Here is a 72,089-nt window from a genome sequence, read left to right on the forward strand (position 1 = left end):
TTTTAAAACGGATAACGTACAACAAATGTGTTCAGTCTGTTTGACAGTTCTAATCGGAAGTATGAGCTGTACACATATCAAGGATCCTCAATGTTCAAACATACAAGATAACAAGTCTATGACGGTAATATGGCAACATAGAAACCTTTCGATGAATTCATGATCAAAGCATCAACCTTTATACAACAGCCCATGCAATACGTAAGACAAGCGGTTAGGAATACGACCCACAAGTAAAATGTTAAATTCTGATCCTGGTGACTTTATACAATATTCGTTCCATTTGAATGTTTTTTGCTTGCTAGTTACGAATAAGAAAAACGATAGAGGATATTTTATTTCGTTGATTCATTTAAGATCGTATTTTATTCCACGAGTGTAAAAGAAAAACATACATGAAAATATAGTTATTCTATGATCACTCGTGAAATAAACTACGATCTTACACTGAAATCAACAAAAAAATATCTGTAATGCTTACTTTTTGAGTGTAATTGCTATTTTATTTTTTCTTAAGATCCCGTTTTTGAAAAGAGTGTTTGCTATGCCGCTACCTGTGGGAAACCTTTCACGCAAATCATAGGTCTGCAATATTTATTTATGACCCCCTTCGAAGAAACTTCAGGAATCATCAGGTCAAAGGTCAATGTCATAGTGACCTTGTACGATTCCTGGTAAACAAACTTGCAATGAAGGTTGGACCTGACCAGTCGATAAACCCAATCGATGTAAGAGGTTATCGGGTCAAAGGTCAAGGTCACGGTGACCGCGAACTCGAAAATGTTGACCGAGTGATAACTCGACAATGCCTGCACCAATGGCCCTCAAACTTGACTTTGAGATGGGGCCTGACCAGTGGATGCCCCCTTATTATTAACCGATTAATTTAAGGGGTCATCGGGTTAAAGGTCAAAGTCACAATGACCTTGATCGCAAAAATCATGTCTCTGATAGCTCGACAATGCCTTAACCCATGTCCCTCAAGCTTGACATTTAAGTTGGGGGTGACCAGTAGATGACCCCTATGGATTTTGAGGTCAAAGAGTCAAAGATCAATCCCCCAACTCATATTGGGCATAAAAAATATATCATATTTACTTATTCTCTGCTGCTAAGAGGATACATGTTTATCTCAGAAGATCAGTCATCATCTAAACGTGATTTAATACTGTACCTACTTACCCCACACTTTGAATGGTCAAAATCTTTAAACTGCCTCAAAGGCATCCAAGGGCAATGACAAATCAGCTGTCATTTCGGTCCATGCATATGTCATTCAAGTGTTCAAATATTCTTTTTGACAACATGGCGGTCAATGGGGGCATAATATCTGACAAACATCTCTTGTTTATACTTATTATTAACTCGTGTTTTACAGCAAACATTTAATGAACATTCGTCAATGATTTTTTATGCTCAAGTTTACAGAGCATGAGTACATGACAAAATTACATTGTGCTTGTTTGTTGACAAATTCTTAGGGGTTTTGGGGGTAAAAAATATCAGTTACTTGTTTTGTGAATTTTTCGGGAAGTTCGTATTACAAAGTCAACCAGGTTAAAAAGATGCTTAAAACGCATCCGTTTAAAGTCGAAAAACTAGTTTATTTGCAAACATTTTTTTCTATTTAAGAGATCATCTTCAAACGTGGCGCATAGTAAGTTTGCACGGTAAATATGAAATATTTTCAGTAAAATTAAAAAAAAAATGTTTAAAGAAGTTTAAATATCTTTTTTTCCAAAATTTATTGCTGCCGTTGGCGGCCAATTGAATTTTACGTACCCCGCCGTAATTTGTCAAACTCCAATACAAAACTTATGCACTTCTAAAAAAAACTTGAATGCGAAGATTTTTATATTGCATGCAAATAAACTGCGCATACATGAGATTATTAAACAGATATACGGATCATGCAATATATACGACATACCGCCTACATTCCTTGATGCTTCCCTCATATATCTCATATTCAGCTCGATTTTCATTAGTTGTAAATATTGAAATACATATTTATTTTTTTATAAAGGATAATTTATCAGTCATCTTGGATTTTACTTAAACATCGACGAAAGATAATATTCAGAAGAACATACTTAAAGCTGCACTTTCACAGATTGAACATTTTGACAACTTTTTTTTTATTTTTTGTGTTGGAACGGGCCAATTTTTGCGAAAATCCATGTCTACCTTCGAACTGTGGAATTAATTGATATATCTTATACAATAGAACATTTTCGGGTTGCCGGTCCGACGTAGTATTTGTGACGTAATTTATCACGTGGTATACACACATTGGGTATTATATGAACGGAAGAACCATTGGTGTCTATGAAACCGGGATCCAGTCTATTAACCCCAGGCCGGTGGATTTCTATCTAGAAAGTTGTAGGTTCGATCGCGGGCTCGGCATTTCACGTGAAGAAGTTAGCCATTAAGATTGTGGATGTCTCTAGGTGGGTTTCTATTCTACGGACAGTCGATCTCAGACGCTTATTTTAAAATTTATTACTGATGAATATATAACGCTGATCAGTTAATGTTGAAATCTTGCCAGGGTCAATTATCAACGTTGAAAAATGACCCTTGTAAATTTTCAGCGGCGTCAAAACTTACACAGGTAGCTGTTTATAGCGTCTTCGGTGTTCAACTCGAAATGATTTATGTAAAGGGTCAAACAAAATATAAAAGTCTTTTAAAGTCGATGCTTAGTTTCTTGTGCGACTTTAGGTCTTTTGTGAAACAAGCTGGCCCTTGTCTCAATTATTATTACTACAGTCTGTGCTTTGTTCCTTAATGGGTTTCATTCACTATGATTCAAGTTATTATTATTCAAGTTAAATAATAAGACCATCGTATAAAATAGAGATTTATAGCAATCAAAAGCCTCTATCACAAAAATAGAAAGCTTAGCTTTATCCTGTTACAAGTGACTAAAGATTTATCATCATCATCATCATCATCATCATCATCATCATCATCATTTGAATATCATCTCATCATTAACAGTAACCAACATGCTGTTAAACTTGTCCTTGTTATTGACTGCGATTCTAAAACTGCACAATTATTTACTTAACGTGGAAACTTCAATTAACAAATAATTGTTTTGAAATACATATAAGTATATAAATATAAGTATACAGAAACTATTTGGTTTTACACAGGCCATTTTATCAGTTTTTAAAATTAGGCATCAAGAGATATGTATAACTATTGACAAAATGCAATTGACACAGGAACTAGTCCAGCTACCATAAACGTACTATAATCTCCTTTAATATCACATAGATCAAAGGTATCCATACTAAAACAACAAACACAATTTACAGTATTCTCAATAAATCAATAAATGGTACCACATTGAAATATGGATGGGCTACACATACAATTCAATCATTCCGGGAAAAGAAAAAAAAGAAATATTTATACCCTTGATGGAATAACAAGCTTGTCCTCTTGCGTTGATTGTTTTAAGAAACAAAACAGTCAAGAACTAAAGTTTTGACATTAGTATACACATTTCAAACACATGTGTGTTTACAAACGTGCGGAAAATACTCAAGTGTCACAGTTATTACAGACCTAATGCAACTATCAATGTTAATACATCAGTTATGATGAGTATACATTCTTATAGAATTTAACCTTTCGTTTAAGAACATATATTTAATATTTAATTTCGTTACTTCTTCCAATATCTAGAATATTTCCATCATATGAAAATAGTTTCTGTTCCGAGTGTAAAGACAGTTTTATTGTGATATGAATAACCCTCGAGTCCGTTTCTTGAGTATGAACTTGGTTCCATTTTGAGAGTCCCATGATTGGGCGAGGTAAAGAAATCTTTGGGGAGAGGCGTCACCTATACCCCTAGACACTCCCACTTTTGTAACATTTAAGCGGTATTCTATTTAAGCGGTATTTTATTAAAGCGGTATTCTATTTAAGCGGTTTTCTATTAAAGTGGTTTTCTATTTAACTCCAAGATTCCGAGAATCTCGGTGGCACATTGGTATAGGTGTCCATCCACACCATATATGTCTTAGCCCCGGGGTGGTGATCAACCAAGGGCGTATTCTCTTGTCCTCATAAATGAAAAATACGTCTACCCAAGACCGACTCGGAGTGTTTTATATCAACAGCTGTCTTCACAATCCAGCGAAACGATCGAATTATGGTAAACTAAGTATCCCGTGAGTTCTCAAAAAATATCCCGAACTGTTGTACATATTAAACTTTTCCCCACTTAATTCATGAAAAAACATCATTGATGTATGATAGATTCAACCTACACCTTTAATTTGATTTATGAATAATAGTTATCTTAACTGACTCGGAACACATCTACAATGGTCATACAACATCAATATAGGACTGAATGTTTTAAATATTTATGAAAAACATTTGGTCATTTGGTTAGCGAAGGACTTCCCTATAATGTTTGTTTACACTGATCAACCGCAATTTTAAAATATCATATACAATCATTATTTGCACAATGTCTTTGGTATTATCCATCTTAATGGTAAAATATAACGTTTCCAAGATAATTGAACGTATTATTCTGCTGTTTGAACAGCGGCATTTTCAATTACGTCATTTTTTTATCTACCTCACATACATTTTACTGAAATAAAACTGAATTTAACCAATCAGAAGCGTCGTTTTATTAAGATCAGAGGTATTCCGAAAATGCAGGTGTGATGATGAAATCGTGTTTATTGGAATATGAATTGCAATTGATGCAATAATATGCGTTTATATAAGGAAGTCCAACAGAGATGTAAAAATATAAAAAAATATAAGTACAATATGTACAGACATTAAAAACTACATACAAACTAACTTAAAAAAAACGATGAATGCTCATTTCGTAAAGTTATTATCATTATTATCATTATTAATAATTTTATTATTATTATTATTATTATTATTATTATTATTATTATTATTATTATTATTATTTAAAAACATGTTCCTTTACTTAGTTTTCTTTGAACATACAATGTATATGTTAAAAAAAAGTAAATGAATCGTATTTCAGAACGGCAGATCATAAGTGTAATAAACCAAGAAATGATCATCAATATTGTCAATGTCTAACAATTCAGGTTGGGATATTGACACAGAGAGCCTGTCATATTTGTTCAGCTTGAAAACCGCTGACAGGAAACTAGTGAAGTATACACCATTTCTTTCAATTGACTTTTTGGTTTGCATCAAGACCCCCGTTGTGCCATATTTATGTGAAAGGAGATCAACATGATGAATGAAAGTAGTTGGTCTGGTTTTATTTATCGGTGAGCTTAATGTCTCATTTCGTCGCCGTAGATTCAGCTGCGAAGAAACGATGTAGTAGCCAGGCTGCCTGATGAATATTTCGCCTTCGAGTTCCAAGTGAATGCAATTATTTGCGTAAAATGTTCGACCGTTTTTATTCCACAGGATTTTGTGATGACCTAGACAAGAAGAAATGTTTAATTCATTATCAGTGATGCTACTACTCATATCAAACGACATGATACAAAATGGTAATTGTTCTTACCCTTAACAATGTAGCTTGGTTTGAACTCCAAAATTCCAACTGTCTTAGCAATGGGCTTATTATCGTTTGTTTTTCTTTCACAGTCAGCATACTCTTCAGCTATGTCAATGAGACCTGTTTTATGTAACAAACAAAGCACTGTAGAAAGATGTAGTAGATGGAAATGAAGAAAAAAGTTCATTCACTGAGTATGTACTTAATAACAGATAATCTAATTGTTTAGGGCTGCGCGTCTGCCTTCCTTAATATAAAAACAACAACTTAACTTAGACTTACTTTGACTGGAACTACTGTAGTGGTACTGAGCTGTCATTTCCTAAAGGGCGATAATTGTTTATTTTAAAAAAAAATGCAAAACAAGATACACCCTTTTCAACAAACTGACATATATGTCTGAGTTTGAGATTGAAGACGAGTCAAGTTAAAATACTATTCACCCTTGATGGAATCCTTGCTGCTTATTGGTAATTGATTGAAATTGAAGTAGTGAAACATTATTTTATTTTTTAATCACCGAACGGTGTAGTTGAATAAACGTGTTAATATCATTATAGCAGGTTCGATGTTAATGTGAATTTTTCAAGGGTTTTTGACGAAAAAATGAAAAACACATTGACTTTACAATTACTTTTGATGAAAATTTATGCGTAATGTTTTAAATCGAAAGTATTGCTTATCAATGTAACGTTTCCTATACAATTAAAAGAAAATAGTTATCTTTTCCAACATAGCCATATCTGACTTTGACATGTGCTTGGGTGAACAATGAGAACAATGTACTTGATTTACCATTTGAAATAACATCTGAGTAATGAGTTCGGCAGGCCCGCAACACATCCCGTCGTCTCTCTGTTTGATAGCAGAATGACCAGCAGCTTCTTGGAACAGGTTTTTGTAAGCATTGGAATTCGTCGTGTTGCACGGAATGCATGCTAAGCTTTCTTGTGGAATTGTTAAAGTTTGTCTTACATCAGCCCATACTATTATAAGAGCTAGGAATGCCAACGTTAGAATAGTGCTTGCCAATATGCAAATAACAGCCACTCTTTTTGAATAATTGCAATTGCATTTACCGGACCCCTGAAAAAGTATCACACTATGTTAATATCCCATCTTACAAACCCAAAACTAGTATTTTCTTCCATTGATGGTTTCACAATTCATCTTGACGCGTTATAAAAGTGCAATACAGTATGTTTAATATACATAGTAATGAACCAACACTAATAACGTACTACTGTCAGCTTTGTCGACTCTTTGAGTTAAATAATTTTAATGCACCCCCATCCCTTCGTAGAATCGACAGCATATTGCTTTGCACATGTCGATCCGTCGGTCGGTAGGTTGGTAGACCAAAGCTTGTCTGATTAATAACTTGAGGTACACTTTGTCTTAAAGGCCTAGTTTAAGCCTTCTATAAGTGACTCCCCCCACGAAAATAATGTATATTTGTACACAACCTCTGTTATTGGTCTTAATCTCAATGCCTAATTGTCTTATCAGATCACTGATCTGAATATCCTGCTGTGCAGTTTCATTATTAAAATGGACATTTAATGGCCCTTAGCCAATAAACGAATACACAGGAAATTGGCCCCTACCAGTGCAATTAGCAGGAGTTGCACAGCATGGGATTGTCATGCCAAACATTCCTTAAACTAGGCCTTTAAAGTCCTCAAACTAGGGTCGGAAGATTCGACATCAATAACAGATGACCCCTTTTAATTTTGGAGGTTAGAAGGTCAAAGGTAATGGTCGTGGTGACCTTGAACATACAAAATTATCTGTTCGATAACTGTATTACGTTTGGGCCAAATGTCCTTAAACTTTTTAAGATGGATAGTCATAACCGACATATGATCCTTATTCTTTTTTCGGTCAGTAGGTGAAAGGTCAGGTCATGGTGAAATTTAACACAAAAAAGCTTGTCTGATTGATAACTAGAGTAAGATTTGTTCTACAGGCCTCAAACTGGTAGGGAGATTAGTCATGACGGGTATATAACCCTATTGATTTCTAAGCAAGCAGGGCAAAATTTAGAGCCACAATGGCCTTTAGTACAAGAACCTGTCCGATCAACATAAGGAGAGTTTTGTTGGGATCATAAATTATCTCACAGAAATTTAATGCAAAATTTTCAAAATTACAAGTTGGCTGCCATGGGGGGGCATAGATGTTTTACAAACAGCAACAAGACAACATTGTAATAATATACAGTTATAATTTAACGGACCCTCTCCTTTCCTGTGGGCTGGGGACCACCAGGCATCCTGCCCTGAGTTCAGTAAAGGCGTTTGTGGTTGATCCACTACGTGTTGTGTATGCGATACGATGTAACTGAACAAAGGGCTGATGTCAGGCAGGATTAGAGTCCTCTGTCATCAACCTGCGTTAGGAGTTCAACAAGACCGGTTAGAATAGTTGTAGCCCGGAATTATATCTATTATAGTTTTCCCGACCAAATCCTCCGGTACAAACAAAATTAAACCGTTGTAATATACACATGTTACATAGGAAATAAAAGAGTCATTGGACTATTACATGAATTTCAATAGCTCGAAATTCACCTTTTATTTGTACCGGCATGGGAAAACCCTGTTATGTTAATTCCGGGCTATATGTATTCGACAATCAGTTTAGATGGCATATTAAAGATAAAGTTGCATGTGTATCTGTACATACACTGAACTCTGATTTTGTGGTTTGTTAAAAACTGTTTAAAAACTCTTTTAAAAGAGATGTTCAATTACTGTTATACCAAATTACATTTGAGAATATATTATGTTCATTTCTTTGTTGTTTTCAGTTTGTTTACAATCGGTCTAGCCATTTAAAGAATGCTTTAACATCACTTGTATGTAATCAAATCAAAATTAAATCTTGAAAAAGTATTCTCGCTTTATTAGATTATAAATATATAATGTAACTTACGGTTTATTTCATCAACAAACTCCTAAATAGAAGACTCTCGATTAAGTCACTTAAAGTCACCAAGTTCATTCCGGTACGTCTGTTCTACAAATGAAAAAGGGCCATCAGATGATATAAGAAAAGAAGATCTTTCAAAGACAAAAAAATAAAAAAAAAGTTGTAATAACGGTATATATGTGAGAGTGCAGCTTTAATAATTAAGAGTAAAGAAAAGTGGTAATACAATTACTCAGGACAAAAGAGGTGACAATTATTTCATACAACCATTTTGTGAAGTAAGTGTGAAATAAAATTGAAGCACATTTTTCAGAATGAAACTGTCAATCTTTTTACACTACACTTAAAACACATACATGTCATCTTATAATGTCATCCATTTCTTAAATCGGAGGATAAGGTATGACTATTGCATTCACATGATTATGTCACAGTTTCGTACACATGGAGGGCAGTACCATGCAGGTTCCATATTTACAGCATACTAATATAACAACAACTGTAAGTATAATGACTTTAATTGCAAGTGACTTGACTCATGCTTTTCCGACCAGAATAGTAGCATAAGTCGGTCATAATTGATAACTGAATTAAAACAAAAATGGCGTATTATAACAACTAAAACAAAATATGTTCTTTTTTCACTTATTTGGGTTAGTTAATAATGAACATATATATATAATGAAACATAATATATTCTATTTTGTTTGTTATAAATATAACATAACCCCAAACCAGTAAAAACACCGTTGCTAAATTTTAAATATGAAAAAGGTGTTGTTTTGCTTAAAATGGAATATAAAAATACTACTTTTTAAGACCATTACAGCAGATGAATTTACTCAATCATTTCTAAAACTGTTTAATTACTTTAAGTAATTGAAATGACATATTAATTTGACATAATGTATACATCATGTTAACAGTTTAGTGATTAAAATGAACTAAATTAAACTCCTATTTTTACACAGCCTTTCTAAATTCAGGTTCTGTTTTACACAATTATCAGTGAACTATTCATGTACGCATGTATTCTTTTTAAATTAAGATCATCTAGAGTGACCCTTTTGTCTTGCCTTCCAACAAAAGGTTATTTTTTAACTTCTTGTGAGACTGTATGAAGAAGTTTATGGCTTTTAAAGGCTAAGTATGTTTTGGTTAATTTACACGGCTATGAAAAAAGAGACCGTTTCTTCTCTTTCATTCAACATAAAAAAATATTGTATTTTGAACACAAGCACTTTTTCTGTATGAACAGCTGGATATTGGTCAATAACTGTCTTCAGCATATTTAAGTAACATTTTGGAGTTAAAAAAGGTAACGCATTAAAATTAAAATGAATAAACATTTGCATCAACTTATATTTTGTACCTTTAATGAATGAATTGCGACTATGTTATCTAAACAAGGAGTATTTAATCCGGATGTTTTATTAGTGTTTACCCTATATTTTCAGCAAACCACTTCGCTAGATTTTTTAAATGTTTATTTTCCTATTTGTGCAGAATAGTAACTTGAAAATGAAGAGGACTCAGCTATTACAGTAATTATGCAATCTTTTTAGTAGCATTTGTAAATATTCTTGTGTAAAACAATATCATCGGCAAATAAAAATGAAATTAAACATATATTCTGCAAAACAAAACCTTAAATCATTTCTTTTTTGTAACTATAATTCCAAGAAAACATCATCGCTGACCTTATCTCCCGTTGCTTGAAAGCCTACTGCGATATTAAAGTAACATTTATCTATTACAGTCTTTACATAGATTTTAAGTAACATTAAACATGGATTAATACAACCTCAACCATATAGCACATTGATAAATATAGTATCATATTAACGTTTCATATCAATATATTCGTTTGTACAAGTTGATATTTAATTCAACAAATGTGTGAAGACAAAAAGCTGAATCAACTGTAGACCGACCGCTTCTAAAACCAAATTTTGTGTCAAAATAACATTATTTTCTTCTCACCGTTTTGATTTTCGCTGATTAAGAACACATGTAAATTCAATCCCAAAGACATCAGCAACTGATCCAGAAGATCCTACGTCTTACTCAGGCATTGCCCTTGCTCCAGTCATATACAACCTGTATTGTAACATTTTAAAAGCACGTCTCGGTGGTTGGGTGTAGTCGAATAATCTGCTTGTTGATGAACAAAACGGCTTTCGGTTAATTTCTCTCATTGATACTCGGAGAAAAAATACATTAAGTACATTCTGCTACTTTAGTGATTTTCATTAAGCGTACGATTTTATTAACAGATAAACTTTGGGCTCGGCTTAACGACTGTAGTGTGCGTGACAGGTAAAATGTTCATAGCTTATAAGTCAATTTATTCATCAGTTCTCTCTAGTGCACGACTTAACGTTTTTAAAACCGGATGATTTCTATACTAAGCTTTTTGATTTCGTTATTTGGCCTGTTATTAATAATGGGATAGCTGTCTATGGTAATAAGTCATTTTCCCGTGTAATGCTGTATTTGACAGGGCCATGCGATTTTTCCTTAGTGTGAGTAAATATTCCACCAATGCCACAATGATAGGAAAAATGGTGGTTGGCAATTGAAGCCCGACAATGGTAACTATATGTACTTACTGGTCGTGCCATTGTTTGCTAAGGCCAATATTTACCATGAGTAATACAGAAAAAATGAAATTTATACTCAAAAATCCTGCATTGCTAGGACTTGCTGCCAAAACCTGTAATTTTATTTTAAAGAGACGACAGTTTTTGCTGTGTCAATAGTCATTGCGGTCATGTATATACAAGTATGTAGATGTTTGTTTATTGTAGTTTGTGAAGGTAATATTTTAATACGATACATATATAGTGGTCTGGTAATCCAATTACGCCTGTCTTTATAGTGTTTCTACTAGTTTTTGTCAGTATTAAATCGGGTGTTGCACTTTTTCTGAGCCTAAAAGCCACGTGTTTGATCATTGATGGACGAAAATTGTTTATGTGACATATTGGTGTTTTATTTTGTTAGTAAAGTTTTTTTAATTAATCACTATCAGTATCATATATTAATAGCACATAAGTATTTTATTTTTGTGATAATATGTTCTTTGTATCTTTTAAATAGTATCTTGTAATTATGTATAGAATGGCCTTATACTTGTTTTATGTGTTGCGTGTAACTTTAAGTATGTATAAGGAGGAGACTCAAATAAAGACATAAATCATGTAAACATTTTCGAAATATTGCCTAACAAAGCTATTACTCTTATTGTTTACATAAGTTCAGGCAATCGGAATATATCCAGAGTTAAAAATGCTATTGGAAATCTCTGTAATATATCCACCTATAATAGCGCATGATTCAATAAAATACTCACCCATTTATCTTCTCCCTGAGTTGTTATCTTCTTTACTAAAGCAATAGCTTAACAAACTTCATCGTATTTTATATGGTTATCTAGTTCTCTAAAATATATCTTAATTCATTGAATTCATAGCTCATAATAAAGTTTTCAGCATCCCAAGTTTTAACATATATATATATATATATATATATATATATATATATATATATATATATATATATATATATATATATATATACACTTTATTTTTACACTAGAGTGATTTAAATGATATCATATTAAAGCTTTCAATTAAAATATATATACATGCACAACAATAATAAAATCATATGAGGATCACTATGTTATCACAAAAAGATATGATATGATATAAAGATTAATATATTTGTACCAATTTAAAGTTCATTAGCCATATATACGAGGGCATAGCAAGAAGTGGGTAGCGAGACATCGACGTTGAATTGCGGCGAACGGCTCTTACTTTGAGAAGTTATGACGTTGACGTCAGATTCTGACGTTTGAACTGCGGGGACTATACTGACCTCATTTTAATGAAAAAGCTGTTGTTACCATTATATTGTATGTATCAGTTTGAAAATTTATATGTCATTTACGGCTGAAATAGATTTTATAGCCAGCTGACGTTCGTTGAAAAATGTTAAAATGTGTTGATTTTATTAAGCAATTCCACGAACATCTGGCTATACCCTCGTATATACACGCAACGCCATTGGTCCAGCACTGGTCACGCGGTGACCCCATATTTGTCCATAATGGTTCATCAGATTTATATCGTATGAAAATGGCGTCTTTTTTCCGATTCCGATGAATATTCCGTTGAATAAATGAGACATTTAAACATGTAAACAGGTTGTCGACGTGATATGAACGTTTCGGGGTTAGCAGGTGACCCGATATGGTATATTCGGGGCTCACCCGATATGGTATCCTTTGCCCCATATATCCCATATCGGGCCACCTACTTACCCCGTAACGTATTAATAACATTATCATAATTGAAGAAAAGTTTATCAATTTATAACCAAATAATTGTATTATGCGTATTTTATTTTCGCAATCCAATTACCTTCGTTAGTATCATTGCGAACAAGATGACATACCACCCGTATTTCACTTTGCCTGCCTATGCCTATCCCTATACTTTCTGTAATCGTTCATATGATTACTTTATATGATTGTAATACACAGCCACTGCCGTTTTAGTCTACAGACGTAAATAGGATTACTATTTATGGTGAGAAACACATAAACTTTACTATACTATATACGATACTATATGTGGTGATAAACACACCCATATCTGTTTTTGTCTACAGTTGTAAATATAATATTAACACCTCAACTTCAATTCCTTAAATAAACTGCCTTCCGCGATTTTCATTCGATGAACGCAACATTTTCGGATATTTTCGGATCGTGAGTAATCGCATAACATTATACATGTATATCTATTAGTATTCATCTTCTTATAGTTTGAATTGTATAAACAGGACCCAACAAACATATTATATCAGCATGATAGAAGGTGTTAATTTATGATATGTTGAATGTATTGTTGGCATTTATGTTTTAATTTTAAGTTTGAAAGTAAATAATTAAAGTAATGGATGTTTTCCTGCGTTATTGTGACGTCATTTGAAAAACAGTTTCAGGTTACGGTCGGGTCGTTCTCATTACAGAACGGGTGAGATAGAATAACTGTTAGTTTGTTTTAAATGAAATGAAGTATTTTTAAACTATTTTTGAATAAAATAATGAACTATTGGTGATAATATAAGTAATGAATTGCGTAATTGATGTCATTATCGGGAATTTGAAAGCAATAGGGCTTGTTTAAGTACGTGTGGAGTCTGTCGGACTGCACACACTTTAACCAGCCCATTTGCGCTCATACCCCCAAAATAACATCAATACCGCAGTTCATTCCTTAAAGCTGCACTCTCACATATACCATTTTTGCAACTTTTTTTATTTTTTGTCCTGGAAACAGCAATATTTTGCATAAATATCTGCAAACCAATGATATAAGTTTGCTGACAAAAAATCAGATCGTAGATTTCTTCATATATCTGTTTAATGTTTCATGGCTTAAACTGTTACTAACGGTTTAAGAAAAATTCATAAAACATCATTTTTTGACTTCAATACAAAAATCTGCGATCTTTTTTTTTGTCAGCAGTTTTATATAACTTGTATCCATGGATTTCCGCAAAAATTGGCTCGTTCCAAGACAAAACATAAAACAGTTGTCAAAACGTTCAATCTGTGAGAGTGCAGCTTTAAATAACGATATATGGTGACAAACACACTGCTTTTTTCTATAGTCGTTAATATTTCTTTATATTGTGAGAAACACAAGTACTGCCTTTTTGGTCTACATTCGTCTATATCATAACTATATATGGTGAGAAACACTCCCACTGCCTTTTGGGGTACACTCGTTAATAAAAATACTTTATATGCTGAGAAACACAACCACTACAGTTTTGGTTTACAGTCTTATATATGATTATTATATATGGTGAGAACACACACAAATTGCCCTTTTGGTCTACAATCGTTAAAATAATTACGATAAATATATTGTGACAAACATACCCTCTGCCTTTTATGTCTGCTGTTGTTAATGTTTACTTTATATTTGGTGAGAAACACACCCACTGCTATTCCGGTCTACAATCGTAAATATGATCACCATATATTGTGAGAAACACACCCACTGCTTTTCCGGTCTACAATCGTAAGTATGATCACCATATATTGTGAGAAACACACCTGCTACATTTTTTATCTACAGTCATTGATATGATTACTATATATAGAGATAACACAATCAAATGCGTTATATATAGTTTTATCTGTACAAATATCACGTGCCTTTTTAATGTTATCATTAAAGTCAAGCGAGTTAAACATGTAAACATGTTAATGCACTAAATCTACAAACAAAACGTTTTTGCATCAAGGTAACTATTAACTTTAAAAAAGGGAGAGATATTTAATCCGGGTGTAATATTAAAGTGATTGGAATTTAGTTATCATAATGAGTATCTTACCTTAAATCTGATAAATATCGTTGTACGTCGTATGCTCATCAATGTGGCCCCTTAGTGTTAATGTGACACACAAGAGGATTTTGCTATACTTGGAAATGTACGTTTTTGACATGTACATCATTTAGGATGTCGTTTATAAGTAAGTGTCAATTTAGTCAAATTTCAACATCGTTAAGCTCACCTTCACCGATTTAGTAAAATATAAGTAGTTCTAAGTTTTTTATGTAAAAAAAACAATAAAGTATAAATGTCTTACATGTTGTTAAGTATAATTTGTAAGTAAAAAGAGCCAATGACACTTCCGAGCTAGAGCAAAAGAACGGATATCATCATAAAACGTAAGTATGACTCGTTATTTTATCTTAAATCACAATTATGAGGGCTTATTTGAGAAATCGGGGAATGCAGTGCCATATAAATATGTTTAATCTTCACACGTATTTCGGTTATTTTGTAAACATATTGTTTATGGAGTTATAAAACCGATTCTCCCATCAAACACATGCATGTTTACAAACGAAAGTAGAACATTTTCATCAATATTTAGCTGATTTTCACTCAAGAAGCATACATTTAAGATAAAACCAGTATTATCGAGTGCTTTTATTTTGTCGGGAATAAAAATGACCGCCTGTTTACCGGAATAAGCATGTTTATACCCTTTTTCTGGGTTGAGCTGGAGCCAAAAGCCAGGGAGCTGGAGCCAAAGCGTGGAGGCAGAGCCAATACGTTGTATAATAATGCACTCAACTCGGCATATTTGGAATAGTTGAAGTTCTATATTTACAACTAGTACTAAGATAGTGTTGTATTTTTTTTTAAATATGTAATTATATATGAATAGTTAATGCAATCATCTAATAATGGGCGTTGCAATCTCAGAAATGTCGATGGAGCTAAGCAATTATTTCACAACATCTATTTAAGAAATATAACACACCACCGTCATTGGCTCTTTTTTATACACAGCTCCTAAAAGAGCTGGAGCCACTGTTTCGCAGCCGTGTATGACAGTTGACGAGAGTCAATTACAATCGAAACTCGCTCTATTTTCTCGACGTTCTGATTGTGTCGAACTTTTTTCAAATGTGTTTAGGTGAACCCTTTTTGTATTTTGGTTATATCGATTGTTCGTTATCTCGAAGTTTTCTAACGACTTTGACATAAAGAGTTTTGACTGTATATGCATATATCAATAATATACAAGCTTTTTTATTCAAAAGGTTTTAAAATGCGCTTCAAAATCTAGCAAAACAGAATATGTTGTTGTTGTTGTTTTGTTATTTCTATACCATGTATGAAACTTCATGGTTATTCTATGAAATTTGCTACTTGGGATATATTTCCTCTGTTGATGATTTTATGTACAGTACTGGCCTTTAAGACGTTTTTTTGATATTTATATCAAACATGTTTTCATAACTAACATCTTGTCGTTCCCATATATTTCTAAATTCATATGTATACAAATGATTCAAGAAAACATATACAATACATGAAGTTGAAACGTTTAAATACATTTGTTAAAGTGATACTCGTATTTAAAAACAATATATATATATATATTTATTTCCTCCAATTTTGAAGAGCAAAACGTATTTACAATTGATAAACATATACAAAGATATTACATAATATATATGTATAGTACATGTTTGATCTGTTCAATATTTACATAATATGGTTGAATATCATGCAATTCATAACAATGAATAATACAAAATACAGTAATGCATAATTAATATCGGATATGGTACATCACATACTAGTTTACATGTACACGAGAAGTACATTCAGATAAGGCGCTATAGTTTAAGCATAACACCTAGCACATGCAACCATTACATTAAAATAAGTTAAGCAATCGTTACTACTTGCCGAAGCAATACTTAACAAATACTGACACTGATCAGCATAGGGCATTGACATAAACAAGCTACACTTGCGAATACCATACTTTTTTCTGCCATTTGTCTCTCATATGACAAAAGCCAAGAACATGTTCAGTCATGTTTTCAGTCAATAAACTGCACAAGCTACATCGCATTTACCGGTCGAGTTACGTTAATGTGAAGAAGCTTCTTCCATGCAAACTTCGATGGAAAAATGGCATCATTTACATATGTATTTAAATAGTACAACAGGTTATATTTTGTTAATAGTCTGTAAACGTCAGGTATAAATCCAAACTGTTTATCAAATTTCAGAAATCGCACTTAAAACTTGCATCGGAGCCGACATAACTGGCCAAATAGTTGAAGTTTCCGATAGTCTATCAATGTTTCGATATCTGTCATATTCAATGTACACAGTAAAAGTTTGATGACATACAGCCTTGCATGTGCTTAATACAATGACGATGGGCAACTTCTAACTTTCTCATGTCATTTTCCGAGTACTGATTCCACTTTTCACATCCATATAATGCCTTTGGAAGGATTTCACACTTGTATATTGTCCTCAATGTTAGAGCACTGATCTTTTCAGGACATATGCCACTACTACAAATGCTAAAGTAAAGCCCTCTTAGTTTAATACACGCTTCGCGCATTGATTATGTTGCAGATAGATGTTCATCACATACAACACCCAGGTGCATGTATTGACCAACGGTGGCAAATAAATTCTGACCAAGTGAAAATGTTTTCTGTGGTCTGGTAATGCTACTTGAGAAATTACACAAAACGACTGAGCATTTACCTGGGTTGTAAAAATACCGCCACCGTCTAGAATAGTCCCAACAGATGTTTAGCATGTTATCCAGTCCCGTTTTAGAAAAAGACACCAAGACCATGTCGTCCGCCACTGTCGGGGAGCACATATTCAGGTCATTGATGCGAAGACCATTGCCAATATTTTCCAGTTCTTTGATAAATCCGTCAATGAAAAGGAGGTACATTAACGGTGAACTTTTCCCGCCCTGTCTGGTGCCTTGTAAAACTGGACATTCCTTCGAGTAGAGTCCTTACACGGCTAGTCATATTTGAATACATATTTTGAAACGCAACCAAGGTATTACTGTCAATAACTGTGGATGAGGTATTTCTGTCACGCTCCTTGTTTAGCTGAATAAGCTTAAATAAAAGACCGTCGATCCAGACACGGTCAAAGGCCTGTCTACTGTCCAAAAAACAAAGGTACACTGTTGACATGTTTTCTTTAGCAAAGTGGAGACATTCCCGAAGTGAAAATGACGGCATGATACACCCAAGATGATCCTGAAATCCACCTTGCTGTCTGTTTAGCTTATGAATAAAAGAGTCCTTACATCGACTTAGCAGTACTAATTCGTAAAGTTTGAGTATTGTATAAGACAACGTGATAGCGCGAAAGTTATTGGGGTCGTCTTTTGACTTTTTCCAGCCCTTATGGAGTGTAATTATTTCACCACGCTTCATCAAATCAGATAGATATCCTAGACGCAACATACTAGTGTATAACTTTGCAAGAATATTGGACACAACGTTTCGCCCATAAATCAAATGTTCATGCCTAACACTATCTGGCCCACACGCCTTTCCCTTTGGTAATGTCTTTATCGCGTTTTTCACAACTTCAGGTGACACGACAGTTTTTTGGATCAAGGGTAATTTTCGCAAATGACTGCTCCACCGCCTTTGCTATATGTTCTCTCCAATTCTCGTCAAACTCGGGTGATTCTGATGGGGAATAAAGTGACTGAAAATACAAGTCCCACTGCTCTGTAATTTTCTCCCGGCCTCTGAACATCTCCCCGTTAAACTTTATTCCATCACCAATCTTATTCACAGAGCTATTCTTTCGCGCTTTCACTGATTTCCAGAAATAATCGGAATCTGTTTCAGCCGCCCTTTCAAGTTTATGGTCCAGATTTTGCAGAAATTCTTCAACTGTTCTTCTGTGTTTACGTCTAAATGCACACTTCGCTTTTTTGTACTCAACATATTCAGAATAATTTTCGCCTCTTGGCCTACCAGCCCGGCACCAGCTATCACGTAGCACTTTCATATTTTTCTGTAGAATAGAGAGCTCTTCCGACCAATATGGTTTAAGGTGTCTCTTGAAGATCCTTTCTGGAAATGATTTACTCGAACATTCTAACAGTTTATCACACACACTTTCATACAGTTTGTCAATACCCCTTTCGTCACATGGTTCTACAGAAAACTGGTTAAATTCATAATGCAATAAAGATTCATAGCAATACATGGGATTTACCTTGACTTTTTTCCAGTTAGTACAATTAGTCATTTTATTGGCATTATATTCATTATCAATACAATCAACAATTTTAAGCGCTATTAGACATCCGCAGCTTCACAATGGGTCACAAAGTCAATATTCTCCTGTGGTATACATATATAGTCTATAAGTGACGTATAAAAACCATCATATGATACGTAGGTATTGTCAGAACGTACACACGATGAAAATGTATTTACAGGACACATGTTACAATCATTTAAAAAGTCTATCAAACACTTATCTCGGCTGTTTAATAACGGCGCACGCACCTTGGCGTTAAAGTCACCCATGAAAATCGTTAAACCCATTTCACTATAAGTGTGATCAAACACTTATCTCGGCTGTTTAATAACGGCGCACGCACCTTGGCGTTAAAGTCACCCATGAAAATCGTTAAACCCATTTCACTATAAGTGTGATGTAAATCATACAATATGGAAATATAATCATAATATATCTCAAGAGAGTGGTTTACACAAGGCAGGTATACTTGAAAAATGTACATATATTGTCCAGGTACAACTTGGAATTGAATACCTACAATACGGTCATCATTTATATTCAATGGTGAAATAAAATGCCACAATATAGAGACACCGCCCTTTTCCACCCAACATTGCTTCAGAGTTTTATTACAACATATGTAATGATTGTAATCACTTGATATCGAGTTCATGAAATGCGAGTTGGCAGCAACCAATGTTCTGATATACTACAAATGTCTATATTTCCCTGAGTTAATACATCACAAAGTTAGATGCACTAGACATAATTCCCGTAACATTCCATGTAAATAGATTAAGATTGCACAGACTCATAAATATAGTTAAAAATATAAGTATGGTTCGCATAATCATAAGTACATTCACAATGCTAACTATAAATGACTTATGAACGTCCGTTTTATTAGTCCACTAACTCAGCCAATGTTCTGAACGGGTTTTCCACTCGCACTCTCTCCACTGTGTGCCTCCATCCGCTCGCCGTCCCTCCGCCATCTGTCGCATTGCCGCTCTAAACCTTGGAGGAATATCACGATGAGTCCCCGACGGCCGATTCGTTTGGCGCTCGCTTGGTTCCCTGAGGGTTCCGTAGAACCCTTTCGCTCTAGATGAGGTAATCCGATTGCCCCCCTCCCGGCGGACGCCGGTACGCCCATCCAGTTTTGAAGTTGCCGACCCATTCCTTGGTTCCAGGAGCGACCCGTGGTGCCGCCACGGCTCACATGTAACGTAGCTCGGCCAGAAGTCATCCTCCAGTACATAATAAGTTTGTTCATCTGACGCGAGAGTTAGCTTTACCAGTACACGCTTTGCGTTTTTCCTTAAAGTGAAAACACGGATGCCTTTTACAGAAGGCCCCTTCGTCGATATGACAGTTGATAACAGTTCCGTATTTACCTAACTGCTAAGTCCAAGTACACAGAAATGTTTATTACCGCGCTTGCGTTGCACAACATGAAAGTCTTCTCGCTCGGTGACCCTAACCGGAATAGGGTGCGATTACGCATACACATGTATAACAAACATCAATGTTTAGTGGTACACTTTTTTAAACTTGATAAACTACTTACTAAATAATGTATTAATAGGATATATCAATGACTGATAAAAGGATTGCAACTGTGTATTGAATATCTGAAAACGCACACAGATTAAATGATTGGTGGGTCCTAAAATATTCAAAGTGATCAACTATCGTCTCATAAGGCAGAACTACCGTGTTTTCTGCACCTTGTTTTCAAATTAAACACGGTATCCTTCATAACAAATATTCTTTTACATTTAGTCATCCTTTTCGGTAAATTAAAACAATTGTATTAATTTTGGTACATCTTATTTGGGAGTATGAGTGCATCTATAACTCATATGTTTAGTATACGGTTCCCTTGCAGACTATAATTACATATACAGAAATAGTTTCTCCTTTAACGGGTTTAACAGGTGGAACACTTCAACAGAGTATCAGGTAAAAAACTAACTTTAAATTGCCCATTTTGTTGCTTGCATTGTGTAACGTGAAGCGTTGAGTTATTTTCGCATTTTATTTCGTCCGCTGACGAGCGTGCAATACATGCGAACATATATAGAGATTGCAAAGATTACTACCGTCGTGATCAAAATGAGGTATTTGGACGTTCTCCAAGAGAACACTATCAAAACATTCATTCATATTGGGAATATTTTTAAGTTTATCATTTTCGAAGTCACAAGACTAAATATTGAGCATGGATAACATATATCACATAAAAATGCATTCAAAATGTATTAGAATAGTACACAATAGATACAAATACCTGTATGTTTAAAGAAACTAACCGTATACGATTAGTTACTGGATTTATTCTGAACTTCAAAAGTTGTTGAGTTGTTATTCTTTGTTAAATGAGATAAAAACAGACGAACGTTGTTGTTCGCTTAATGACTCTTGTTCCAAGTAGGAATTTAATTGAACGCACTTATTTCGTAGTATAATTAAATAGCTTTTTTATAGTTATTTATAATTAATGATAATTAGTTAACATGTACTATATTCCGACTATTCAGAATTTTTCGTGAGACGGTCAGCCGTTTATTTATCCATTTATAACCTATGGTCTAATTGTATTCTTTAATATTTACCCAGCGCGTTGGATACGCATCGTCATATAAAACAAAATGAGTTTAGGAAATATGTAAGAAAGCGAACCTTCCTGCATTAATATATAAGGTACCGAAACGTCATTAAGAATGTTCTTCACAATATCAAGACAAAATGTCACGTTTTCCTATTAATATTTGGATTAAAAATGTAATATTAAATTCAAATAAATCTTCATCATCAATACAAAAAGCAAAATAATCGTATGACAAGCTAAAATATTGCCAATTAAAAGGATATTGATGAAATATGATTAATTTGATTACAAACTTGGAAGGTGTTATTTCTTCCGACCAAAACATATAAGAGTAATGTTATATTACATATATGTAATACAGAAAAAAAACGTGACGGCTATATTCAGTCAGAAACAAGGCATGATACTTACATTTATATAACGTGTTTGCGGTCTGAATAGAAAAATACGACCCGGGAGCACACGCGTATTCGTATGTTCGTATTTCTTTAAAGTAAGCACGTAGCGTGGTTGTTTGATAAACGTTTGTGCCAGTGTCCGGGTTGCTTTATATTGACGTCAGATCGGGTTTCTTTCTTGGAAACAGACTTTTGAACTTTCGTAATTCCAGCTTGTTCATCGTTCGCCACAATAGAGCAGTTATATAAAATGTAACGTCTGTTTAATATACGATCCCGTTGCTGAATGGAATTACTTGAAGTGCAACAATAACATGCAGCCTACATGCAGATAACACTAAAAAAATCAATTAAAACCACAATTCTCACCTGACAATGCGTCAAATTGAAGAAATTTGTTAAAGTTTCGAATGTATCCCAAATTTATTTCAACACAGTATTCTGATCCACTGATCAACACTACAGTCATTTTAAGGGAATGTGCTCCGTCATGAGTAAAGTCCCTTATAACTTTACATTTAGGCTGCATGTTTTGTTGCAATTATTCGTTTTGGTACTTTTCTTGGCATGTTTTTCGTACTCAAAACTGTACGATCAAATCGAAAATATTTGACTTTAGTCTATTTAGACCTTTCGAGATTTTCTGACATGTTTAAACTGCAGAAATGCATAGTAATTGTATGCCTGATTGTTGGTAGGAGTGACCCCTTTGATAAATTGGAAGAAAAAGTAAAAAGTTCTAGATTATATGCCACTAAATGTATTTCAGGTCATATGACACCAAAACAGGAGCTCATTCCTATCAAATGACTGTGATTCATGCAGTTGTCATTGCTTTCACCTATAATCGTAATATTCAAATCATTATTTCGGACCTACAAGGCAAGAAATAATTGTAAATTGAATACTAGATATTTTATTTGAATGATCCATCACATTTTATAAAAAATGACAAATCTTTTTTTATTCAGTACAAGTAAGTGAAATATTTGGATCACGTAGACGTTTATTCGGAATACAGCGTTCCCGACCAACATTCGGTAAAGGGTGTGAGAATAGCTTAGGTTCTGGTCCTTTGGATGTAGTATATAGGGCGACGTTTCACCCTGAATTGGACATTCTGTATATGGACAATGTAGGATTAACATCTTTGCAATGTGAAAGTGATTAATCAGTGTTGTCGTAGCAACGTATAATATGGCACTTCGGTGGCTTCTCATATTGCGCTACTCTCTCTGAGAGCATAATTAATTAAACATTGGTGTTTGAAAGGAAATATCGATCTATTTAGACATTTAATGTTATATAATTGCAAGGGTGAAGCTACGCTCAGAATTGAATATAGTTTAAAGTTGAAAACAAAGTTTATAGTGATTTTATTAATGTTTTATTTAAGTTATTTACCGGTATTGAACCAAATATTTTGAAGAATCATTTTAAAAATTATTCGGCTGCAACCATTAAGACAATGTAGTCTTGAAGAAAATATAATATATCTCGATGGTTACAATTATTCCATCATTGAATTGACCGCTCGGATAGTATTGTTACCTGCCGTCCGTTACACAGATATCTAATGCATATGTGGTATGAGCAACGTTTAAACCGTTCAGTGTGCGCACCTTTAAACAGCGTACATTTAGGCAGCAGTACTAGTTTAAGATTCGATTGTGTTATTGTATGTTTTGCATTAACAAACAAAACGACGTTCAACTTTTATTCAGACCTTGATTTACAGAGAAGCTCATTTCTTGCCAACGATTTCAGGGTGTGCATATGTCTCCCAGAGGATAAAGCCAGAGAATGTGCTGTAGTTGTCCCCGTACGTTGTTTTGTCTGCATCGAGGTTCCTTATAGAAACATCCTCGCCTTTTTTCAACTGCAGGACTGCTGTCTGAGACATGGACGTGTACGTTTCAGACGAAGGGTGGTAGAGAGTGAGGTGACATATGGCCGTGTTATTCTTGTATATGTAGTAGTGCGAAATGAAACCGCTTGCGCTGAGCAGAGTTACCGAGAATGAATATACGCCATCCACCGGAGCGATAAAGGTGCCGATGTGTGGGTTGTAGGCGTTTCCAATGTCAGTGACAACTCGTTCAAAGATGAGAGGTTGGTTTTGGCCCGAATGAACGTTATGGCTTCCCATAGTGGCTAGAAATGCCACCGCCGTTCCAAGCTCCACCTGTCGAACCAGTTTAACACCTGTAAATAAATAAATAGAAAAAAAATACTTGAAACATTTTTACTGTTATAAATCCCTACATAGAAAAGCATATGCCCAAATTACAATAGAGCCACGAACGATCGCCGGTCTCTGACAATTCAAAAATGCTGCAATCATCGACAACCACAGCCGGTGTTTTTGCGACCAATATTTAACCGATCTGTTACACAATCGGTTGCAGATGCGGTTGAAAACATTGTCCGACCATCTACAATTGCTTGATGATAAATCGACGAAAGGCAACATCTAGTTGTCGATTAAGGTATCCGATTCATAAAAGATATTCATTTAGGGTGCCTTTTGACTCCATATTAACTTTGTAGCATTTCAATGGTTTAATATGCAGAAAAACAACATATATTTAAAATAAAGTCACACCATAATATATAGCAAAATGTAAAAACGTTGTGTATAATGCCTGCTCTTGGTGATGTTTTACATATCAGTAACCAGCAAGCAATGACCTTTTAATAGATACCGAAATTATATAGGGTCATCAGACAACAAATTTTAACATTATTGTAAAAGAAGCTACCACAGAACTAGCTTCATTGTGGTGTGAATCCTTAAATTGCGATGTTCGAACGGCGCTCAACAATTTGCAAACGGTCTCAAATTAGGACGTTTGAAAATTAGGTTGCTGCAATAAATCCCTTAATATTTCATCCATTTTCACTGCACTACATTTCTACATGTTTCAACTAAGAACTAATGCTTTAAATGCCGATCGCCGGTGTCTATAGGTGGCTGCCAATGTTAAGAAACCGTTTAGCCACTGACTACCAATCTGATACCAGTCCACGAAGTGTTGCTAACCGATTAAAGAAAAAAAGTTTTTGGTGAAGCAGCAAAAAACCACAGTCCACTTAAATGCTCTGTCAATCACTAGCCAACCATAAATAACCTTTTGCAGACGCCCACCAACCTGTTTAAAACCTCTGACAACAAATTCGAGATCGATGGCTGTCAGAAGTCGGTCGGCGATTGTTTATGACTCTATTGTGTCTTTGTGCTTAGGGTTCTCTAATACTATAGAAACATAAAGTATATTGATATAATGTATCCATCCTAAACAACACTTTAAATACAAAATTGAACACAATAAGTAAATACGAATAAATGTTATAATATGTACAATAAAAACTGTTAAACAATCTAAGTATAGGTATAATACCACGTCTAACGAGCTGCTTGACTACTTGGTGCTCATTCGGTTGACCGGAAAGAACAACAGTTTCATCGTTCGGTGTTCCTTCGTCATTAGAATGTTCGTTTATTGTCACCAGTTCATCGATTGTGTGCGTGAGGACTTCAATACGGGCTTTTTGTTGTTGAATTTCACTTTTCTGCTGCCTCATAACATCATCCTGACGATCGAGTTTCTCAGTCTGGTATTCAAGTTTCTCATTTAGTCTCTTCATTTCCTCTTCAAGTCTTTCGATTCTGCTCTCTCTGTCGTGTTGGTTTTTAAGAATGTCACCCACAACTTTGTTTAGTTTCGCCAACTCATCTGAAACGGAACTGCTTTCAGTAGCGGCGGCATTCCAGAGTAGTATCACTAGTTTAAAAAGGCAAACTATTCTTCCGTCTAACATCTTGTAACACTTATTGCTAAAGACGATCCTATTTAGGAGTTATCTCAATTTATATCATCTGTGACGTTCGTCGTGTGCAATTCCATAACCAGGGGCTTAGGTTGCTTTTTGTCATAGATACACTATAGTCTAGTTTATCTCGTTCAGTGTATCATGGTCCTTAAACTTGTGCCTTTAGACAGGGTTTTAGTTCGAGTTTTTCACCTGTAGTTTCCATTGTATTATTGAAACTAAAATACAAAAGACAGGAATGGAGTGACACAACAATAACGATTTTTAAATCATATGTGATCGAGGCATCTTCCACAGTTAATCGTTATGATCATTAAAACCACGATGTCTGTCTAAGTTGAATAAAAAAACAACCCCTGTCCTGTGTTCAATTAAGCCTAAAATATGATCATTTGCTATTTTGTTACCCGCTTGCCGTGTATGCGCTAGGACATAATAGGCATACAAAACAAAACAGTTTGCTTACGTGAGCGACTGTAAGTTAAAGTGAACGATGATATATTTCATTCCTAAAGCTGCGGTTGCTACGTACATGCCGTGTCCTTTGTAAGTAAACAGATAAGAGTATACTTATATCACAAGAAGGTCATCTAGAAATCGTGAATTACAAGCACACAAATAAGACAGATATAACCAAAATAGTGTCACCTTAATTATGAATGAATTTGAAGTTTTCGGGAAATTACCGTATATCCTTTACATTGCATTTATAATTAAATTTATTTTACACGCTGATTTATGCATATACAGAAATGTGCATATTTACATTTATACAATAAGCATATAAGATATGAAAACATGGTCGTTTCGTTCAGAATGTAAACGATTGACTGAAAGTCAACTGATCTATCGTAAATATATGACTGTTCACGCGCATTTTGTGTAAAATATCAAATTAATAGTTTAACAGTTTGAAAAAAGTGAATAACAATGTATTTCATTAATGAACCTCTATAAACCACCGGAAAGCATAACTTAATGTTTGATAACAAACTGTTTTCCTTAATTATCAACTGCGAGTATGAGTTATATGTTTAAACTCGTAATATACTTTCATTTATACAGTCAATACTGTTGTTCGTATACTGTTGTTGTTTTGAAGTCCGTTGCAGTATTATCACCATCTGACCTTTTATTGTCATTGTAAACGTGTTTATGAGTTTCATTAAAATACTTTCCTATCTTTAGTGTTTCGTGTGTTTCATTTACAAAGATCGATCCATTTTTGACTTAGAAAAAGTAAATATTTAAAACAGATTCAATGACATATTATTGAGATGCCAAAAGCTCAAGCTTCATGGACACGTTTCAAATTAATTGGCGCTGGTTGCCGATTGCAAAATATTACGTAATCATGTAATTATATGAGAAGCACATTTGGTAGTGGTATTTATTATTGGTGACAATTAGCGAGCTCCAGGTGGTTGGTTTCTTTACTTACTTGTCAAGTGCCCTTTGAACCACATAGTTTACAAGCATTATATTTTCGCCAAAACAAAATATGGTTCTGATTGTATTTATTGTTGTTGTTTTTTAAAGTAAGAAAAAATTTGAAAGGAGATTTCGTAATTAATATAACCATATAGTTTATAAGAAGCAACAGAGAACCTAGATATTCGAAATGTTTGAATCAGTTATTTCTTTTTCCTATTGGATTTCACCAAATACCATACAAATGACATCAATTAAATTAAAATCAATTCAGTTAAAACATATAAATACTGAAACTGATTCAAACATATATATGAGGGGCGGATCGATTTGGATAAGATTGAGGTTTGTGCACTTTAATTGGTTTAAACCCCCAGTAATTTTTCATTTTACTGACCATTCCAAGGCGGTACCTCCTTGATAAACATAGATTACCTAGTTTTGTATATATATATTATGTATGCACTGTGCTGTTTTTGGAGTTTTGTGCTGTTCTTTCATGTTTCTTGGTTTGTGATTTTTTGTTCTATGTCTTTGGCGTTTACCCATTGACCTTAAACCGGGTTTATGTTTACACTTTTTGCTACTGAGGTTGTTTCTATAGTTTTTTGCATAAATATTGGATGCCCTAAAGCATGCTCGAGTTCGGACTGTCGACTTATAAGTACACTTTTTGTTTGTTTGTTTTTTATCTCAAAACATGTCTTGACATAAGTTCAACTAAATAATACAATCAACGTAACATTGTGTCAAGCATTGACATACGAACCCTGTTTACAAGGAATGACCTCAAACAAGACTAAAGTAGCAGACATGTACAAGCAACACAAACAGACCTCACGCGTATAAAAGTACCTTTATCGGACTACCGCCTCGAAACGGTCAGTAACATTCGAGTTTATTGAAAGACGAGTCGTCTGAAGGTTTTTACTAGTTGATATGTACAACTTCAATATTCTTTCATAACTACCTTAATAGTTTGATATCAAGCATCATCTATGCTCATACTATTATACAGCTAAGTTTACTGTATAAACATCTTCACACAGCGTTTCCATCCTGAACAATGCCAGACTACGATATTACCTTATAAAAATATATTTGAATGGCAATGCTGGTTATTATATACAGTCAAATCCCATTGGCTCGAAATATCCGGGACCGACTAGCCATACAGTTTCTTATCTATTTATATTTTTTGTCATTTACATAAAGACATGATTTTAGTTTTTAATGTTATATTTCTTACAACGTTTGTGGAAAAAGTTATGACATGTTGCTAGTATTGTCTTGCATTGTGGAGGACCCGGAGAAAACCCACTTGTCCGGCTTGGTGACCACTAACCTAACTCACAGGCCAGGCCGGGAATCGAACCCGACCGGGTCGACTTTGTGAGAAACGAGTGCGCTAACCACCACGCCTACCGATAAATGTATTCTTTGGATACTTTTCGTTGGTAGTTTGGGTCTTGCGGTTTGCTTCTTGGGACTTGGACATTTCCGGTGTGGAGTGAGAAGCTTCAAGTTGCTCGTCCTTGGTGTAAGATACTTGCCCCTTGTGCACAGCCGGTAAATTGATGTAATTCAGTAGTTGTTATGCATTTTCTACATTAGAACACAAAGTGCCCAGTTGACTGTAAAGAGTTCGAAAAGTTTTTCAAATGCACTAGCTAGTAGTTTGGTGTGATCCGAGTTAGATGGGACATTTTGTTCAAGTTTTTTTAGTTTCGTACAAATGGATTTGACGGAGATGTCATGATCGTTCTTCTTAACAACTTGTTCTTAAACTTCATTAAGTTATAATTCCATGTTGTTCTTTAAGGAGGTTTATGTATCTTTAATATGCGATATGTTTGCCTCAGTATCCCTTACTGAAGTGCGCAAAGACATCAATTCCGCTGTTTGATCGTTTCGCGAATTTTCTAGCTTTAAAATGAGTTTAGTAAGCGCGGTTTTAACAAAAGCGAGATCCGCTTAAGTGAATCTCCTTGTTGCTTCGGTTCCTTTACTGAAGCTTTCCACCCAGCTTTTACTGGTTAAGAGACTCTTTCTCTAGTAGTTTTTTTGCGTCAGATAAAAGACCATTCATGTATTCTTGGAGAATAAAACCGTCGTCTGTGTTCTTCTGTGCGGCCGTTGTGCCATTCGGGGTATTTCGTCTATCCTTAAGGATACCGAGTGGCTGAGATTACTGATAATTGACAGTACGTAGGAGGTGATGTCTGTAGTTGACTAGTAACTCCTCCGAGTATGACGTAAGATCAAGGACGTTTGCAATGTACAGGTCTTTTTTGAGACCACGTAAATTATCGTCAAGGTGTGTCATACTGACCTCATCTAAGCGAAACTACGATAAATTGTTTGCAATTGGTGTTGCCGAGTACGGACGTTTGTGTAACTGAGCGCTACGGATGTTTCCTTCGCTGTCGATTATATTATCATCGGTAGAGGGGACACAATTACTAACAAAGTTAGCATTCGGTGAAAGTAGGTTATCTTCTTCTAGATTGGCAATCACAATCGTCTACATCCATTGTTAATCATGTCATGCATTCATGCATTCACAGAGCATGAATAATTTAATGTAACCGCTGTCGGCGCTTGGATGCCGATGGTGGGGGTAACAAACGCTGTGGTTATAATCACTATTCGCCGCACTTATTGGACGGTAACAAAAGTTACTCATGGTGTGTATTTTATGCAGTTATAGCGATAATACACTTTTTTTTGGTCGTTACCATCTGCAAAGGCCCTTAAAATAATCGGGATGAATTATTCTATAAGCAGTCTGAACTTTTTATCAAGTATGTAAGATAGCGGCTAAAGTAATTTAAGTGACATGTTGACAGAAAGGCCTTATTTGATACCCAAGATATATTCCCTATTAATCATATTGTTCACAAGCGTCATATATCATTTATTATTGCGTGTTTTGTCTAAGTATTATTGCGTGTTTTGTCTAAGTAAGCGCGCTTTTTCTGAATTTGTTGATTCATATTTCAAGTTTTGGAAGCTAATATTACTATTTTCGGTACGGATTAAAACGGTTTCGGGCACAAGCGTATAGATCAATGACTTTTTAATTTGTTAAAAAATTTAAACGGCGTAAAATATTGGTGTATATATTATATCAATTATATTATGGGCTGATTTAAGAGACAGGTAATAATCAATTTGTTTGCACTAATAGTGAGAATTACAGATTTAATAAATGGGAATGCCCGAAAATATTGATATTAAATATATTCTTCTGCATGAAAATCCTGTGATGACTAAGAAATGTTCTTAGCTATGACTGTTGAAATGTACGACTAAGTTTTACTTTCGTTTACAGCATGTTGATATTTCAGCATATATTTCACCAAAAGACGTTGTTTTCCTTGAAATAATTTAGTTACACTGGCAAATGAAATTACATATATGAGTAATCGAACAGTCATCGTATGTATATAACAATAACAGAACGCGTTAGAACCAAGAACTCATGTATGTATTGCCAGCTTAGCAATAAAGCTGGATAGTGATCTATTCTCAAACATTTTGCTATTCATGTCGTCCGTCAAATACAATTACAGCAAAAAATTGCCATTCGTCGAACACATGTTTAGAAACAATTGTCTTCGGTCCAATACATGCACACCAATGATTGACTTCCGTCAAACACATGTACAGCATCGAACATATTCCTTCAAACAAATGATCAGTCAGTATCGATTGTCTTCCGTCAAACACATGTACAGCATCGAACATATTCCTTCAAACAAATGATCAGTAAGTAACGATTGTCTTCAGTCAAACATATGTACAGCATCGAACATATTCCTTCAAACAAATGATCAGTCAGTACCGATTGTCTTCCGTCAAACAGATGCACAATAACGACTGTCTTCCTTTAAACTGATGAACAATGGCGATTGATTTTTGTCGAACATGTGTTTTCAAACTATCACTTTTCTCACTGTTGAGTTTACAATAGTTATGGCCTTCGACGCGATGGTCTGCAAAATATTGTATCACATTGAAGTCCTAAGTTTGAACCTAGATAAGACATGTTGTGAAGTATTGGCAGTTGTGCAAGTAAAACTTCGTTCACATTTCACTCGGTTTGGCAAGAGTTATGGCCGTTGACTTAGTAAAAGATAGTCTGCAAAATATTGTGTCACATTAAAATCTAAAGTTTTAACCTAGATATGACATGTTGGGAAGTATTGAAAGTTGTGCAAGTAAAACTTATTTCACATTTCACTCGGTTTGGCAAGAGTTTTGGCTGTTGACTTGGTCTGAAAGATATTGTGTCGATGGTATATCCAAATGAGCTGAACCGAGAATGATGGAAAGCATGGGTATTTGGCCAACTGCAATATCTTTCACATAACACATGTTCTTATTGGAATTATGGCCGTTCACTAAGTGAGTCTGAATATATTATGTCAAATATTGCAACATTATTATGGCATCTCAAAACTCAAAGGGGATTTGTTAAAATGGGCTTTTGTGCACCAGCGATTTCTTTCACATGTCAGTAGGTCTAACACAAACTAATACCCTTGACTTAGTTAAAATGTATCTGAAAGAAATTGTGTCGAAGGTACCGCCGAGGTCTTTTTCACCGACAGACATGAGACTTCATGCGAATATAGGTTCGCATAGGATATTGTGTTCCAAAAGAGTCCAAATGTGGACATTGTATCCCAATCAGGCAAATCTAAGCATATAATTGAAAATAAAGAATTGTCTCCGACCTAAAATAGGCATTAATGTTCAATACAAAATATGTTGCAAACGTCAGTAAGTTAATGTATGGCGTAATACCAACGAATCGATTACCCATTTGGAACACATTTTTCACCGCCTTTCAAACTGCATACATTTGAATATTACACAAGTTTAACAGTAAAATGGTAACATTATATAAAACATTCAGATCTATTGATTATTAGCAACACTAGCATTATTATCTATTACATCATTATCGATATTAGAATCGTCATCGGCATCATTGTCATTAGCACAAACTACACTAACACTTTGTTATTCTTATCGTTTTCAATTTATCTTTCGGTCGGTTTTCATGAATGTGATTTTATTAGGAAGTGTGTTCAATGGTAAAGTGGTGATACAACGTGGTTTGCAACGTCATATTGAGAGATTCCAAAGAACAGACCAATTCCTAGTTGAACCTTTGTAAAACATGACGCCAATAAAGCAAAATATATAGACTTTGCTACAAAAACGGGAAAATGTGTAGTAAATTTTATTTAAAGTGACTCACTTATTCAAAATCAACTAAATCAAATATAGATTTTGAGTGATTAACCTTTAACTACTTACTCAATAATGCATTTCAGGAAAGTATAAATTACTGATAACTTGTTCATCCTTTTTGACATATTAAAACAATTGAATTTATTGTGGTAAATCTTTTTGGGGAGTAAGAGTGCATCTTTAAATATTCTAAACGTCTTTTTAGTTGTGTTTTTCATAACAACCATGAGGTCGCATTCAAAGACGATATCAAGGCTAGAACATTACCCCCAATATATTCGAAGAACGAAAATACATTTCTCCTCTTTAGGTTCAAGTTCTTAAATAAGCGAATTGTACAATTAACGTTTAGTATTTCTTTAGTAAAAAACTAGAGCGGAGTTAAAAACAAGTAAGAACTGTTTAATTATTCTCGTCGAAACGTCTTGTCAATATATATAATACAATGTTTATAGCAAACACACATACACTGCCAAATAGATTAGACATTTAAAATGTATTTAATGAAAAAAGTGTATGGTTTACGCATAGATTACTGTTTTATGAGGTACTTGTTCTTTTATTGAATTATTTTCCCTATTGTTTATCTATATACTTATATAGTTTATATCTTCTATAATATGAGGTAATATTAACATTTAATTGTATCAAATTGAACCGAGTTGGGCTTGATAAAATATTATTTGAAAGGTGCACTTCTGCTCCATGTTTTAGTAAATACGAATAGTAAAATGGAATTTGATTCGATTCGATTCAAATTGTGTTCATATAGAGCGTAGAACTTAAATCTTAGAATTTGCTTAAACCTACTTGAAAAACTTTAATATAGTTGGTGATTTATATAATGATTTTTCCAATAATTGAGAAACAAATGTTGCACTTACGTCATCAATTCGTGGGACGTAATTATATGCTCCTACTTAAAGTGTACCATATTGCAAAGGATATCTGCTTTTTCGTACTTTGTCATTAAATGTGTATGTGTTTTATGTCCATTATTCAGATCTCGTCCAGACCGACAAAAAAGGTTTTACATAAGTTTTACGAAATATTTTTTTCCGATTAAACATTAAGATGTCCTATAGTTTTAACTATTTTGTTTGAATCGAGTATTGCATTTCTTTTAACAACTTCTCCACAAATTTTACAAATGGATTTTGGGCATGTATTAGCTATACCGATCTCTAAGCTGCGTAGTGATGACACTTTTAAACGTCCTGTAATTATTTCTTTATATTCTATGGCATCATATGACAATTTTGAATTTTAATAACAGCAAACATCTGCTATCCCAAAAAATGAAGATTCCCCCGGGTCCCACTTTCCCATTTATAGCTGTCAGTATTTGAATTTTAACAGTCAAAGTGTATATGACTGAGGGTTTAAAAAATTCAAAATATCCTTATGTTTTGTTCAAACTAACCCTAGTCATTCTTATGCTGTCCTCTTATGGTTGAATGAGAATATGTTATACAAATATGTCTTTAATAAACTATTACATTAGTTAGTTTATGTAGAAAAGTAGATTAAACGAACTGATTGTTAAGCACGTTTTAAAATCGACTTTGACCTTAACGTCTTCTTTTGATGATAGTATTGAATAGTTTGTTAGAAATCTTGGCATCTGTACATAACTAGCATCCGTTGCGTTTCATCAAAATCATCAGAAGTCAATAATATAATTGGCAGACGATCATTGAAACTAACATAAGAAGAAAAAGAGAAAACTCCATTACGCCTTGGTTCAGTTATTTTCACAAGTTGAAATGAAAATGGTACTATCCCTCCGCCTCCGGCAGTCATCTTATATCTAAGTGTTGTACCATAGCTCTTTTTGAAAGGCATTGTGCTATGACGGTTTACACTCACTTTATATGGAGTTGATCCATTGAAATTAATGAAATATGCATACAGCATTTGATGATTGGTAATCCAAACATGTATTCGTTATGCATGTTTCATGAGTGGTTGGTCCGTTTGTGGTGTTTCTAGAGATCATTGTCGTTTAGGTCCTTGTCTTGTGCCTCTAAACAGGGTTTATTTTTTAATATTCGACTACTGGGCTTGTCCCTGTACTTTGCTTTGTTTTATTATATGTATTAGTGTATGTGGTGTTTAAACGTTTGTGTCTCTGGTTCATGTTGTTGTTTGGGTCCTGACAATGTTACTCTTAACCGTTTTTATTTTAAAAAAGAAATTTCTTTCAGCGTTTATTCATTTACAAACTTTGCAAAACAGTACAATTGACGCAGCATTGGCTATTGGTGATAACGAATAGACGTTTTATCTGGGTCTTGCACAATCTGTAAGCAAAAAGGTCCGCTTTCTTTATACAGATGGTAAGAATTTTGGCTCGGCTCGAATACCCCGAGGCCCGATGTATTTTGCCGATCCCTGGGAGTTCGAGCCAACGGGGTTCGACTGTATTTAAAAGTAAAATTTATGTACATACTGTAGTCAGTAAATTCCCTCATATAGAAACTGTGATTTAAACACATACAACAGTAAGATAAAGCTTATGTCTGTATAAGTGCGGTATGATATATAACTCATTAAACATATATGGTTGACAAACAAGATTATGTATGGCGAGGTATCAATTGAACAATGGACATATCAGATACCATGTTTAAGCAACATTTTCCACTGCCAATCTTTAAGTCTTGAGCCAAGGCATTCTGTAATGAGACTGTCAATCTTGCACCAGTCTGTTCCGCTAAAGTCGGGTTCTTCATCAAGGAATCCGTCTCCGTCTTCGTCTATCCGGTGATCCTGTAAACCGTACACTACTATTATCAAATAAGAATAACATTATAAATTTATGTACTTTTTAGTCATGATGAGTTGAAAGAAAAGAAACCGTTGCACGGTGTTTAATTCTGTCACTTATGTCTCTTAATACAAAGTTCATGAAGTAACCATATTCCATTTATTATGTTACGAGCCAGGCGTAACGAGAAAAACAAAGCCAGCAACAAACTTTACAAAATGTATTATGTTAATGTTAAAATGTTGAAATACATTTTAAATACCTGTTTTACACTTCCAAATAGCTTGAATAATTCCAATCCTGGGTTATGTTCTTTTTCCAATTTTAAAGCCCAAAAAGCTGAATGTTTGAAGCACATATAATTTAAATAGCCCACACAGTAAACTCCCCAAAGAATAATCCAAATGTAAATCTGTATTTTAAAATTTATGAATGTCACAAAAGATAACCAAAGATAACCCTCAAACTCTGCTATACCTTATAAAAATATAGTCAAAGATCTTTCTAGAATAATTTTCTTCTAGAATATACTTAATAAGTAACAAACATTCCAGAAGTATCCACAATGTTCCAGAATGTTCCAAATATAAATACATGTATAATTTGTAAAAATAAACATCATTCTAAATACAGTGCAAATGCATAATACATAAATAAGCCGCCTACATGACAATTAATGTATAGAGGATATTTGTTTATTTCAGTGTAAGATCGTATTTTATTTCACGAGTGTCATAGAAAAACATATTTTCACGAGTGGCGCCCCTCATGCAAAATTATAGCTGTCAACTTTTCTATTTTCGGTTTGCTGAGAAATAGTTCTCTGCTATTCATTCTTATAGCTTAGTATTCGCTCGTAATTTAGTACAAAGCTTTTATGAACAGTAAACAATGAAGTTTTATAAGTGCACATATGTTCCAAAAAACAATGAAATACTTTGATTTTAAGTTGGGCATGAATACATAACCAAATTACTACGCAGCTATTTAATGAATGGAAATTTGGAGTGTCAACTGTGTTAGCAAAACAAATGCGGATACTCATTGGATTATAAACATTCTTCTTAGTTTAAAACTGCATGTGTTTCATAGTAAATTAATATTCAGTTATCTTACTGTCAGAGACCAGTCTGTTTCGTTTGAAAACAGGTTTGTTTTTCAGATAAAGAGTGAATGCCACGCTAGTTTGTTGACAAATTTTGAGGTGTGGGTGGGGTAAAAAATATCGGATTATCTTTAAAATGTTTTGTGAATTTTCCAGGAAGCTCATTTTACGTACTACAACGGCAAACAGTTCAAAATTCATTTGAACGATGATATGAAATTGTATTTTTGTTCGAACAGTTGTTTTTGTCTGTAATTTGTTTGGTATGAAAGCAAATATTCGAACATTTACCTTCAAAGATTATGAAAATGTTTGAAAAACGGGATAACCGGTAATAAACGGTAGGTTGTTAATTTCCAAATATATATTTATAAAACATTTCTTTAATTTTTCAACATTTTTTAACAACATTTACAGGTTCAAAGTCCATTGTTCTGTTATGATCAAGGCAAGTAACTACAAAGGAATTTAAAAGTAGTTCTGAAAGTTGATATTTTCACTCCTTATGTTGCAGTGAAAATATCAAATTAAAATTTTCACTGTTGTTATTTCACTGTTTAAACCCCATATTTCATCGTTAAGCATGAAAGAAACTCGATGTTCCACTTTTAAGCAAATCAAGTTATTGACAATTTAAATGATGTTCTTAGTGTCATTCGATAAGAATGTGTTAGTTTAACTGTTTGTGTCATATTTAAAATGAGGTTTCATTTTATTTAATCAAGGAATGTAATATGAGGCTAACGGATATACTGAAATCTCATTTAAACTTACACGGACGAGGAGAAAAGCAGCACCCACGGTGCAGACGCCGTTGGAAATGAAATCAGGTCGGCCACAAAAGACTCGTACTAGATAATTTTCAGGGTCACAACTTATCAAGAATTCCGGGCGCTGAACAGGGTCATCAAAGTCGCCAGCTGAATCAAGAGAATAAAAGGTTACAAGAGGAAGGGTTCAATATTATGGATTTAGGGTGGTAAAATGAAAAGGATTTAAGTTTGTGAAAGCAAAACTATGCCACGGTACTGTTTCCGGCGAGTGCACGCGAAGTATGCAATGAAGGGTTATCTGTGTGGAGGATGTGAACAGTTTGCAAGTTACGGTGTTCTGAATGGCAAATAACGGGTAATAAAGGCGAGAAGGATCCAGTTACTGATTGATTGTGGTGAAAGCAAAAAGATACGGGTAATGAAAGCTAAGAGGGTCAAGTAATCAAATACGGGTGGTAAAAACGAAAAGCTTCCAGTAATCAAATGCGGGGGGGGGGGGTAAAAATGAAAAGGTTCCAGTAATCAAATGCGGGTTGTAAAATCGAAAAGCTTCCAGTAATCAAATGCGGGTGGCAAAAACGAAAAGCTTTAAGTAATCAAATGCGGGTGGTAAAAACGAAAAGCTTCCAGTAATCAAATACGGGTGGTGAAAACGAAAAGATTCCAGTAATCAAATGCGGGTGGTAAAAACGAAAAGCTTCCAGTAATCAAATGCGGGTGGTAAAATCGAAAAGCTTCGAGTAATTCATTGCGGGTGGTTTAATCGAAAAGCTTTCAGTAATCAAATGCGGATGGTAAAATCGAAAAGCTTCCAGTAATCAAATTCGGGTCATAAAAAAGAAAATCTTCCAGTAATCAAATTCGGGTGGTAAAAACGAAAAGGTTCCAGTAATCAAATGCGGGTGGTAAAAACGAAAAGCTTCCAGTAATCAAATGCGGGTGGCAAAAACAAAAAACTTTAAGTAATCAAATGCGAGTGTTAAAAACGAAAAGCTTCCAGTAATCAAATTCGGGTGGTGAAAACGAAAAGTTTCCAGTAATCAAATGCGGGTGGTAAAAACAAAAAGCTTCCAGTAATCAAATGCGGTTGTTAAAGTCGAAAAGCTTCCAGTAATCCATTTCGCGTGTTGAATCGAAAAGCTTTCAGTAATCAAATGCGGGTGGTAAAATCGAAAATCTTCCAGTAATCAAATTCGGGTCATAAAAATGAATTTCTTCCAGTAATCAAATTCGGGTGGAAAAACGAAAAGCTTCCAGTAATCCATTGCGGGTGGTTTAATCGAAAAGCTTCCAGTAATCAAATGCGGGTGGTAAAAACGAAAAGCTTTCAGTAATCAAATACGGGTGGTGAAAACAAAAAGCTTCAAGTAATCAAATGCGGTTGGTAAAAACGAAAAGCTTCCAGTAATCAAATGCGGGTGGTTAAACAAAAAGCTTCCAGTAATCAAATGCGGGTGGAAGCTTTCAGTAATCAAATACGGGTGGTTTTAACGAAAAGCTTCCAGTAATCAAATGCGGGTGGTAAAAACGAAAAGCTTCCAGTAATCAAATGCGGACGGTTTAATCGAAAGGGTTGAAGTAATCAAATGCGGTTGGTTTAAACATAAAGGTTAAAGAAATTGGTTTCGGGTGTTTAAAATGAAAATTTTCAAGTAATCGTTAACGGTGTGTGTAAGCGAAAAGGTTCTATTTATAGATGTCAGATAGTAAAAACGAAGAGCTCCAAGATTTGTAGTTTGATTGGTAAAGGCAAACGTGCACTAGTTATTGACTTTAAGAGATGCAACTAAAATCATCGAAATCTAGGCGATTCTTCAGTCAGTGTACGTGACATAACGCATGAATCGAGTTATCTCATTGTTGTTGCTATGTTTTACTGTAGTATGCAACTTTTGCGATGCTTAACTTGATACAGGAAATATGTTGTCTAAAAAATACCTCTCCCACTTCCAAGTGGTAGGAATGCGGCGCCGTTACAGTTCACATTCGGCCATATTTCCTCAAGGTTAAAACATGCATTGGTGATACTTGACCTTAAATAAAAATAAGTAACTATCCATGGAAAAAATAATTAAACGTGTTTGAATGGGGCATTTATTTTCAATTGTGTAATTATTTATAGATGTTAGGACAGGTATGAGGTTTTGGCAATACATACTAGTGAAAGTCAATAATAGGCTCGTGTTTCGATGACTACGTGTTTCACGTACCGTTCTAAAGCGGTAATTTGATAATATACCGGTTATTCCGATGCACGTGCGGTCTGTTTGTTATGATTTTATTTATGTATGAATTGTTTATAAGTTTGTGTTTCTGGACATGGTCGATTTGGCACTTGCCTTGTGCCGTTAAGGAGGGTTCATTTTTTTAATTTCGACTCTTTTGACTAATCAGTGTCTGTATCTGACTGTTATTATCGAAGTGAGAACCTCATCTTAACGGAGTTGCAAATATCTTATATTAATACCCCATTGGATATAGAAAGCTAAACAGTTCCTTGTAAATATATGTCTTAATTTTTATCGTTAGAGAAACATATTGATTTTCTCGAATGATTGGAATACTATTAAGATTGTTTTTTACTTTATCTTATTATTAATACTGTGCTTCGTATTGTATGGACTCGAGGGTGTCCGAAACGATGTTGACGTGTCAGATCACTCGTCTGCTCATAATTTGGATTTTTTTTAAGGTTTTTAAGACGTAGAAGCCAGTAAGGGTAATAAATTTCTCTCCAACTCTAATACAGCACACGGCAAGCATCCAATTCTACAAGTAAATCATGCTTTTCCCTGCTCAAAATACAATTGTTGTTGTTGTTGTTGTTTCCAAATATGAATGCAGATCGTTGACTGGCGCATACGTCCAAATAATGTAAAGGAAAACAAAAAGAATAAATAACATACCAGTATCCGGTTGTCCTCACCACTCTGCCATCGTCTAAAACACTCCAGAGAAAGTTTGCCCTCTGCGAGAAATTTTTGGCGTCCACTTGCCCTATACGACCGGACGTTATGACTAACGGAGATGTGTAATAGTTGCCGACGACCTGTATGTGATATTATGGAATACTTTTTCAAGATTTATTTTTCCTACACTAGAATATTGTTGCTTATATGAATATTAGAGCTTTTAAATCAATTGAGTTAAATCTTTCGTATAACGAGATGCATCGTTCAATTACAAATTTGTTTGACAAAAAATATATTTCAAATACTAGTAGATTTGAGAACAAGTTTACCTTGTCATAGAAATCATCGAGCGAAATAAGGCACTTATCGGGTGGGATCTGGATGAAGTCTGCCTCTCCTGGTGCGCCAACAATAACAGTGACAGAAGCAGAAACCACCAGCGCCGTGAAGCAAACAGAGAGTAGCCTACAACCAGACACAATGTCGACGATATACGTGTATGGTCAAATTATACAGGTTATGAGAATATAAAATATGCACACTGTTTTTAATGTTAGCGAGTTATCACATTAAGTTTACTTATAATATTAATTTAAGTACACCATGCACCCAAGACAATAAAGGTGCGTCTATTCCATTTTTGAATCAGTTTCCAGACTGGCCTTCAAGATCCGTGCCTTATGCGGATAAATGGTACTCATGACTGGGCAATGTTGAGATTAACGGAACCGCTGAACCAGCAGTGTCATAGCTCTCATGAGGTAAAGTTAAAACATATCCATTATTGGAAACTTTTTTGAATTCTGATAATGAATAGCGATACGGGATGATAAGCAAACACCTATAGCCATCACAGTAAAAGTTTAGTTATAAATAATTGAGCGAGTTTGTTTCATAGAAAAATAAACAAACGAAACAGATTCACCCTTTCTAGCACGTTTTTATACTCCGTCTAGCGATTGAAGTATTACTTTTCCTTTGATAATATGTACACTTAAATCATTGTTATATGTTAAGTTACCATGTCACTCTACCAATAAGCATTCATTTCATCGCGTCATTGGTAATTGTGTTATTTGTTTAGGTCTGTTGACCCCATTCACTTCTAGTAACATTAAAAAGAATATTGCTCGCTGATTTTTGTTTGAACTTTAATCGAACATGGGCTAGCCAATTTATAATATTCTAACACTTAGACGTTTGATCGCAATACTGATTTTGGTATATTGTTTATATATTCGTTATCGCCATATTAAAAACTATATGCTATCAAAATGATAAGGTGCCACAAGGCACACACAATCGACATGACTGTATGTAATACCTTAATAACAATTAGACAGTGCATGTATCTTTATCAGATTTCAGATTTCATTAAAACGCTTTTCTAATACCTAAAAGTCAATGTCACAAAATGAGCCTGCTGGTTTAAAACTTGTTTGCCTTGCATTATCCACTTTTCTCTAAAAAAGATCGCCATTTATGTTATTTAGCGTATAAAACATAACTGATTATTGAAAATAAACAAAATGCTTTTTTATCCCAATATGTTAATTGTTTATGATTATATTTCTGAATTATGATTTATGAATTTTATGAACACACATTAACCACCTTTTTAAGATTAAATTGAAAAAGGAATTTTAGTGTTTCTTCATTAAATATTCGAATGTGAGTTATTTTAAAACGAAACTTACATTTCCTTTGGTTTTGAAAGGATATAGTAAATAATTTTAAATATATTCCGTTGCAATAATGCCTTAAACTTATGAAGTCACACAATTACAAATAATTAACTTTGCGAAATAACTTTCAAACTGTCTCCATTAACATCATTTTTGCACTGTCCCAATAACGAACAATCGCACAATGCCTTACTTCAATATATGATGTAGATTTTACAAAACGCAAACCACTGCTGTCTCATCTTATTAGAGTTTTGAATTAAGGGGCGATCAATAATACAATAAAATCTCGTACTTACCTGTTTATTGTTGTTTGATACGTAAAACATTCAGTAAATTTCGGAAGCCATACTATTTTAGTTACAATGGCTTTTTGATAGAAAACTTTTTATTTTGCCTTTCAATATTGCAAAAAAGGAGCAAGTTACATTCTAGTTTAGTCGAAAACTTGCAATAATTTTGCATGTATTGTATGTACGTTTTGCGCGGACATATATTTTTTCTATGGTTTTTGTTTAAGCCACTAATAAATTTACAATTTACTGACCGTTCCAAGGCGGAACCTAATATTCCTTGATAAACATACCTAGTTGTTGTGTTTTTGTTGTTGTTGTTTTATATATATATATATATATATATATATATATATATAGTGTGTATGCACTGTGTTGTTTGTGGACTTTCGTGCTGTTGTTCCATGTTTCTTGTTTGTGATTTTTGTTTTTTGTGTTCTATGTCTTGTGCGTTTACCGTGTGCCATTAAACGGGGTTTATGTTTAAACTTTTGGCAAATAAGCTTGTTTCTGTAGTTCTGCACATAAATATTGTGAAACGGATATTTTTACGCAGATATTAACGATTTTCTCAATATAAAAATAAAAGTTTAACACAAAAAAGAAAATCAAAAGATACGAGAACGAACAATATAGGACATACACTATTAAACATATGTAAAAACAGTAATATAATCATACTAAACGGAAGGTTCTCAGCAGATAAAAACGTTGGTGAATACACCTTTAAAAGCTTGTCTGTGATTGACTACTGTATTTCAAGCATTTTGTTGCTAGACAAATTTTCTATCTTTGAAATTAAAGACCCTGACAACTTATTGTCAGATGGCCACTCACTTCTAAGTGTCTCTTTGGCAGTAGGCTCACGTCTAAAAACTAATAGTACGATAAATGAACCTTTGTCAAAGCACGGTCTTAAAACATGCCCTAAATGGCAAACTGATAAAAAGGAGATGTTTTGTAACAAAATTAATCAAGAACACTTGGCTGTGCTTATGCAAATGGTAGAATCAATGATTTTTTTCAAACAGGAAAAGACTAATTAAATGTGGTAGTTGACGAAATCACTAGATTATTCATTAATAGTTCTAAAAAAGTGTTTACAAAATCCAAAACCCACTATAACGTCAATAATAATAATGATAATAATAATAAACTTTGGTTTGGTCCAGAATGTCATAAAACAAGATGTACATATAATTTGGCTAAATCGAAATATAAAGGAAGCCGGTCTTTGCGCAATAAACTTTCCTTAAGAAATGCTAGTCACGCTTATAAAAGTACGATGAATAAATTTATAAGTAAGCATAAAGAAATAACAGCACGTAAACTTCGTAATTTAAAAACCCACAAACCCAAAGAGTACTGGTCGTATCTTAACAGAGTGAATAAAAAAACTCGCAGTGCTCAACCCCCCTTATCAGATATGTATAACCATTTCAAAAATCTGAATGATAGTAGCCATCAAGAAGTTTTCGAGTTGCCTCCCTTAGACCGCACAATAACTAATGACATACTAAATCGGCCGTTCTCCCGTTGATAAATTGAAAAATGTATTTATAATTTGAACAACGGAAAATGTCCGTCTCAATTTGATTGCATCCTTAACGAACACATTAAAGCTACGTGCTCATCACTTATGCCAATTTATGTAAAATTATTTAATATTATCTTGGAGACCGGTCATATACCCGAAGTTTGGACAGCTGGTATTATTCGGCCTATTTATAAAAATAAAGGAAGTCCGCAAGATTGTAAAAAATATTGACCAATAACAATTCTAAGTTATCTTGGAAAATTATTCACATCGCTGTTAAATAATATATTAAATAAATATTTGGAAGAAAATTCTATACTAGAAGAAAATCAATGTGGTTTTAGAGCAAAATATGCAACGACTGATCATATTTTTGTTTTGTATAAACCTATAGATCTACTACGGGCTAGAAAGAAAAAATTATACTGCTGTTATGTCAATTTTTCCTCTGCATTTCACAATATTAACAGAGTTTATTTGTGGAGAAAACTTTTCCAATATGGCATATCAGGCAAATTTATACGTACAATATACAATTTGTACAGCGATATCAAATCCTGTGTTTCCGGTGATAATAACATACTATCACCATTCTTTGAAAGTAAAAAGGGGGTCCGACAAGGAGAAAATTTGTCACCGGTAATGTTCGCAATTTTTCTGAATGATTTGGCATCCTAACTTCTTAATCTGAACAATACAGGAGTCGAAATAAGTGTACGCAACGAACAAAACTTGGTTACCTATCTAAAAGTACTCGCCCTCCTTTACGCTGACGATACAGCGCTACTTAGCGAAACTGAAACAGATTTGCAAAAAATGATTGATGATTTTGATAATTATCGCAGTACATTTGATTTAAAGGTCAATATCGATAAAACAAAAGGTAGTTGTTTTTGCACGAATAGGCCGACTCGCTATAATTTCAAAATAGGAGAAAATATAGTAGAAACGGTTACTAAATATAAATACTTAGGAGTACTCTCTTAAGTTTTCTTAACGCAAAAAAAACGTTTAGTTGAACAGGCCAAAAAGGCAATGCACTTACTATATAAACGTATTTACAATCTACATTTACCGACAGACTTACAATTACAATTATTTGACCATACAATATTGCCAATACTATTATACTCTGCTGAAGTATAGGGCTATGAAAACCTAAATATTATTGAGCAAGTTCATCTTAGTTTTCTCGGAAAAATAACAAAAAATAAAATGAGCACGCCTGCTTATATGCTGTATGGTGAAACTGGACGATACCCATTAGAAATTACCATAAAATGTTAAATGATAAAATTCTGGATATCCATTCTTCGAGGTAAACAAACTAAATTAACACATATTTGCTATAAGTCTATGCAATATGATAATTCCAGATCTTTTAAATGGACAGATCAAATCAAATCAATTTTAGATAATACTGGGTTTTCCAATGTATGGTTAGAACAATCTACAAACATAAGCCCTAATTCACATAAATGTGTTAAGTTTAAACAAGATTGGCACTCTGTAAATGTAACTCTTATAAAGGCAAAAACTACTCACTGTTCAAGGAAACCCTCGAATTAGAAAAATACTTTTAAAATATTGCTCCTAATTTGAAACTATTTATGAGTAAATTCCGTATGGCGAACCACAAATTCACGATAGAAATAGGAAGGTATAATAATGTTGACTACGCAGAAAGATACTGTCATATTTGTAGGTCAGATCTTGGTGATGAATACCACTAGTTACTAGTTTGCCCATCATTTTCAAATGTCAGAAGAAAATACCTACCAACCTATTATTTCAATAGGCCAAATACAATTAAATACAAGGAACTGTTAACTTGCACAAATGTGAAACTATTCACAAGAGTAGCCTTATTTGTGAAACATTTAATACGCAACGAATGTCACCCTGTGTAATTTCTCCAGTTTTTGTTAAATTGAATTAATTATACTGAGTTCCCCAATACACTTTGTAATTTATTTAAACGATATGCTTGTTCAAGGTACAGCCTTTGAAATCTGCACTATATTGAATACCCCTTTTATCTCTAATATTTTGTAAATATATTTTAAATAACTGTCTCCCTTTCCATGATTAAGACACATATTTCATACATGTACGACCATAAAAAATACAAAACCATTTTATTTCCGCCACTCGAGACAAAGTCATCTTTCTTCGTATTAGTATAATTAAGCTTTTATTGACACTGCTGACTAATCTTATTTACTGAGCTTGTTTCTATAGTTATAGTTCAAGTATTTGTATCAATAATTAGCAAGTTATATCCATTCAAATGATATCAATGTTATTTGGAAGCATCAGGCATATACACAAAACAAAATTTCTGACTGAATTAAAACCGTAATTGTGGGGCGAATAAAAAAAGAAAACTACTTGACAATCACAGTAGCCGATATTTTTTTAAAGGCCCTGGATGTGTTGTCTAACAGACAAGAGTTACAATGTCACTTGACAAACCCAATAAATATTATAATATAGGTATTTGAGTTTCAACAAGCCTATTGTTCAGTGCGTCTTTAAGATATGTTGATATGCGGATTTAATCACAACGTAGTTATTAACGTTATACATTGTAGCTGTTTGATTTTAAAACGCATATATCATACAACTTGCAGATATCATTTACAAATGCATAATCATGTGATTGCGTCATGTTTTGCAGAAGGCGTAGTTATAACATCTTGTTATTTCTTTTGTTCAAGGCTCCAAGGACCGCAACAATTTATTTGAGGAATGTTTCAAAATGAATTTAATATTTTTAAAACGTTTCTGAGAAGGATCGCTCGTGATATGTAATTTTAGACAGTTTATGGCAAGAAGACCACCAGGCTACATAATAATTATCTTTCATGGCCAAAAATGAAAGAAAGGTTCATCTCCTCGGGGGAGGGTTGTGTGTTTTGCGGAAACGAGGTTTACCTGCGCAAGGGTTGAAATGACCCTATCTCACACTCTTGGCAATGTTAGATATTTTTTCTCCGACCACAGTTAAAGAAAATATGGTGAAAATGTTTGTTAATTTATGTTTTACATACGGGCACTTTTTTACCCGTGGGCAAATATATATAAGAATTTCCAGCAAGGACAACTATTTGGATCTTCTTAACTTGGTTGAGAGAAAGCGTCTAGTATTTTAATATTTTTTTACATACAGGTACATTTCATCTTTGCCCATATGCAAGAATATTAGTATCTATCATGGTCGAGAGTGTAAGATAGGTTCATTCCGACCCGAGCGTAGGGTGTGTTGCGGAAACGAGGTTTACCGAGTTTCCGCAAAACAACCTGCGCGAGGGTCGGGATGAACCTATCTTACACGAGCGGCTATGGTAGATGCTTTTTCTCCCACCTCAGTTAAACAAAATTTTGTAAAAATGTATTTTTTGCTGGAACTCTTTTGTGCTTAGTGAAAATAATTGCGTATGGATATGCGATAATTCGTGGTTGTCATGGATATGCGCGCAGTGATTCAGATTATGTTAATAGTCAAAACGGTCTTTAAATAGTTCTAAGGAGAGTGAAGCATTATTTCTTGAAAGGTGCGTGAAAACTGTTTTATGGTGACATTTCAAGCGAGAAATAATTAATTAGCGTTCTAAATATTACCACAAGACAAGGTTTTCATGATGCTACAGACGACAGTCTTCAACAAGGGAGGTAATTACAATATGGTGACCATTAAAAAGGAGTTCCATACGGGCATTTATCTTCGCCCGTGGGCAAGATAAGAATTTCTAGCATGGTTAAATTATTGGATCTACTTATCTGAGGTGGGTGAAAAGAATTTCTAGCATGGTTAAATTATTGGCTCTACTTATATGAAGTGGGAGAAAAGGATTTCCAGCCTTGCAAATATATGGACCTACCTATCTGGGTTGAGAAAAAGCGTCTACTCATGGTGAACATTTGTGTTATGTTGAGATCCCCTATGCATGGCCAAGTTACAGCACTCAAAGCAAACAAATAAGGGATTATGACCATTGACCGTTGAATGTGACCTTGACTTTTGACCTACAGCCGTCTTCTTATGGTGAATATTTGTGCCATATTATTTTAAAATCCCTAAATGCATGGTAAGTTACATTACTGAAAAAAAAAACAAATTAAAGGGATTAAGATCAATGCGATGATTTTCTATAATAGATCATACTTATTCTAATTTGATTAAAAATGTAACATTGATACAAACACATTTCTGAAAGTTAATAAAAACATAATGCACAAGTAAATTGTAACCACGACCCCCCCCCCCCCCTCCGGGGGTATACCGGGGATAGCCAGGGAAATTGGCCGTGTTTTTACCTTCCAGTAGGCCCCGCAGTGCCGGATGAATGCGGTGGTTTTGTCTTCGCAAAAATATAGCGGGGAATGGGCCTTACCTAGGGTCCCTGGGTTGCGGGGGCATTTAGCGGGGATTTTACCAGCTGTTTATCTCCGCAGGGCGGCGATTTTACCCAGGGTTGGCTTGACCGAAAGTCAAAGTCCCCGCCATTCCTCGGACCTGGGGGGGGGGGGGGCGTGGTTACAATTGACGAGTGCATAACGATACGATATGTTAAAAACAATCATAGTTGAGCAAGTGTTACTGTTACTCATTCAGGGCGGGTTATAAAATCGTTTTTATAATAAACATGAAGCTGAATGATAGTAATGGACTTGCTGCTCACTTTTCCAAATCTTTTGTTGCCTACAGCTTATTCAGGAAAAAAAGAGTTATATATGCATGGGAAACTGAATCGATGTGAAATAACAAATAAGATTTGTCTGGGTAAAATGCAGTGCATTTTTATATTTTTCACCGTTTTTTGTCCAAAAAAAGTAATTGTGTTGGGTAAACTTACCCTAAATACAGTGCCATTTTATATTTCATGTTCCATGACAAAGTTATAGTTGAAAAAGACTTACTTTTTGTAAAATTGACGTTCGTCATTTTATATATGAAGCAGTCATTATAAACTTATGGATAAAATGCAGTGACTGTTTCCCTTGTGAATGCGCGTAGAAGCAGTCGCAATTTTTCAGCTCTCGGACTTTTGAACAATTACTCAAGTAAGTGATTAAAAAAAAAAAAATTATACCTACGTTTCTATATTGTAATGGACTAGCAGATGTGCGTAAAGTATACTAAATATGATAGATTAGAGTTTATGAGTTATTTGAAAAACTTTATTTTTTTATTTTGGCGGGATTTATACATCTTGGTGCAATATTGGTGATTCGTGAACACTTGTCAACCTGCGAACATTATGTCGGATATAACTGTGGGTAGTAGTTGGAACGACCAATTAGCGGTCCTAACGGTAACGGATTAAGGATCAACGAGATCAACGAGCAGTGCATCATCGTCACATGACGTATCCATTGATTGGTCACATGACAGGTTTCCTGATGGTTGTCTTAGCCACAGCGATAAAACAATCTTTACAGGAGACATGGACTTCCGGGCTGTGAAGGAATACCGGGCTCTTGTAAAGTTGTACCGCGAACTTCCAAGCGACATGTGTGTTCAACAAATATAACGTGAGTACGCTGCGTGTGAAAGGGATCTTAAGGGACTGATGCGTCAATATTTTGATCACTTTTTTGAAGCGGACGGCAGTGGACTTTCCCTATGGTCAGGACGCGGGACTTGGTAACCCGCAACGGCGAACCAGTTTCTGCGCGACATGCACAAGATGTTTACCACATCATCGACCTAACGGAGTGTGGTGATCTCAGCGTTATGAAGGACATGATAAGCCGGGTAAAACACGGAAGGCATCCGTAGCATGCACGCTTTATACGGGTTTGACTGATCAGCCTGAAGAAAGTGCTATTGTTAGAAAAAGGTAACTTTACTTAAAAACACTGTCGCATCGCTTCAGGCTGGTTTCTTCTTAATAAAGCTTTACAGAACATAGAAGCAGAAATAATTGAGTTAAGTAATACTATAGCAAAATTCACGGGCTCGTCTGTTGCGCTCACTGACTAGCGCTCTGGTATGCCGTGTAACGGAATTCGAAGATAGAGTGAGGCGCATGGAATGTTTTCTCGATAAAGATCACCTTGTAACTGTTTCTCACCTGGCACTGGATTGTGATAATGTGCTACTCTGCGATAGAAACGATGCAGTGCATAATAATGATAATTTCGACGACGGTGTTCCAGGACACCCTACGGAGGCTAAAGAAGATGTCACTACAGACGTTGACATGGGGCCTATATCACATTGGCAAGACGACTATGACGTCATGGAGAAAGAGTCAGGGAACCAAGTTTCCGTGATTACTAGTGTTAAGGATATTGAGTGGGATGGCTGTTCGTAGGAAGCACCACACTGAACGGTACTGTGTTCTTGGTTTAAACAATAAGGTAAACACAGAACTTTTGGCAACTGTGGTTTCAAAGATATGTCTGTATGTTAAACGGTGTTTCCTTTACGTTAAACAAACCTGGGGAGGAGTTCCAAAAACTTTGTCTGGCGGCCTATGTCAACTCGAGACGAGTACTTTCGGACCAAGCTCTGTGACATGTAAACCTTGACGGGCGGTCATGGTTATTATACTTCGGGCGGTCATGGTTATTATACTTCAGGAATCCAGCAACAAGATGCGCATGCACGGTGGCTCGGACAGGATGTTCCACCTAGGTTTCGTGCGAAGAGTTGCGAACTGCAGACCGGGACGATAGATGCAGCGACGGCCGGAAGGAGAGATCACGGGACAATCGCTTCAATGTTCTACGATCGTAAGCCGTAGATAAACTGTGCATTCATGATAATGTATTTTTCAAAAAAGTGTGCTCATTTATGTTTCCGACAAATTCAAAGAGAAAATAATCTCTACTCTTAACATACAGCAGAGTGGATTTCAACAACAACAACTTGGCTGTTTGATGACGTCGTTTGCTCTCCGTGAAATCCTACAATTTCCCCGAGAATACTCGTCACCTGTATATTTGTGTTTTTCTTGACAGTCGACAGGCGTTTGACCGGGTGTGGCATGACGGATTATTTTATAAACTCCTGATCTCAAAGTCGATAACCAAATACCTAACAGCAAATGTATTGATAAAACACGTTAGTGGCCCTGCGAAATATGCATATTTGCGTCAATGGTAAGGTGCGCTATCAAGGCATTCAGTCGGCAGAACTTCCGGTACCGCAAGGGACCCGCCGGTAACGGATTATGCATAAACGGTATGAAGATGAGTTCCCCTACAGAAGCAGATGATATGCTTTTGATCTCCTGTTCAACAACAGGGATGGACTATATGGTAAGAATATGATGCGAATACTCCAAGAAATGGCGATTCCTTTACAATCCCAAAAAGTGTGCTGATTTGCCTTTAACATTCCAAAAGCGGTAAAACATCAACCATTTCTTCTCGGACAGACCATTTTAGCCGAATTAAATAACTACTCATTTAGGTGTAGACTGCAATGAGACAATGTCTTGTAAGGAGTTGCTGCATACTGCAGGTTTGAAACTCCGTGGGATATATATTAGTATTATTTACAGTGGGATACATGCGGACATGATGAGTGCCAAAAGCCTTATACGGCTGTGAAATGTGGAGTGTTTATTCTAAGAACGATATCCATAAACTAGAAACTATCCACCGATTTTGAGTCAAACAAATGCAACATTTTCGCAAAAATATGTCTACGAATTTCGCGCTTTGTATGTTAGACATGACACCAGTTGAAACAACTATTGAGTATCGAAAACTCCTATTTCTAGGCCAACTGTGCTTATTGCTATGTAATTATCTATTATCTAGCGAAACAGATATTCGTACACAGACTTCTACGTTTCATGAACGGTGATAAACAGATGACTGAATTTCTACCGGACATATATAAGTTACTCCAAAAATACCATTCAGAGAAATGTTATGATGCGCGCAAAATCAATAAATTTATGATAACATGACGAATTCTTCTAGTGGCGAGGCTCTGCAAAACATCATAGCCCTTGTCTCCGGGAACCATGTAAGACGCTTATGAAGTTGACGGGTAAGTTTGTTTCAAGGTTATTCTCAACTGAATATAAAGCGTGTAATTTGATGGTCGAAGGTCATATCAAATTCGCATAATTCACTGCTGTGGTATGGATGCTTTTAAGTGTCTAATGTTTAAGAATCCACTCAAGGGCCAGTGTGCAAAAGTGTTTCAATATGCAACAACAAATGACATAAGTGTTTGATGTTTTACCCAATTGCTAAGAAACAGAAAATTAGTATTTCAGTGTATGATCGTATTTAATTTCACTCGTGATCATAAAAAATATGAAAACTAGTTTTCCCATTTAATTGAGAGTATTACGCCTGAAGTTTCGCGTGCCTCACCTTTGTAGCATTACATATCGAAACGCTTTCAAGTACTGAGAAGGGATATGTTAGTAGCTGTTTGAGACCAGGAACGATGTTAGACTACTTGACCACCTTAATAAAGTTTCACATTTACTTGAAACGAGCTTTTCAGTTTGCAGTTAATACCACTCGATTAAAGTTCATTTGTGATGACAGCTGCTGACATGCTCTCGAATCAGCTTCCAGGATCGAACCAGTGTCTATTTTGAAAGGCCATTAAAAAGTCTCCCTAGGGGGAACACTTATCCACGTGAACACTTTACTGTAAAACAATATTTACATGAAAAACTACAGAAACAAGCACAGTAGTCAAAAGTTTAAACATAAAACCCGTGTAATGGCACAGGGTAAACACCAAAGACATAGAACACAACAACAAAATATCACAGACACGAAACATGGAACAACAGCGCAAAACGCCACAAACAACGCAGTGCATATATACTATATAAAAAAAAACTAGGTATGTTTATCAAGGATTGTTAGGTACCGCCTAGGAAAGGACAGTAAAATGTAAGCTTTACTGGGGGGGGGGGGGGGCGGGGTAAATCAGTTTACGTGCACAAACCTCACTCTTATCCCAACAATCCTGAATAAAGTAAAAATGTAAAAGGTAAATCTTATCAAAATATGCATTAACTTGATGAAACTCAATAATAAAACAAATAATAATAAACTAATAGGTTAATAAGTATTTCAATGATTAGGGACCCAACTCTATCTACAGACGAAGTAATACAATTCAGAGTACCTAATGCAAAGACTTTCAAGTATACGAAACCAAACGGTGGGTGTCAACGAAATAGAAAATCTGTGAGATTCTAACTTTAAAATGTTTATGCGTGCAAGAATATAAACTTAATATTTCTGACCACCGCAATAATAGGACATATTCTTTTCACAAGAATTGATATAACTAGAATAAAATAAAATAAAAAAGAACCATTTTGTTTTTATCCTGACATTGGGATGTCATTTGTTTTCATTTTATTAGAAAATTTACACTTTTTAGGTTTATTCGTACAAACTTTACATGTATTTAACATAATTGTTTTAAACACATATACTGTGTCAAGTTTAAGTTCTTATTTGTGTATGCAATAGGGTACTGCAAGTCCACATCCGTGTGTTACATGAGAAGGCGTTGCCTTCCTTATACTGATATTGCGATCAGAACACATAGATTAATATGATATCATATTGTGTACATTATTACAATTGTACATACATTACGCAAGGAACATACAAAATACGTTATACAAAGTAAACTACGAATTGTTCATGCATTAATATCGAAAATCGCTTATTTATAGACATGGATCAAATGTTCTATCAATGGTTCAGTGAAATATAAATAGATATAATGTCGTTGCAATTAAAATATATAACAACTTCGGGATAATAAGCAATTTATTAATTTCGATTTTGGAAAAAAACAGATCTCATAATATTGCAATTGATTAGAAATATTTTGTTTCTATTATGGCATGCATAACTATTTCGAAGTAAGAAACGCAAACATTATACTCATTTGATTAACACGCATTGTTTAGTTTGCTTATTTTATGGGAAAACGCTCAAGTGGAACAATGTCCGCCTCTCAGATGAGAGTCGTAGTTTCCATCCCGACCATGGGTATTGGTTTTTAGCCAGGAACTGGATTCGAAAGCGATGCACATCAGCTGTCTTAACTAGCCTGTGTTACCTGCCCTTACCATTTCGTTATCTTGTCGTGCAGAGTACGCTGGGAACCAGACAACTGTCTTAACAACAAACAGCAATAAATCGGTTTTAATTATACTATTAACTAAAAGGGTTGTTCTGAGAGCACGTGTAACTTTATAAAGGTTATCATTTAGCCTGAAAGCGCTCAATGCTCTTAATTAAATGCTAAAACTAGACACTTTGACAGGCAGAGCTTACCGGGCGGGCTCACGAACATTCAAACATAAACTAATCATTTCAAGGGTCTTGTTAACAGTTACTAAATATTAAAAATGAGTATGTACAACAACCAACTGGTAAATTGGTGCTGGTCGTCTTTAATTATACATTTTCTTTAAAATGGAAACAACTCACTGCACTTAATCATTTACGTTATACCACTGCGCCTTACTAGAATAAAATACGTCACTTTTACTGAAAACTGCTGTTTTTTTCAACAGTTACTTTGTCATGGAACATGAAATGTAACATTTAATTTTATTTTGGGTTAGATTATCAACACAATAAATTTTTGGGACAAGACACGATAAGAAATAGCAAAATGCATTGTAATATCATCGTCATTTCGCGTCGATTCAGTTTTCCATGCTTATGTAACTGTTGTCCGAAAAGGTGTTTGTACTCAATGAAGGCACCAAAGCATTTCATAAAAAGTGAGCAGCTGGTTCGAAACTTTCTGACAGCTTCATGTTTATTTTATAAACGGAAATATAGTCAAAAACTTAGCTTTTTACATACGGCTTATTTGTTTACAATTTGTATGGTACGGTGCAGGTCAATTGCCAACCCAACTCAACTCAACTCAACTTAGTGTCATATTTTTCTCTGACAACACAATAGAAAAAAGCACTGACTACAAATTATATTTTAAAACTAAATGTCACTACATTTTATTTTACACAAACTACTATCGTAATTGAAAAGTAACGTCTGTCATTATTTGGACAGGGCATCCTCTTAATGTTCCAGAATAAACATATCATAATTTAAAGCATGATAGTGCGTTTACAATTGCTTGAATCAAATAATTAAATTCATTAATAAATTTATCAAATGTATAAATAAAAAGTTCAATGTAAAAAATGAACACTTCGAATGGCCATTTATTTGGAAAGTTCGGAACACAAAATGGGCAGGGCAGGGCAGGGCAGGTCATGGCAGGGCAGGGCAGGGCAGTCAAACACACACACACAGACAGACACACACACATACAGACATACAGACAGGCACAGACAGACAGACTGACAGACAGACAGATGTGTTTTGTTTTCTAGGGTTAGGGTTAGCTAATCGTGGGGAGCTAAGCTTTATATGGATGCTTTTGGTGAAAATAAAGTGGCTGCCAACTGTAAACTGGCTGCCAACTGTAGAGTGGCTGCCAACTGTAAACGGGGGTTCGCGGGTGACTCTGGCTGCTTGGCTTAAGTGGCTGCTGATGATAGGGTGTCTGCTGAGGTGGAATTCAATGTTGATGTTGACCGACCTCTCGAAAAGACCTTTCCATCGGTTCCTTTATCGACAAGTGCTGCCCAAGTGCGGCCTAACAACAGTCATATATCAAGAATTACAGCTCTCGCGGTAAATTTATGACGGAAAAACTATCAAAGTACAATAAACAGTGAATTATTTGAATCTAGAAAAAAATATTAAATCTAGAATGCTTAGACCAAGTTGAGATTGATATCTTATATCAACACAGTGCATAGACTCTATACACTATATGGATATGCTCGATACACCGTGACAGTACATACACTGGTGTTATATTCTATACCAGTATATACTGTGCACGGTATATATTCTATTCATTCTCAGAGGTGTTGAAGCAGTGCTTCAACACCCCTGTTCTCTATACAATGTATACAGCCAGAGATTTTGAAGATTTACTTCAACTCCTCTGTTATAGTCTATATACATTGTGGAAGCGTGCACTATACTCTATTCATTGTCAAGAGGTGTTGAAGCAGTGCTTCAACACCCCTGTTCTCTATACAATGTATACAGCCAGAGATTTTGAAGATTTACTTCAACTCCTCTGTTATAGTCTATATACATTGTGGAAGCGTGCACTATACTCTATTCATTCTTAGAGGTGTTGAAGCAGTGCTTCAACACCTCTGTTCTCTATGCCATGTATACAGCCAGAGATTTTGAAGATTTACTTCAACTTCTCTGTTATAGTCTATATACATTGTGGTAGCGTGCGCTATACTCTATTCATTTTCAGAGGTGTTGAAGCAGTGCTTCAACACCCCTGTTCTCTATGCAATGTATCAACCAGAGATTTTGAATCTTTACATCAATTCCTCTGTTATAGTCTATATACATTGTGGTGGCGTGCACTATTCTCTATCAGTAAATTTGAACCTGTGTTATAGTCTATATACATTGTGGTAGCGTGCACTATACTCTATACTCATTCTCAGAGGTGTTGAAGCATTGCTTCAACACCTCTGTTCTCTATTCAATGTATACAAACGGAGATTTTTGAACAAAAAATGGAGAAAACTGCACAAAAATAATTTTGATGAATTTATGTCATATCAGGCAACATATTTAATATACTTAAATCATAGAACAATTATATGGCGCAAAAAAGGATTTTTGGGGTAAAATGTTGGAAAAATTAAATGAAAATGACAATTTATGAATTTTGTCAATAACTCTGCCTTATTTTGCAATAAAAACACCAGAACTACTGCAGCTAATATATATCATTTAACATTATTATATATTATATAGAAACACAGTTTTTTTTAAAAAAATATGATTTTTGGGGTAAAATGTATGAAAAATTAAATGGAAATGAGAATTTCTGGAATTTGCCAATAACTTTTTCAAATATTGCAATAGAATGACCAGAATTACTGTATTTCATAAATATTACAGTTTAATATATCAAAAGTAAAGAAACTATGTAATTTTGTGAAATGTGAATTTTGGGGAAAATGTTTGAAAAATTAAATGAAAATGAGAATTTCTGAAATTGCAAATTATTAGCACAAATTTTGCAATACAATGACCAGAAATTTTACTGTATTCAATAGATACTATAATACAGTATAACAAACCTAAAGTGTAGAAACCATGTACATGTATTGTGTGAAGTGTGATTTGGGGGGTAAAATGAAATTAAATAAAAATCGACACACAGCAGTTATCAAACAACACAAATAAACAAAAATCATTTATGTGCATTTTTCTGAAATTGTCACCTTAATTTTTGAAGCTCTGCATCAATCCTCTGTCAAATCAATTAACCTTGTTCTCTGTATTGATTTATGATGATCCCCTTTTAGTTAATAAATCTTTTGAAATCATTGAAAATTGACCTTTTTCTCTGTCACCTGTATGTCGATGAATTTTATAATGCAGATATTTGCCAGACTCGCAAAATTCATAACAAACCAAAAGCCCAAGGCATTTTTTCAAGAATATAATGCGACAGTCACTTGGGTGTGGAGCCTTGCCCAGCAACGTCTACATTTTTAAATTGTCATAGCCTAAAATTGTCATTTCCCAACATGCCAACATTTAGACATATCCAACATGATAACCCAAACTAAGGTCTCCCTAGGCTAAATACTTTTCCAGCTAGACACTAGAATTGGACCTACAATATCGAAGATGTCCATAAAACCCAATTCACATAACAGGACAGGAGACCAGGACAACCAAAAGACATGGTTGTCTATGTTATAAACAAACAAGACTATGCATTTACCATAACTGTATCTATTTTGAACATGAACAGAACATTAGTAAATTTAATCCTAAGAATCTGATGTCAATAATCCCGTACATGTATGTATATCTATGTCCATCAATATGATAAGAAATGGAAGTTTCTTCTAAAACATACACAGAAACAGCTATTGTTCATATAAACCATAACATAAGGTGTCTTATAATTATGTCAACAAGAGCTGTCTTTGGACAGCACGCTCAATTAAAGAGGCTTTGTCTTAAAAATGAATACAATAATGATGTAATATGTGCCTGTCGAAAGCAATAAAAAGAGTCAAATTAAAAAGTTAACTAGAAATGCTGCAATGCAACAAGAACTTCAGCCTTTATTGTGAGATTCAGTTTTAAATGTATTAAAACTGAAGTTATTCAGTACCAAGCATTTTTCTATTTTTAGTTACAGTGACCATGACCCTAGGGACCCAAATCAAATATAAAAATGAATGGAAATTTTGCCTTTAGACAGTTATTAAATGGTAAATAATATTTGACAGTTATCTATGTACATTTACATTTTAACTTTAAAAAGGTTTCCTTGACATTAAACAATCATTTGTTTTTATTATAAACAAAAAATTAACAAAACAATGTGGCGAACAGATCAAGAATCTAGGTTTAAGAAGTGACATTTCTAGAGGCTTACCATGTGCTCCAATATGTATGGAACTTAATAACCATGGTTTTATTGAATTAATACTGTCATATAGGGTAATGTGCAATATAGTTAACAGAACACTCAAAAGTACAATGAAACATTTAGGTTAGAAGTTAAAATATAATTAGACAATTAGCCATAATTGACCAAGTCAGCATGGAAATTAACAACAGCACAAGGTAACTAAAAAAAAAATATAGATTCAAAATAATAATATATGATTTGCATTCATTTAATTCAAGTTTAAAACAAACTTTTAATAATGAGCTAGCTCAATTGTTACTAAGCAATGTGCTTTATTGCTCACCTCAGAACCAGACACATTATTTGTTTCAATAATATGTTCACAAGATTTTATTCACTAAAATATGTGCCTAATTATTAACTTTTTACATGTTATGCCTTATTTGTTGAAAAGTCTTGCTGGCTAAGTTGTGATTTATGATGAGGAAACAATACCTCTATGAATAGCAATTTTTAAGGTTTTTAATACTTGATTTAGTGACTCCTGTTTCATCTTACCTACATTCATTCTTTAAGGAAAGCTTGGGAAGAGAATATGGCCTATAAAACTAGAACATAGTTTTTTTCTAAAACTTGACCAAATTTCATTCATATAAAGTGGAACTTGAGGCCACTCTAATCAAACACATTTTGACCAATAAACAAGTTTCACCTAATATTATTTAAATGTTGACGAGAATAAATACTGACAAATATCATGAAAATTATATATATAGTTTCTGAAGCATTTACAGTTTATATTATTAGAACAAACAACCTACATGCTTTTTGTCCAACCTGAACAGTTATCAATCTCTACTAAGATTTTTTTGGTAAACATATTCTGGCCAGTATGAATAAAGACCAAAGAGACAAGAGCTGTCACAGAGACAGCGCTCTCGACTATTCCGCTGCTTTTCAGTGAAAGGATTGAAAAGTTTTGGCGAAACATGCATGGATCACTGTTAGATTAGATTTCAATGCAATACATGATGTGCGGAGATATTAACATAAATGTGGTTACATGCAAAACTTTAACCAGAATTTTTATCTAACTTGATTATTCAATTAGGTTGGGTGGTTGTATAAAGTCTCAATGCAATTCATCCAGTAGTTGCTGAGATATCAACCTATGTGTGCTTACATGCAAAACCTTAACCAGAATTTCTGAGTGAAATAATAAACGCCAGTATTTGCATTAAATGCAAACTATAGTTATATAACTTGGAAAATTAAGTAGGTTGGATGGTTGAGTACCATTGTATCAAGTCTCAATGCAATACCTCAAGCAGTTGCTGAGATATTAACCTATGTGTGCTTGCATGCAAAACCTTAACCAGAATTTCTAAGTCAAATAATAAAGGCCTATTATTTACATTAAATGCAAACTAGAGTTATCTTACTTGTTTAAATAAGTAGGTTGGATGGTTGAGTACCATTGTATCAAGTCTCAATGCAATACCTCAAGCAGTTGCTGAGATATTAACCTATGTGTGCTTGCATGCAAAACCTTAACCAGAATTTCTAAGTCAAATAATAAAGGCCTATTATTTACATTAAATGCAAACTAGAGTTATCTTACTTGTTTAAATAAGTAGGTTGGATGGTTGAGTACCATTGTATCAAGTCTCAATGCAATACCTCAAGTAGTTGCTGAGATATTAACCTATGTGTGCTTGCATGCAAGACCTTAACCAGAATTTCTAAGTCAAATATTAAAGGCCTATTATTGGCATTAAATGCAAAGTAGAGTTATCAAACTTGGTTAATTAAGTAGGCTGGATGGTTGAGTACCATTGTATCAAGTCTCAATGCAATACCTCAAGTAGTTGCTGAGATATTAACCTATGTGTGCTTGCACGCAAACCCTTAACCAAGGGGTGACGCCGACGCCAACGCTTGGGTGAGTAGTATAGCTCTCCATATTCTTCGAAAAGTTGAGCTAAAAATGAGTCCCCATACTAAAGTGTTAACACTGTATGAAACTGTTAATAAAAATGAAGGACAGACTATGATCAATCACAATAGTTCAACATGAGCACTTTGTACTGTGTTGAGGTAAATGTTAATCATCCAACTTATCTAAGGGTAATCTATTTTCAAATCTATAATGTATTTGTCTGTTAAAAGTTAAAATTGGTATATCATTCCAATTTTAGTGAATCTTTATGTGACGGATGTCTTGTCCATTAAGTTGCCTTCAATGAAGATTTTGAAGTCAGACTGTCTCTTGTTGGATGTGGGGAGTTTTCTGAAAGAAAAAGGAACATTAAGCAATACATAAACACAGTTCCATTGTTGGCGTCAACTATTGAACTATTAAGGAGCTTTTCATTCATTTGTGCCATTGGCTTCAATGTTAAAATTTGATAGTTACCCCATATAAGTATCATTTGAAAGGGCTTTGCATACTGATTACTTATATGTAAAATCAATGACAAGAACATATTTTCACCATGAAAAGTTATTGCTGGCATCCCAAAATCACATTAATATTGTTCATCAGATACATTAAGTTATTATCTATCTTGCAAAATGGTTGATTTTGAAATATGATAGTTCTTATACATATTATATCTTAATATTAAAAATTAGCCACACTTTTTGTGATATAGATTTTATATATATGCACATAAAAATATGTAACAACAAATATACAAATAAATAAGAAACGATAAAAACACACAAATCTTAGTTTATTTTACATTGATAGATAGTTCATTTAAACTTTGCTAAACACAGAAAGAAAATAATTGTTTCTATTACAGGATTTGAACCTGGACAATTAATTTTAATGTGAATGAGCATATTTGAGCATGATCACAACTGTGCATTACAACAAAGGATAACATTGAAAACTAACAAAGGGCAACTACTACAAAAAAAAATCTTGAGTTATGGTCTCTGTGCACTGCACTTCTGCTAAATGAGATCTATCTGTACATATTTGAAGTTTGAGATCAACACCTCAAAGACTTTTCAAGTTCTGCTCCAGACAAAAACTCAGTATGAAATATAACAAAGGGTTATTACAAAAAGAACTGTAAACAGAGTTATGGTCCCTTAACACTGCACTTCTTCTCAATAGGGATCTATCTGTATATGAAGTTTGAAGTTAATACCTGGGGGATTTATGCTCAAGATTACATTCCGTGCACACGCACACACACATGCACAATTACTGTATCCACTTTGCCTTTTGGCAAGGGATAATCAATAGATTAGTCCTCATCATCACGGTCTTAAACAAACATGATGAACATAATCATAGCATGCATAAAACAGTTTACAGTTGTATCAAATCTGGATTAAAAACTGTACCTAGATGAATTTGTAACAGGTGGCGATCAGTCATCACTTTCCTGTTTCCTGTTTCTCATTGTGTCATTCCTGTATCTCATTGTGTCTTAGTTGGTTTAGTACAACTCTGGCCTGGTCCACAATTGCAACAACTGAAAAACAACTGAACAATTAGCAAAAGAGAACTTATACCTTAAATGTACATAATATATTGCTACTAAAAAATGACTCATACTGTCAAACACTTGTTTCCATGAAAAACTACAGCTATCACCTATTGTAATAAGAGGTTTCACTGAAAGTGATGTTTGCTTTTAAGCATACAGTAACCAATTAGGCAATAATTTTAAAACTGCCAAGCACAAAATAAACATAAGAAAATAATCCTTAATATACCAAAAACAGAATAGTGTTTTGTTAACTTAAAGTAAAAAATGAAAAAAAGTTATGAAGAGAAGAAAAAAAATAAAAAAATATAAAGTTAATAATCAAAGGTTTACAATTCTTTGACTACCATACACAATTTAATGATTCATATGCACAGCTATTTTTCTTATCACGTCCAATATGTGCATTAAGTTTGAAGTTAATACCTCAAAAACATAGAAAAGTGAAAGAAAAATAATCAAAGACCAATAACTCTTAAATACCATAAACAAAAATGTTTTTTGCACAGCACTTCTCCTCAACATATTTAATATGTGTTAGAAATCTCAGAAGCATTTGGAATTATGGATAAAAGAAGACTTGTCCAAATGAACCCTAACCATCAAGTGGTAGGAGTATAATAGCAGAGACAAATCATACATATGTCTTTATATTTAATATGTCAATGTATGTTTGAACAGAATAATTATGTTAATTCTCATTTCTTGGCTTACCTCATATTTATATTGTTATACATAGAATTAATCCAAAGAGAACTTACCATTCACTGACAAGATTTCCTCATTATACACAGGAGTATCTTCATACTTTTAGAATCTCTCCATTTTTCTTCTCCATGGGAACTGCAATGCATAACACATAAGAAAGGAAATCAAACAATTGCATTTTTTAAAACAATTTGTAGAGAAAAATAAAACATGACTTCAGACACATGCAGAATTATTTGCATTTATTTTAAGCAAGTTACAAGAGTAACTGTACCCTATGCCATCTGAGTAAAATCTGCATGCAACAAACATGTGCATGCAAAATTGCATGGACTTTCATTTATTTGCTTAACAGTTTCAATTAAACCTAACAACCTGACCAAATACTTGAAATATCTTATACTTGAATACATTATGTTATACTAGTAAATGACATTGAGTACATGTAAATATGTGTTAAAAATTTACCTTTCAAATCCAATGCTTTCTTTGCATCAAAACGTTTGTCTGTTTGCCCTTAAATTGGTCCCTCAAGAGTATCTGGTCTGAAATAAATATAATATTCACCTACTTTTAAGCTAAAATTAGCTATAATACTAACTTGGCTGATCTTAGGAAAAATGAGTCTTAAAGCTGCACTTTCACAGATTGACTGTTTTAACATTATTATTATCTCAGAGAATCAATGCCTTTAATTGCTAACAATAAAACAGATGTCATGTATTGAGAAATCTGCTTATTATTTCATTTTTCTGAAAGTGTTCAAATTTAAGTCACAGAACAACAATTATGAACGTACATATGAAAAACAGCTATCTGATATTTTTTCAGCAGTTTTAAATCATGGTTCGCAGACATAATTTATGCACTAACATTGCATGATTCATTCCATGATGAAAAAAAAAGTTGTCAGAATGGTAAATCTGTGAAAATGCAGCTTTAATAACAATCCCCAACAGTTCCTCCCAAAGACTTGTTTAAAAGGGGCTGTAATTTTAATCTGTTTAATGAAATAGCGGAAAAAAAGAAAATTGACGAAAACTGACATAAACTTGGTATCTATGTGTACAATGCATTAAAACTTACTAACTGAAGTACCACATAATTTACAATAAAAAAAATTCGCCAATATATTACAAGTTAGGTATAAAGATTAAATATTCCAACTGTTTAGGATAAGCCTTCATAGCACAGTGGATACAACACTGGACTGCAATTTTGGCGACACCGGTTCCAACCCATTCTCTGACTTGATATTTTTTTTTTTACATTTTGCATTTTGGTAATTTTTTTTACCTTTATGATATCAAAGATTGTTTGAATAATTGTCCTGAGATTCTTTACGATTCTTTACAGAATATTTTTTTTTTTGGGGGGGGGTCCCACCCCCTTTCTGGATCCGCTAGTGTGGGTTACTCCCGTAAAATGAACTGAATTTAATTTGGTGCAAAGCTCTCATAAAAATTTGTGTATATGTAATAAGGCAAATTTAAGGTGAAATTATTTATGTATTTTTTAATGCATAATTCTTCATTTTGCTAAAATTGCTAATTGTTTAATATTGCAGTTGTTGGTGTTGTTGTTTTTATGTATCAAAAGACATCTTGAAACTATTTCAAAAGTATTCTGCAATTTCAGTTTTAATCTCTTGTGTTTGGTTAAAGAAATTAGGTTCTTTTGGAGTGTGATAATATGGATTGAGTCTGGACTATTGTTGTTTTTGCAATTGTTTAATCTTGTTTTGGCTTACTGTTTATTCAGTAATTTTAGCACATTTCTTTGTATGGTGCAGTGAGCCACCTGACACCTAGACATCAAAGTTTTTAGAGTAATTAACAAGTCTTACTCTCTTTTCTTATTTGCATAATTATATTATAAGTTTTAATTGGCCATAGGGCCCTTTCCTTTTTTGTTAAAGGTATTTTAATTGGTTGAATTTAATATGTTCCCTCCTACCATTTTATCATTGGGTGAGGACATTTTTGTAAATAGGTACTTATAGAGAATTTTTGAAGAAAAAAAAAAGGACTTTTCGGGATTTTTGACTTTCAATTAGGAAACACCGGAATTCTTCTAAGTGGCATAACCGTAGCCACAGTGGCATAACCAGAGACTTCTAAATAGTCCAGCCACATATGAAGATTTCATATATAACTGTACATGAAACAAACTTTTACACTGAATTTACAATTGGATTAATGTTACTTGTTATTTGTTATCTCTGAGTTGAAAGGAACTTTATACACAAATAAACGAACAGAAAACTTGAACAAGTCTCTGTGTTGAAACTACAGCAGCCAAACAGAATCACTCTAAGGCTGACCAACGGTGTCTGTTAGCAGGGACTAAGAGCGAGGAGGCACAGGGGCTCTACCGAGTTAATTCCCCAATTATTCGGAGTACCCCCTGTGACCGCGTTAGCGGGCTTGCGCCCAAGTCTTAGCGAAAGACTGCGCATCAGGATTGCAACCCCCCCCCCCCCCCCAAGGAACCTGACGCCACTTCAGCCCAGTGACAGGAGATGGTGGAGAATCCGGGTACCATTCATACTGAATGTTAAACAGTGACTTGTTTAAGCAGATCTGAGGTGATTAAATTCATGTCCAAAAGAACCCATTATGATGTCATCTTTTCGACGGACCAAACCATAGGACCTAATGAAACACAGGACCAGGCCGAGAGATCGAGTCTATGCCTGAACCATTGACGCAAGGAACCTCTGAACAGTAAAGACAACAGGAACAATTACAGCAACAACCAGTGACTGTCTCATAACAAACCATTGACATTTCATGGTGAGTACAAACTGTATATACTTGCTTTCCTGCTTACTAGTCATGTGTGATTCCGATACTCATAGGTTCTGAGTCAATTTACGTCAATCCTGCTAAATTGTGTAACAACTCTTAAGGTGGTTTTAATATTCTAAACTATAGTCATTTTAAAGGTTTAATTAATTAAGTTATCTTTGTTGTAAATTTTTGAAACAACACCAAATAGGCAAAATGGCCCCTAGGAAACGCAAAACATGGTGTTGTAGCCAAAAGGTCTGCTCAACTTTTTCATCAATTGTTAAAGATGAACCTAAAATCAAGTTTACTACGAGTCTTGATAGAAACTTCATCAATGTTAAGTTCGGTGAAAATACTGTGTCTTGTCTGGTTGATAGTGGAGCAAGCATCTCTTGTATATCTAATCATTTGTTAAGACAAGTAGCTCCAAAGGCAAACATTATTCAATCAAGTATTGGTGCTATAATTGGAGTGTGTGGTGAAAGACATGCGGTGTTAGGTGAAGTAATTCTTGATGTGAATATTGAAGGACTGGTTATGAAACAAAAGTTTAGGATTTTTGAGACTCTACATGCCAAAGCTATTCTTGGAATGGACTTTTTAAGAGCAAATAAGGTGAAAGCTGACTTTGCAAATATGAAAGTGACAATACCAGCTCCGAGAGCATGCAAATCAGAGGCTACAAGGGACAGTGCGTATGTTGGGAACATTACTGTAAGTGCCTTCCAAGACAAGAACACTCCTGCGGCATTTGCTGCCACGAATTCAGAAGTCATCATACCTCCACATAGTGAAACAATTATTCCTGTTAGCATTGCGAAATTCCCAGAAGGATCTATAGTGCTACTTGAACCAATGTTGAACCTGATGAGGGCCCATTCTTTAGTCGGTGGAAAAACAATATGTGTAGTATATAAAGCCAGAGGTACATGCAAGCTCATGAATCCAACAAGTTTACCAGTATTTTTCAATCCAAGAACTGTCATAGCAAAGGCGCAACAAATTTCCAAATCCAATATCCATGAAATATCAGAAGAAAACATTAACCATATATCTGCCGATAACAAATCCCCTCCGTCAACCGGGCATTACAAGAAAATAGTTCAAGACTTAGGCATCAACCTCGGGAAAACTGACCTTACTGAGAACCAAATACAACAGTTGTATGAATTGCTAGGAAAGAATAGGGATATTTTTGCAAAGGACATGTCAGAACTTGATGAAACACACATGCATTACCATACAATCCACACAAATGATGACAAGCCTGTGAGTTGTGCTCCTTACCGACAATCACCGGAAATGCGTCGGAAAACTGATGAGATTCTTGACGATATGCTGAAGGCCAAAATCATCGAGGAGTCAACATCACCATATCATGCGCCAATTGTGATGGTAAAGAAGGGCAACACCAATGAGTACCGCTTCTGTGTGGACTTTAGGAAACTGAATAAACAAACCGTTCCAATATCCTTTCCAATTCCAAACATAACAGACGTCTTTGACACAATTGCTGATGCAGAACCAGAAATTTTCTCCAGTGTTGATTTGCGTAGCGGATTTTTCCAGGTCCCACTAGACCCGCAGACCAAGCACAAAGCAGCATTTATAACTCACCGAGGAATATACAATTTCCGACGCCTACCAATGGGTTTGTCCAATTCAAGTCTGTCATTTCAAGCACTAATGTGCAAAGTACTGAAAAGTATGAACTTCAAGCAAGCTTTAGTTTATATTGACGATGTACTGATATTCTCCAAGAACTTCACAGACCATATGAAACATTTAGAACAATTATTTTCCCATCTGAGGAGTGCCAATTTGAAACTTCATCCAGCAAAGTGTGCTTTCGCAACAAAAACTATCAAATATTTAGGACACATCATCTCAAAAGACGGAGTTAAAGTCAGCCCTGAAAATGTTGAAAAATTGCATAAGTTTGCTCGTCCAACAAATGCTAAGCAGGTCAAGAGCTTCTTGGGAATGGCTAATTTCTACAGAAGATTCATTGAGGGATATGCCAAGATAGCAGCACCTTTGAACAAACTTCTAAAGAAAGACCAGCGATTCAAGTGGACTCCAGATTGCCAGAGAGCCTTTGAAATTCTAAAGAGAAAATTGACTGAGGCCCCAATTTTGGCCTACCCTTGTTTTGACTTGCCATTTAACCTCACAGTTGATGCCAGTGACTATTCCTTAGGATACATATTGTCTCAAGTACAGAATGGTAAAGAACATGCTATTGCATACAATGGAAGAGCTCTACGTGGAAATGAACTTAAATGGCATATCACGGAAAAGGAGGCCCTAGCATTAGTTGAAGGTATACAGCATTTCCGAGAATATTTAGCAAACCAGAGATTTACAGTATATACAGACAACATATCAGTAAAATACTTACAGAGCCTTAAAGATTGTCAAGGAAGACTAGGAAGATGGAGTTTAGTACTACAAAGCTACAATTTTGAAATAATTCACAGACCAGGAAAACTAAACCCCGCAGATTACTTATCGCGACAAGAATATGCTAAAGAACAGCCAGAGTCAACAGAGGAGACACAGGTCTACGCAACTGAAACAGATGAACAGCGTACAGAGACCACCTTCATATATGATGGAGAAGATGAAGAAGTGGTAATAGCAAGCCTACAGGAAGAAAAAGATGTTCCACTTCCAGATTTAGTAAATCTTCAGAGATCCTGTCCTGAATTATCAGACATGTACCAGTACAAGCTTCTCAACATAGTTCCAGATGACCCGGAAAAGGCCAAGACATTGGTGGCCGAGGCATACAACTTTGGGATAGATAAAGGGGTACTGGTACATTTTTACGTCAAACGTGGGAAGAACACTCCGCGAGATATTCGCCTTGTGAAACAAGTAGCCATTCCAAGGGTTCTGCGTGACGATGTTCTTCGCTCGTATCATGACTGTGTACTAGGGGGACATCAAGGATTCGACCGCACATATGCTGCACTACGGAGCAAATACTTCTGGTCATCAATGTACCAGGACATCCAGCAGTATGTTCGATCCTGTGTGACATGTCAACAATCAAAGCGTGACTTCCATGCTCGACGACCACCTCTGCATCCCCAACCAGTACATGATGTGCTTGATCGATGGCATATGGACATTTTAAGTGGCCTACCAACCACCAAAAACAAGTATAAGCACATACTTTTAGTTGTGGACAGCTGCTCAAAATTGTGTGAAGCCTTTCCTCTACGGACCCAGGAAGCAACGGAGGTAGCAGAAATCTTCTTTCAACAAATCATCACAAGATTTGGTGCGCCTAGAGTCCTGATCACAGACCGGGGAAGAAACTTCACTTCCAACTTGGTAAAAGCACTATCAGAACTTTTCCAGATCACTCGACATCTTACAAGTTCATACCACCCACAAACCAATGGAGCGTGTGAGAGGATGAATTCGGTGATTCTGCAAGGTCTGAGAGCTTACACCAAAGACCAACAGGATGATTGGCCTGAACTGCTACCTGGTATAATGATGGCTTACAGAGCCACACCAGCTACCCAGTCTACACAATACTCGCCATACTTCATGCTGTTTGGACGGGAGATGAGAATGCCCATCGACACAGCTCTTATCCCAAAGGAGCGTCTGGCACAGGACCACAAGATATTTCTGAGTAGAGTACTGCAGAACCTGGAAGAAGCTAGAAAGATAGCGAAAGATAATATACAGACAGCGCAGGACAGGTACAAAAAGATATATGATAAAACAGCAAAACCTCCAAATTACATTCCTACCGACAGAGTATGGTTGTATTGTACCAAAGTCCCGCTAGGAAAAGCACCAAAACTTCACAGAAAATGGATGGGACCATACTATATTACACAGATCTGTCCAAATCACACATACAAGCTACGAAATTGCCAAACAAATAAAGAAGTGAAATCCCTTGTTAATGCACAACGGCTGAAACACTACTGTGATCCAGAGGATAGACCAACCAACCCCCCAGCTGAGTTGGAGGATGGTCAAACAGAACTTGATCCTGATGAACTACCAGATCATATTGCCGACCCCCAGCCCCATCGACCACAGCAAGACCAACAGCTCCACCATCAGCCGCATCAACAGCAACAAAATCTTCCACCTCCACGAGTCCCAAAACATCAGAATCCTCAGCAGAACCCTAATCGAGAACATCCAGTTGACCAACCTCAGCTGCAGCCAACAGTCCCAAAACCAACGCTAAACCAACAACCCAAGCAATTGACAAATGGCCAGAAGAAACCTCAAGAGGCAACCCATCGGGCACAAAAACAATCCAAACAACACACAAGGCAAGGTACTTTAACTTCTTATAAGGAAAAGACACAAACACTTAACAAAGATTCCAAATCAACAAAACCTGAACTCACAAAACGCTTTAACCCACATTGTTTGGACTGCAAAAATAACAGCTGTCATGAGTACCGAGATGATGAAATCAAACTTGTGAAGTCAGCAAACCGCACCAATGGTATTTTGTACTATTATGTAGTTTTCAATGAACCTGGACGAAAAGGTATATGGACATTTGAGTGCAAAGTACCGCAGCAGTTTACAAGAGAATTTCACGCCAAAAAGACAATGGGTGGCAAAAAGAGAAAGCGGCCTTTGCAAGAAAAACAAAACAATTTTTTTGATAGGGCCACTGTTAACAGATGTACAACTCAACCAGTAACTGATGCAGGGACACAGACCGACATTGAAACGGAACCATCAATAGTTCAGACTAATAAAGCAACAAACAATACAGAAAACTCACATGCAACACAACACAAACTTCAGGCAGTAAGAATCGTGGAACTGCACCCGTATTATTATGTTCAAGCTGGATCAACAAACCCTAGATGGCACACATTATCTGCAGCACGAGATTCAGCTATAAAGTTCTATTTGAAACAATGCGAAATTGCCAATGAAGCAAAACTTAAATCTAAAAAATTAACAATGCAACGCACACTGGATGAAATGAGCGGCACAAAGCGTACGATTCATCCAGATGTTTATATATTAACCCAGCACATCATTGAAGTTGACTGCAAAAACGATGGCACTTTCATGTATCTAGTCAGCTACGAAAACCAGCAATATGCACCGGAATGGACAAAAACGGAAGATGTTCCTCCGGCTCTACTTGAAAATTTCTGCAATATCTTAAAAGATGACTTTGAAGTAGATGCTGTAGTATTTTTCGTTCAATGACTTACGCTACATTGCACTATTGTTAAGTTGCAATTATTTTTTTTTTAAATTACATTCTTACGTTTTGTTCAATAATGTCAGGTATTTATTGTTATGAGCAGATCTGATTTTTCCATAAAGTGAAAAGTATAGGTCTATGTTCTTTTTCATTTGTGGCACTTATATTGTTCCACATCATATGGTGGGCCACAGTTTTTGATATGGTAGGGGCAAGCCCTTAAGTTTGATCACCGTTGGCCACAAGTCTTAACTATAAATTTGGGTGAGCTTCTATTGCATCTGACATTGGTATCTAAATTTTTCAAAGAGTTATCTAAGCTCTCTATAGTGTTTTTTTTTCTATTTTTTACCGGCTTATGTTATATTGCTTAGTTTAGGTAATAAACCACTAAAGTTGTGTACATGATCTAATTCTCTCCTTCTCAGAATCCCATTTAAAAGTGAGGAATCGCACATGATTTTCAGGGGGAAAACTGTATATCCAGGTTGGTACTCTCAGGGCAGAAGCTTAGCGACATTGTTTATTTTTTGCTTTTACATATATATCAGATGGAATATATGATGAAATTGTATGATGTAAATAGCCAGGGTACCCAACTTGTAAATATTGTAAATGCTGAAAAGATTAGAAGACAAGTGTGTCTGCATACCTACAATGCATACAGGCTAATTAATTATTATGTTTGGGACAAACATATTCCAAGCAGGGGTGAATATGTAATAAGGCAAATTTAAGGTGAAATTATTTATGTATTTTTTAATGCATAATTCTTCATTTTGCTAAAATTGCTAATTGTTTAATATTGCAGTTGTTGGTGTTGTTGTTTTTATGTATCAAAAGACATCTTGAAACTATTTCAAAAGTATTCTGCAATTTCAGTTTTAATCTCTTGTGTTTGGTTAAAGAAATTAGGTTCTTTTGGAGTGTGATAATATGGATTGAGTCTGGACTATTGTTGTTTTTGCAATTGTTTAATCTTGTTTTGGCTTACTGTTTATTCAGTAATTTTAGCACATTTCTTTGTATGGTGCAGTGAGCCACCTGACACCTAGACATCAAAGTTTTTAGAGTAATTAACAAGTCTTACTCTCTTTTCTTATTTGCATAATTATATTATAAGTTTTAATTGGCCATAGGGCCCTTTCCTTTTTTGTTAAAGGTATTTTAATTGGTTGAATTTAATATGTTCCCTCCTACCATTTTATCATTGGAGGACATTTTTGTAAATAGGTACTTATAGAGGATTTTTGAAGAAAAAAAAAAGGACTTTTCGGGATTTTTGACTTTCAATTAGGAAACACCGGAATTCTTCTAAGTGGCATAACCGTAGCCACAGTGGCATAACCAGAGACTTCTAAATAGTCCAGCCACATATGAAGATTTCATATATAACTGTACATGAAACAAACTTTTACACTGAATTTACAATTGGATTAATGTTACTTGTTATTTGTTATCTCTGAGTTGAAAGGAACTTTATACACAAATAAACGAACAGAAAACTTGAACAAGTCTCTGTGTTGAAACTACAGCAGCCAAACAGAATCACTCTAAGGCTGACCAACGGTGTCTGTTAGCAGGGACTAAGAGCGAGGAGGCACAGGGGCTCTACCGAGTTAATTCCCCAATTATTCGGAGTACCCCCTGTGACCGCGTTAGCGGGC

At 34.8% G+C, this 72,089-nt stretch overlaps 2 protein-coding genes across 2 annotated transcripts; both read right to left on the reverse strand.

Annotated features, from left to right (window-relative positions):
* Positions 1-23,836: 23,836 nt before the first annotated feature.
* On the reverse strand, positions 23,837-25,960 carry LOC128224872 (uncharacterized). The gene is made up of 2 exons (XM_052934964.1): positions 25,534-25,960; positions 23,837-24,337 (listed from the first exon to the last, which is right to left on the reverse strand). Exons 1-2 carry the CDS (start codon positions 25,952-25,954, stop codon positions 23,877-23,879), a joined length of 882 nt encoding a protein of 293 aa, XP_052790924.1. The 5' UTR covers positions 25,955-25,960; the 3' UTR covers positions 23,837-23,876.
* An 8,899-nt stretch (positions 25,961-34,859) lies between these two features.
* LOC128222776 (uncharacterized) lies at positions 34,860-42,083 on the reverse strand. Its single transcript, XM_052931890.1, has 7 exons — positions 41,920-42,083; positions 40,552-40,687; positions 40,217-40,359; positions 39,249-39,343; positions 37,312-37,457; positions 35,287-35,434; positions 34,860-34,965 (listed from the first exon to the last, which is right to left on the reverse strand). Coding segments are annotated over exons 1-7 (690 nt in total). The 5' UTR covers positions 41,922-42,083; the 3' UTR covers positions 34,860-34,945.
* Positions 42,084-72,089: the final 30,006 nt, after the last annotated feature.

Source organism: Mya arenaria, chromosome 17, assembly GCF_026914265.1.
Source record: "Mya arenaria isolate MELC-2E11 chromosome 17, ASM2691426v1".
NCBI classification, from domain to species: Eukaryota; Metazoa; Mollusca; class Bivalvia; order Myida; family Myidae; genus Mya; species Mya arenaria.

Coding starts and splice junctions, on each gene's coding strand:
- LOC128224872 (XM_052934964.1), bottom strand. CDS start 25,954: ATGTTAGACGGAAGAATAGTTTGCCTTTTTAAACTAGTGATACTACTC. Junction 24,338..25,533: donor CAAGCAGCTCGTTAGACGTG/GTATTATACCTA, acceptor ATTTATTTACAG/GTGTTAAACTGGTTCGACAG.
- LOC128222776 (XM_052931890.1), bottom strand. Junction 40,360..40,551: donor TCGATGATTTCTATGACAAG/GTAAACTTGTTC, acceptor TATCACATACAG/GTCGTCGGCAACTATTACAC. Junction 34,966..35,286: donor GAAAATGTTGCTTAAACATG/GTATCTGATATG, acceptor TTTTGCTTACAG/ATTGTGCAAGACCCAGATAA.